Source organism: Pelodiscus sinensis, chromosome 5 (genome assembly GCF_049634645.1).
Source record: "Pelodiscus sinensis isolate JC-2024 chromosome 5, ASM4963464v1, whole genome shotgun sequence".
NCBI classification, from domain to species: Eukaryota; Metazoa; Chordata; order Testudines; family Trionychidae; genus Pelodiscus; species Pelodiscus sinensis.
Genome location: NC_134715.1, coordinates 92,321,969 through 92,394,057, shown reverse-complemented (window position 1 = coordinate 92,394,057; position 72,089 = coordinate 92,321,969). Strand labels below are relative to the sequence as shown.

The window sequence follows — 72,089 nt, the reverse complement described above, 5'->3', positions numbered from 1 at the left end:
GAGAAATTGGAAAGGGTACAGAGAAGAGCGACAAGAATGATTAAAGGTCTAGAGAACATGACCTATGAAGCCAGGCTTCATAAACTGGGCTCGTTTAGTTGGAAAAAAGAAGATTAAGGGGGGACATGATAGCGGTTTTCAAATATCTAAAAGGGTGTCACAAGGAGGAAGGAGAAAATTGTTCCTCTTGGTTTCTGAGGACAGGACAAGGAGTAATGGACTTAAAGTGCAGCAAGGGAGGTTTAGATTGGACATTAGGAAAAAATTCCTAACTGTCAGGGTGGTCAAATATTGGAATAAATTGCCAAGGGAGGTGGTGGAATATCTTCTCTGGAGATATTTAAGAACAGGTTAGATAGACATCTGTCAGGGATGGTGTAGACGGAGCTTGGTCCTGCCTTGAGGGCGGGGAACTGGACTCAATGACCTCTCGAGGTCCCTTCCAGTTCTATGATTCTATGATTCCTGGCTCTGTCACTGTCTGCTTAGTAACATTTAGCAAATCACTTATTCTCAGTGTGAGTCCATCCTCAGCTGTAGAATAGAGATAGCAGTACTTCCCTATTTACCAGGAGTGATATGAAGCTAAGTCAATGTTTTTAGTATGCATCACTCACTTAAATGGAAGTTATTAAAGAAATGCAAAGTATTATTTATAATTGATATGGTATTTGTTTGAAAGACTCACTGCAGCAGTGTCAACACAGTATCTAGTTTACAGTGTGTGGATATTACAACTGAAAAGCTGACAGTGATTTTAATTTAGTTTTCTTTTGGTTACTCTGCAGTTTCAACATTTGTGTAAAATACTTATGTTTCAGTATTACTGTGTCCCACAAACTCAGGAGTTTTTCACAACAGGCCCCAAATAAAGTGGTTGAGCCTTTTGTGCTCTGAGCTGATTGGAGAGTGTGATGGAGTACAGTAAACTAAACAACCTAACCACAGAGAGATGTTTTCTTTCTGCACCGGAAACACCTGCCAAAAAAGCTGGGCTCACACAAACTGCACACAGAAAAGCCCAGAAAAAAACTTCCATCTGTACAAAAGTGAGAATGATGTATTACATTTGGTAAATCTATTTATATTAAGCATATATTGCATTATATTGTCAGATGCATGGCAAACTTAAATTGCAGCAAGCTTTGTAATCTGCATTTTTCACAAGTGATCATGCACTGCCAGTTTTAGAGTGCAGGTAGAACCCCTCTAGTCCAGGACCCTCAGGGTCTGACTGGTGCCAAACCAGAGAATTTGCTCAACTATGAGAAGTCAATATTGTCTAGCAGCATTACCAACTCTTCCACAGCTTACTAGGCTCTTAGAAGATATTTAGGGGTAAATTTGAGCTAAATATTAGCACAGAACACTGAAAGGCAGGACTGGTGGCTGTAAACAAACTCTATTGGAATGCGGGAAACTTGGCCATATCCATGATAAGTGAATATCCAGTTAACTAAAATCATGCTGGACCATGCATATTGCCAGACCAGAGAGAGGTTCAACCTGTAGTAAGATGTGTGATCTGGGACATATTTTTCTCCCAAATGAAAAGATGTTGGAAAGCACAATATAGTAACGTGAGTAAACATGATATGTGTCCACATTGATTGCATTCCCATTTTTGTTAGCTTAAGTCCTATTTACAACTAAAGCTGATGCATAATTGTTGCTATGTCCAGTTACAGAAACATGATCCGTCTTTTCAAATTGGATCCATAACCATGACTGCAGCCTGGCTAGCAGGTCTTTCCAAAACATTGCATCACACAATAAATAGGTTTGCCGTCCATATACCCACTGGCACAGTTATTCCACAAGCAAGTAAATGCTTGAATAAACAAGCTCAGTGCTTTTTGCCCACCCTTTGCTGTAAATAGCCACAATGCATAACTCCTTATCAACATTCTTTCTTTAAAAAAAACCTATGATTTTTTCTAGCAATTTCCATTTAATCTCATAAAATTGAGGCCTCCAAATCTGTTTGTATATGGTCAAATATCAAGTTTAAGACCTTCCAGCTTGAGGTGAGACTATCCAACCTGATCTAGTTTTTTGCTGGTGGAGCTAGCAGGGAGTATAAACATATTTTAGGCAGATGTGCCAAATCTGGTATCATTCTGTTGGACAAACAGTGATGGGAGACAATAAAAATACCAAAGGTCTGGTATCACTATTTAATGAGATGATCCAGTCTGACATACTACCCCTTCTTATGTGATGATGTACCTGCCATCTATTGAGACATAATTCACCATGCTACAATATTGTCTCCACAGATGGCAGGTGCAGTGGCAGGGAACAACAGTAACTCTGGAGTGACTCATTCCTAAGACTAACAAGATGGTTTAATACCATGGTCCCCAACACAGTGTCCGCGGGCCCCATTGTGCCCGCTGGGTCATTTATGTGCGCCCGCCTAGTGACCAGGGCCGGCTCAAGCCATTCTTGCATCCTAGGCGCATGGTGCATGCGCTGCCCCCAACCTCAGGTGCCTGGCAGCCCCAAAAGGTTGGGGACCACTGGTTTAATAGGTGATGAGTTTTCGTGGGCCAGACCCACTTCCTCAGATCCTGTTGATCTGAGGAAGTGGGTCTGGCCCACAAAAGCTCGTCACCTATTAAACCACCTTGTTAGACTTTAAAGTGCTACATAGTTTTTCTTTTTGTTTTAGCAAGATCAGAATAACACAGCTACCTCTCTACTACTATTCATTCCTAAGAGTCACTCCAGACTCCAAAAGTTCAGGATACCATCTACATGTTTTGTTAGTCTTTAAAGTGCTACCAGACTATTTGTTGTTTTTTAAATTCATTCCTAAAAGGTAGGAGATTTAACGTTTTTAATCTGACTGCATTAGCACTTGTGGTGAGACGGAAACTCAGGAAGGTTTGGCGCCCTGCCCTATGGTCAGATGAGTAACCATGGGCAGATGAAGACCCCACGCTCCTGTTAAGGAGTCCTCCAAAAAGCGCGGTGCAACTATGGCTGGTCAAGTGCCAATTTCACCTATCGGGAGGGCAGAAAAGACTGCGAGGCACCCTGATAGGCTCGGAGCAGGTTGGCTTAGGCAGAAAAGAGTGGGAGAGTGTGACATTCATTGCGAAACTCGTTTGCCGCCTCAGCCTAGGAGACTGTGGCCCCCGTGTCACCCATGCCTGGCCCGAGGAGCTGCTGTACCCAGAGCCCGCTCTGGGCGTTGCTGGGGCTCCTGGCCCTGGAGCCCGGCATGGGGTGACTGGCGGAGCGTCTTTCTGAGCGGGTAGCCCTGGCCACCGTAGCCCCCCAGCCGCCCTTCTCGAGGGGCTGGAGCAGCAGCAACCGCCACGGCTGTTGGGCAGGTGAAAGTGTCATCCCCAGCGCAGGTCCTTGTGCAGTTTGGGGCCAGGTGGGGATGCGGAGCTCAGGAGAGTGGCTGGCCCAGCAGGTGGGGGAGAAGGCGGGATGGCGGGTCCACACACGGAACAGGGGTTAGGAGATGCACCAAACGGTGAGTGCTGGGCTGTGGTGGGTGGGGACTCCAGCCTCCAGTGTGCACTGTGGCATGGGCTGTAACTCCCGGGCAGTTCCCAGCCCTGGTACATGCGGGGGCTGGAGTCCCGGAGGGAAGGCAAGGGGTTGGTAAAGGAGTGCGTGGGGGTGGGGCACAACAGCCAGTCACCTTGCCCCGTGGGGTTCTGTTTGGCCTCTCAGGGGGGCGGGGCTGGGTCATGCTGCCCGGTGCCATGCACAATGAGTGTGGGTGCCTCGTGCCATGTGCAGCCCACAGGCTTGGGCAGGAGGGCGGCTTCCGCACACAGTCGTAGTGCTGGGAAACGCATGAGCGAGGTGTGGGGTCCTGCGCGCGCCTCGGGTGTAGGGTGCGTCTCCCCTGGCTCCGCTTTCTCCCGCTGCTTTGTAGTGTACAGGCTTAGGTCGGCCGGAAGGTTAGTAAACAGCCTCTGAAGAGACACCTGGGTTTACTTCTGGGGTTGACATCTCCGTGAGCCCTGGCCTCGTGGTTGATACAGCCTGAGTGTGAGGGGCTGTTCAGGAAGGTAAATATCTTAACATTTAAGAGTAAGCTCTACAAAGGATAGAAAAGCCTCAGAACAATCCTTTGATCTCTGACAAAGGTCTAAGTTTGGTGTCTTCTAATAAAGTTTATGGCTTACTTATTTAGCTTAGACTCTGTAGAAACACACATCCTGGTCCTCTTCATTCTGAGTTCAAGACTCTTATTGAAGAGATGGGTGAATCTCTCTATTAAAGGCTTTTCTATGAGGAGCAAGAGGGTAAAAGAGTCAAAGGCTTGAAATGGTGAAATTAATAACCAGGGCTTGACAAACAGCGGCGAAACCTACTCGCCAGCCCCGCACTGCACATGTGCAAGATCCGCATTGCGCATGTGTGCCGCCGGTGAATGGGGCCACCAGCTGAAATCTACTCGCCACGGGTGAGTAGATTCAGTGATTTGTCGAGCCCTGCTAATAACTCTCCTTACTCACTTGACTTGTTACTGGGTTAATATTTCTATGTAATCTCAATTTTAGTATGGTGTAAATGTAAAATTGCCCTTCCCCATTTGGTGGTGGTGGGGGACTTGCATGAATTGGTAAACTTTGGGGAATAGAGAGCTTTGCTGTGGCACCTACAATCCTGTGGTTTTCTTGTCTCTTTAAGATGGTTGTCCCAGTGTAGCACTTGCTGTGCTTCACAATTTGTATAGGGATGTTAGATAGCAATTAATTGAATAATCATAATAGACAGGGCTTGCTTAACCGCAGTGAGCCCCACTTGCCAGCCGTGCTGTCTGGTGATCTGCGCATACACAGATCGGTGTGCGCATGCGCAGATCGCCCGAACCTGGCTCTTCCGAGTTGCAATCTACTCGCCATGGGCAAGTAGATTGCATTATTTGTCAAGCTCTGATAATAGATATGTAGCCGTGTTAGTCTGGTCTTGCTGAAACAAAAAACAGAATTATGTAGCTCTTTAAAGACTAACAAGATGGTTTATTAGGTGATGAGCTTTCGTGGGCCAGACCCACTTCCTCAGATCAAACAGTGGAAGAAAATTGGCACGACCATATATACCAAAGGATACAACCAAAAAAAGAACACATATGAAAAGGACAAATCAAATTTCAGAACAGAAGGGGGATGAGGGGGGAGGTAAATGTCTGTGAGCTAATGATATTAGAGGTGATAATTGGGGAAGCTATCTTTGTAATGGGTAATGTAATTAGGGTCCTTGTTAAGACCTAGTTATAAAGTGTCAAATTTTAGACAGGATCACAAAGAAAAAACAGTTTCTTGCCATTTCAACCAGAAAGGGCATTGTCTCAACGACCTGATTACCTGTGTCCTGCTTCAAAGACCTTTTAACAAGAGACTTGAAAGAGAATCCTCTGAACTGTCATTCATGCTTAAATTTGACACTTTAAATTTGACATTTCACCTCTAATATCATTAGCTCACAGACATTTACCTCCCCCCTCATTCCCCTTCTGTTCTGAAATTTGATTTGTCCTTTTCTTATGTGTTCATTTTTTTGGTTGTATCCTTTGGTATATATGGTTGTGCCAATTTTCTTCCACTGTTTGATCTGAGGAAGTGGGTCTGGCCCACAAAAGCTCATCACCTAATAAACCATCTTGTTAGTCTTTAAAGTGCTACATAGTCCTTGTTTTTGTTTGAATAATCATGTGACCACACAAAATATTACTTACATGACTGGTCTCTGGGGGCGGCAGCCAGTGCACTCCTGGGTAGCCCTGTGCCACCCTGTGAGGTGGTGGGTGGGAGCTAGTCTGTGAGGAGAGCAAATTTTAAAAACCAGCTCCCTGCACAGACCGGCTCCCTCCTGTTGCTGCCCTCCTGTCACTCTGTGCTTCCTCTGATAGAGGCAGCGGCGTGAATCTCCCATTATAGTGACAGGCCTAACGCAGTGGGGGACTCCCTAGACTGGATGCTATCCAATGAATAAGTGCTCGAGACTAAGATGGGGATGGTGATCTGACCAACTTTAACCTTCATTTCATAGGGTTATTTTATTTTTATTTTGGGGGGGGGGGCACATGTTAACTGACTCTGATTTTTGTTTATTGCAGCTGGATGTATTTCTGGACCTCCTACAGAAGATGGACCTTGCCTGGTCTCTGAGCAGCGTATGTTGGGCCCTTGGCCCTGGAAGGCCTTGGATTTGTTGAAGCATGCAGGAGATGCCAGAATTTGGCAAGCCTACCACGCAGATCCGGTGCACTTTCTTTTCTTTAGAGAAGAGATGGGAATGCCTGCTGTTTGGCCAATTCCAGGTGAACAAAGAGGATTTGTGGTGACTATGGAATCACGAGGCTTTTCTTCCCCAAAAATACTGATGTACTTAGCAGCACTCTCCTATCTCTCCAGAATCACTGGTCACCCTGATCCTCTTCAAGATTTTGTAACCTGTCAGATGGCTGCAGTGGAGAGAAGGTAATCAAAGATACTGCAGATCTCATGTAACTATTGAAGTGTTGTGATCTCTCTTGGGCACAGTACAGTCTGTATGTAGCTCTCTTTATGAATGTTTGTTCTGTGCCTTGTTTACTTTACCTTTTATGGGGCGGCACTTGGTGTAGAAGAGATGGTAACAAAGACTCACAACTGGACACAACCAGATATCTTGTATATGAATGATGTCCAGCTGACCTGAGGAAACAGTGAACATTTACCTGGATACATCTTATTTGAGCCAAGAAAAATGTTTGTTATCTTAGATTATCTAGAGAGACAAGGATATGCCCTGTTGTGGCACTGTGCAATTATGTGGCAGCTAGGCCACAAAGGGTTGAGCTTCTCTTTGTACATTGGGATGGTACACCATTGACAAGGAGACAGTTCTTGGCTATATTCAGTTCAGCTTTAAGGTTACTTGGCCTTTGTCCAGAGCAATATGGTGTACATTCTTTCTGGTTGGGACAGTTGTACACTACAGATGTTCAGAAGAAGTCATTCTGCACCTGGGAAGGTGGCAAGGTATCAACCTAAAGAGGAGATAAGTAGTCAGCCACAGAAGCCAGTAGAACAGCTAACATTCTCTGGTCCAGTGCTTACCAAATAGTGTTCCGCGGAACCCCAGGATTCTGCAAAGTGAAAATAAGGGTTCTGCAAGAGAATTCCATTACAATAACATTTTATGACTTAAGAAAATTAATATGTGACTTTTATTTTTAAATATGTGCAATTAAACTACATGATGATCTCATGACCTTGTTTAGCATTTGTTTATTATTATCCTTACTTTGTAGTCTACTTTTTCAGCTCCATTTATTAGACTGTTAGGGGTTCCTCAGAATTCTTTCGAATTTAAAAGGGTTCCATGGCCAAATAAAATTGGGAAACACTGTTCTGAACTAATCTCTTTGCTGATGCCATTGTTTCCTACAACATGATCTAGAACTTGATGTGCAAACTTCAAAGTACTGGAGCAACTAGAGAACATTCTAGTTGATCTTCCTAGAGTTTGCTGTGTGGTGCTCTCTGTATTTGTAAGCTGTTTGCAAAATTTTAATATTAAAAATTGCATAACTAGTATAACCTTCTGTTACCCCTCAGACGCGGCCGACGTGGCCCCGGGTTCCTCCGCTGCCGACCAGCTGCTGCCTGGCGCCCCCCCATCTGCTTTGCTCCCCGCCCGCCATCTGTCTTAGTGCGGGGCAGCACGACTGGGCCGTCTGCCCCGTCACACCTTCATGATCAATAAACGTGCAGTGCTATTGCCTTTAAAACTTGTCTGGCCTATGCCACATCTTAGCAAGACTTTTGCTGCCACTTTATTGCTGTTAGACTCTATAGTGGGTTTTTTTCCTTGTGGCATGAGGACAACTTGTAGGTGGGGATGGCAAGCAGTATAGAAATATTCAGTTATACATTTTGCCTTAATGTTATTGCTAAAGTCAGTTATGCAGATCATAGACCATGCAAGGAAAGATAATGTTCAATTAAACTAAAAGGTGGGAAATTCAAAACAGTAAAAGGATGGCAGAAGAATAGACCTTTTCACCACATAGCATGATTCCAAAAAGGTATTAGATACTTACATGGATATATAAAACCAGCAAAATTTGATTAGTTATTGTAGAGGTAGCTAAGACTGTATGTAATGTAGGATCCGACCTACATGAAGTAAATAAGAACTGCCATGCAGACAGACCAAAGGTCCATCTAGTCCATTATCTTATCTTCTGAGAGTGGCCAATACCAGGTACCCCAGAAGGAATGAACAGGTAATCATCAAGTGATCCCTATCCTGTCATCCATTTCCAGTCTCTGTCAAGAGGCTAGGAATATCATTCCTACCCATCCTAATTAATAGGTCCATCAATGGCTAACATCCATGAATTTATCTAGTTCTTTTTTTGAAGCCTGTTGAAGTCCTGGTCTTTACAACATCCTCTTGCAAGGAGTTCCACAGGTTGACTGTGCGCTGCTCGGATTCCTTTTGTTTGTTTTAAACCTGCTACTTATTAATTTCATTTGATGATACCTAGTTCTTATTTACTTCCCATAACATAACTTTTCCTTATTCACTTTCTCTACTTTTATAACGATTTTCTAGAATTCTGTCATCTCCTCTTTCGTCTCCTCTTTTCTAAGCTGAAAAGTCTGTCTAATCTTTTTTCATACAGCACTCATTCCAAACTCCTAATAATTTTTGTTTTCCTTTTCTGAATCTTTTGAGATGAGGCAACCACATCTGTATGTAGTATTCGAGATGTGGGCGTACCATGGATTTATACAGAGGCAATAAGATATTCTCTATCGCTTTCTTAATTTCTAACATCGTTTGCTTTTCTGACTGCTGCTGCCCATTGAGTTGATATTTTCAGAGAACTATCCACAATGATGCCAAGATCTCTTTCAAGTGGTAATTCCTCAGATTTGTCACCTAAAAAGAATGGCTCAGGTTTGGCAATCTCCTTAACATCCTCACTGAAGCAAAAATGTATTTAATTTCTCCACAATGACCTTATTGTCTAAGTGCTCCTTTAGCATTTCAACCATCCAGTGGTTCCATTGTTTTTTTTTAGCAGGTTTCCTGCTTCTGAGACTTCAAAAAGTAATAGCAAAATGTTTAAGTTTTTAGCCAGCTGCCTTCAAACTCCTTTTTGGCTTTCCTTATTTTTACACTTAAAGGAACATAAACTGTCAAATTATATTTTTCTCACTGGGGTTTAACTTAGTTTAATTGCCAATCTCATTTCAGGCTGAGAATCCAGAAGATTTTAAACTCACTTGTACTACTTGCATCAGCTTCAAGTATCTCCACCTATCATTTGCCTGTTGGCTAGAGAAGTTGAAATGAGAAAATACTGAAATGTTTCTGAAGTAAAGATTAGCTGTCATGTACTGAACAGCAACTAGGAGCATTAATTAATTCTTCAGTAACAAAGAATGTTTATTGGGGCACACAGTAAACTTGATAGAGCTGGAATTAGAAGTGAGGTGAAAGATCGGTAAACCAGCTCTGACCCTAGTTAGAGGCAGAAGTAGCATAAAGCCCTGGATATGGCACTGAGGGACCTCCCTTTAAGGCTGCCTACTGGAGACAGCCCTTGTGTAGACAGGCTGTGGGCCTGCAGAGATTCCAAGCACTACTATGGCACACCAGTAGTTGGGGATAGACTGCTATGGCATGAACAGCTTTCCAGACTGTTTTAAGCTCACACTAGAGTAGCCCAGGAATAGGACAGAATAAGTACTCCCATCCCCATTGTTACACTTCCTGTATTTCTCCTAATGATGTAGCACTGAATCTTTTTCCAAAGAAGGTATGGCGGAGGCTTTTGGGAAGACTCTTCTCCCTCCCCCATCCATTTTTCGAAAATAGAGATATTAGATCCCAAGAGGCTTTCTACAGTTGCCATCTTTAATGTAAGCTATTTAACAAGTTTGTTTTTGCTATTTGTATCTGTTACTCTTAAGCTCTTTCAGAATATGATCTGAGGAAGTGGGTCTGGCCGACGAAAGCTCATCACCTATTAAACCATTTCTTAGTCTTTAAAGTACTACATAGTTTTTCCTTTTGTTTCTTAAGTTTATAAATATTTTCAATAATGGAGTCTAGTTTAATACTAAATAGAAACAATTTATTAGCAAATGTTTGAAACAATTTGTTAAATTTGTCTTTGCTTTTAATTTTGGATGCAATAAAGCCAAGGGCAGGTTGCAGAGAAAACAAGTAACAAACAAGGTTAACAAGCTATGGGCATAACCCGCTTTGTCCTGGATACAGGAGATGGAAATTTAAGAAAGACAATATGAGTTATTGGGGTCACCTCCTATAAGGTAAGAAAGAATCTCTCTCTCTCTCTCTCTCTCTCTCTCACTCTAACATGAATCATAAATCCATGGGTGTGGGGGGGCCCACAGTGTGGTCCTGTCCTATGTCATCTTTTTTCTGGTCCAATACCTAAATCAACAATAACACATGAAAAAAAATTAGCAAATCCACCAATTAAGCATAGTCCGTAGTCATCACAGGAAAGGTGGATGCGCTTCCAGTAGACACATGATCAATGGTGGGTTTTCATCTTCTGTTGATGGTCTCCTTTGGCACCTATGGGGGGAAGCAAAGCTGGGGTGGGGGTAGGAGAGAAATGGTGAGTTTTTCGCTGCTGCATCCCCCTTCGGTGGGTGACCTGATGATGCCCTTAAGAAGTAAAGTCTATGATCTGTCAAGGAAGGCAATGAGAGCATTCCCTGATTGTGTCCCTTGTCTGAAGTCACTGTAGCTTGTTGGTGTCCCTCGTCATCCAGCACCAGTGGGGTGAGACAGACTGTAGGGGAGAAAATGGCCTATGCTCCTGGCCGTGTCTCTTTGGGGGGCAGTCCTGTTAATCCATTTATCGTTCATGTGGTGTGGCCTATGTCCAATTCCGATGGGTTGATGAATCGGAGAGCATTACTTCTCCCGGTATTGGCGGTGGTCTGTGATGCACTCCATGTAGATGTTACAGAACCACCTTATAGCATCAGACTCCATCAGCTAGCTCATTAGGTGGGTGTAGTGATGACTGATGCCACAGGGGTCCTAACCACCCAGGGCCCCCACCCGCAGGGCACAGATCTCTACTGAGAATCCATTAACTCGCAGGGTGTCAGCCAGTGGGGTGTACTTCTCGATCTTCTTTGCCCAGGCTTCTTAGAAGGCTGCTGTTTTGTTCTCAGAGGGGATTGTTGCATCCACCATTGTGATCTTCTACCGATTGTTTGTAACAATGATGTCTCAGCATGCTGTTGGTTCCCAGGATGGGCAAGTCCATGGCTACGTTCCCTAGGGTTAGCAGCAGGGCTTTCATAACCCAGTCCTGAATGGTGTGGTGGTGATCCACCCCAGGTCCTGGCAGCATACAGCTGCACAGGACATGGGGCAGGATCCCCATGGGGTACCTGCATCTCTTGTCCCGGTCCCCGTGGCGAATGGCTCTGTTGAGAGGGACACAGTTGAGCAGGGCCCAGTGGATGAATCACCAGTCCATGAAGCAGGTGAAGTTGCCAGCATGGAGGAAGTGATTGCTGGCATTCCACTTTCTGATGACTTTGAATAATTTCTCCTGGTTCGGCTTCTTCTTCAAGTGATTGCTCATGTCCATTCCACGTAGGTGTGTGTGTGTGTTACCCACCAGCTCTGTGATTATTGGGGAACCAGAACATGGTCACCTGTCAGCCTTGTGCTCTTGGGGAGTCAGGGAGTGACATTCATGGAAAACCATTCCCTTCCCTCAGGCCTCTGCTAGAATCAAAGACAAAGCAATGAAAAGGCCGGGGAAGACACACCTAAACTGCTTCAGACAAGGGTGATACAATTAAGGAAACACCCCAGCCTCATTTGCATTAAAGATGGAACAGAGGGACATCTCATTAGCATACAGAATGGAGAGCAGCTCTTCCAAGGCAGGAACCGCACTGAACTATGGGACACCGAAAGCAGAGAAGCAGTGCCTGATGGGAAATCCCTGCTCCAGATGCTAATGAACCTAAGCCTGCTCACACCCAAATTAGTCATTATCAGACCAATTCTAGTAACGATCCTATTGACATCTAAAATACTGAAACTGCCAAGTTGCATTGTGAGCTCGTTCAAGGAACATCACCCATAACCAGGGGTGATCAGTCTCTATTGTCTCTCCTCTTTCTCTTTGAACTATCCCTATAAAAACTCCTATCCTTGCCCCAAGAAATCTGTTCTGATACCTGGACTTAAACTGCATCAGTTCCATTGAGACTTCTTCATCTCCTGTCTGATCGTGCTGGGGGCTCTGTCCTGCTTTTCTCCTGCCCTCTGGACCCCCGGCTACCATCATCATCTGGGAACCCCGATCAGTGCAAGCTCCGTGGAGTGGTGAGGTCTCTCTCTCTCTCTCTTTCTCTCTCTCTCTCTCAACTATCTCTCTGAGCATAGCCTCCTGACCCTGCCCTGTGTAAACTGTTATATGGTTACCTAACATTTGTAAGCAGCTTCAATTTAGATTTAATATTGTAATTGTTAGATTTAATATTGTAACTGTTTGATATCTATTCACTACTCAGAAATAAATCACTTTCATTGTTAAGCTGGTTGCTTCTCTCTCTTTCTTTCTCTTTTGCTCACTCTTCCTTAAGGGGTGTGGTTTTGGCTTCCCCATTCGCTCTGCAACAACGCTTCTTGTACCCAAGCAAAAGATCCCTGTAGTGCCCAAAATCCTGTGGGGTTTGCTCATCGTGTGGTTTACCAGTGAATGACTGTGGTGTGAAAGTGGGGATAGGGGGTGCTGAACCTGGGGGCTTATGAGGATGGCAGCTTAAAGTGCTGTTTAATCCAGCCCACGGAGTCCAAAGGCACATGAGGGTGCAGTGTGGCATTGCTGTGAAACCCAGCCAGCTGAGTCCAGGGACATATGAGGGGGTCAGCTTGTGAGTGCTGAGTACCCAGTCCTCTCAGACGTGCTCTGACTAGTGTGTGTGAGTGTCTGTGTGTGTTGCTAAGGTGGGAAGAACCCCATCCTGAGGAACCTAGTTCCTGCAGGAGAGCTCCAGTGGGAGGGGGAATTGGCAGCAGGGAGAATTCAGCTCCATATGAGAGCCCCAGTAAGCACCAACAGCACACTGATAGAACTGTTAACCTTCCCCCAGTCCCATAAGGGTAACCCTGATAAATGAGCATACCCCAGAGTATTGGGCAAATCTGGTAACAGTGTGCAGCATGCACGCGTCGTCGGAGATTTTTCCCTCAGCAGTACCCGTCGGACCAGCAGGGAGCCCCCTCGAGTGGTGCCGGTATACCGGCCGCTATATACCCCTGCAGGCCCCCCGCCCTCTCAGTTCCTTCTTACCGCCTTGACCGTTGTTGGAACATCCCTCAGCTCTTGCTAAGCAAATGCTGCTAGTACTTAAGTAGTTCTTTGTTACCTGTTATCTGTTATCTGTTAATTATCTGTTAAGAGTTGTAAATTGAGTTAGAGTAGTATCTGTGTGTGTTTGCTGCTGCGATGTGCCTTGTGCCCGGGGTGGGGCGTGCCTAGGCTGCAAAGGGGATACGCTGTCCTATTCTATTCAGCCTCTTCTATCAAACTCCATCCCTTTTCAAGGACCCCTCTCATGAGCCTCTCCTACAGGAGGAGGTTCTCTACCTTCTCACTCTGGGAGCCATAGAGCTGGTTTCCTCTGAGTTTTTGGGCAGGGGTTTCTACTCCCAGGCTCCATGTGAGCACTTCGGCATTTCCCTTTTGAAATGAGCAAGAGCTCTTGCACATTTCAAAGTGGAAGTGCTTATCGAGTAGTTGATGGAAATTCCATTGACTAGTTGACTAGTAAATTAATCACTAGTTAGCCGTAGTTACTAGGGATGTTATGTGGCATGTTGGCAGCTCCCTGCTTTTTGGAGATATAGATGATGACCATGCTGGCCATCTGGGGGAGGTAGAGCCACTTCCTGACAAGGTGACATGGTACTGTCTGGCCAAGGTTCCCCTGAACAAAGCACAGCCAAGCCCCTGAGCAGAAAGATGTGGGGGAGTGTGGACGAGATCAGGAAAGTGTTCATAGCATCGATCTTCTGCTAGGGCATGAGTAGTGATTCGTCAGTCAGGTCCGTGTGATGCATGATCTTCTTGATGGTCTTGTCTGTCATCTGCTGAATCTTCACTCCAGTGGGGGTGCCCAGGTGTTGATAGTTCTGTTTTTCCTTGAGGGAGACCATGGGTTCTCCCTGAATTGTGAATACTGTGGGCCTCACAAGGGTCTTGCTGCCACCATCCATGTGGTGGGAGGTGCACTTCCTGCCATTGAAGCACATGCCTGTCTGCTCAGCCGGTGACTTGAAGCATCTGTTGGAGGCCCTCTGTGTAGTTAGTGATCAGGACCAGGTCATTCACATAGGCCAGGACGTTGATCCACTCTCCGTTCAGATCAAACCCAGGTGGGCCATGGGAGATGGCTCGTAGGAGTGGCTCCATGGCCAGGTTGAAAATGATGGGGCTGAGCAGGTAGCCCTGCTTCACACTGTGGTGGATTCGGATGATAGCTGTCTCTCTGTCAGAGTGGATGGTGATAGTGAAATTCCTGAAGAGGTAGAGAGTTGCTGTAGGAAGGTGTATCCCAAACTCTACCAAGGCGGTGAAGATGTGGTTTTGCAGGATGGAGCTGAAGGTGTTGGCTAGGTCCAGCCAGTCCACCACACACTGATTCCATGATCTTCTGGCCTCTTGGATGGCCATCCGTAGTACAAAGATATGTTCATAGCACCCTTTGCATGACATGAAGCCCTTCTGGGCGGTGCTGACGGTGCCTCTACACATGGCTCAGTCCGTTATCCTGGCCGCAAGGCAGCTGGTGTAAGTTAATTGACTGACTGGTTTATCAAGATGGCTTGAGTTCTATGGGAGAAAATTCAGGAAATGTCATCCTAGGAAATATTTCTGAAATCACTGGACTACATTATATTCCCCAAGAAGTCTGGAATTCAGCAGACTTGCAGACACTCCATATGCAAAATATAATTAGATAGTTACCAGTTAGCCATTCTAAGAAGAGACAACAGAAAGTACATATAAAGTTTAACCTTCCTTAGTATTTAAACTCACTTTATATCTTGTCACTGCTTTATCTGTCTGACAGATGTTTGTGTCTTGCTGTTTCAGCCTCTCTCCTTAGGTGACAACTAAGGTTCTTGACTTTTACCAACTTCTGTAGTCTAGCCACTAGGGATGTAAAATCCTGTTTAATTGGCTGACTAAACATTTAACTCATTAAGTACCATGGCAGAGTACTGCTCAGTTGCAGGATTTTTGGCCCCACCAGTTCTACTGCAGCAGCACCAACCTTACTGTCAGGCCTCCTGGACTCCCCCCACTTCCCACCACAATAGACCATGGCCCTGCCACAGCAGCCCCCGCCACTGGCATTCCAATAGCCCTGCTGCTGGCTCAGCAGGACTCCATCAGCATTCCTGGCTGCGGGGCCCCCTACAGCCAGCCTGGCTGGCTTCCTTGTCCCTGCTTCTAGTCCTCCACTGGGATTCTGATCCAGAAAGTCCTGGTGGAGAGAGTTCAACCTGTACCCAGTATAACTTCATGTTGGTGTTAACTATTTCAATTGATTGCTTAATTTCACATGATGTAAACAGGGGCTGAACTGCTGCTTGCTATTAGCCAGCTAAAAGGAGGGGTGGGTGTGCCTGCTACAATTGTTTAGATCTGTAAGATTAACTGTTAACTGTTGATATGTAAATACAGCTCATGCCAGGATGGGGAGAGTATCCGAGGTGTGGCTATGTAAATCCCATTCAGCCAGGGCTGATGGAGGGTCAGTGTTGGAATGGAATGTGGAGAATTGTAAATAATTTGGGGCTGTTGTGGGGGGTCACTAATCATGCTACCCCTAAATGTGGGAACTGTAAAACATGCCACAAGTGCTTGCAGGGGAGACACCACCATCATTTTGTAAGAGGTCTCTGAGGAACAAGCCTTCCCCCTTCCAGAGTTGAGTGAACTGAGCAGGGGGAAGGGTTAAATGGCTTGAGTCAGCCTGCTTCACACCTGCCAGGTGTGAGCTGTAAGACTGGCCCAACCTGCACCTTTCCCCCTTTGTTTTAAGGACAGGCCTAAAGCAGACTCTCTGAGGCAGTGGTCCCCAACCATTTGAGGTTGCCGGGCGCCAGGGGGCGTGGCTGTTTGCCTGCTGGGTGCCAGAGGGCGGGGACACTTGGGTGCCCGGTGGTGGCCCCCCCTATAGCCGCATGCCCGGGGCCGGGGCCCCCCATAGCCACATGCCCAGGGCTGGCACCCCCCCCAAGCACCGCGCGCCTGGGGCTGGCGCCCCCCTCAAGCACTGCGCGCCCGAGGCCGGCGCTTCCCCCCCCCCGCAAGCGCTGAGCGCCCGGGGCTGGCGCCCCCTCCAAGTGCCATGCGCCCGGGGCCAGCGCGCCCCAAGTGCTGCGCGCCCGGGGTGGGCGCCACCTGCAAGCGCCGTGAGCCCAGAGCGCGGGCGGCCAATCCGCGGCCCTCCCGGGGCCGGCGCTCACCGTGCGCCATGCGCCCGGGGCCATCTCCGGCACCATGCATGCGCCACATGCCCAGAGCCAGGCCAGCCCTGAGCACTTGGCGGGAGCACACAAATGCCCCCGTGGGCGCCATGGTGCCCGCGGGCACCGTGTTGGGGACCACTGCTCTGAGGAGTCTTTTCTTTTGCTAGTCTGGTGGAAGCTGGATTCCTTTACCAGTCCAACTGGTGGCTAAAGAGTTGAAGTCACTGAGAGCTGAAATCACTGGTTTGGCTGATAGTCAGACCCATTGCAGCCAGCGAAGCAGCAGTGGTGGCCAGCAGAGTGGCTAGTGGGAATCACTGGCCCGTGATGTGGCCAATAGGAGTGGCAGCAGGTGAGGAGCGGCGACCAGTGGCATGGCATGGAGTGGCAACCAGCGGCGTGGCGCGGAGCGGCAGCAGGCCAGGAGCAGCGACCAGCGGCGGTGGCCGACGAAAGCAGTGGCGGGCAACCAGTGGAGCGTCCAGTGGCGTGGGACAAGACAGCTGGTGGAGCATGGTGGAGTGTCATAAGGTGATCCCTATCTATTCCCCCACCCCCATTTCTACCCAGGTTGGGAGGTGAAACCCTGCAGGTGAACTTTGGGATTCTGTGTGGCACTGACCAGGGACAAAGACTTTTGGGGTGTCGGACTCTTTGGACTTCAGGTGATTCTTGGCTTGGGAGGGGAGGGGGCTTAGCTCATGTTTGGGGTATGAACTCTGTTTGTGGTGTTTCCCCCAAGTTAATGCCGTATGACTTCTCTCTCTGTTTCTTTAAATGTTTCTTTCCTACACTCAGACGCAGTGCTTGCGAGTGGGGAAGTATTGCCTCTCAGAAGCACCCAGGGTGTGTGAATTTCCCAGATTACTGGGCGTGGGCTTGAGCCGGTTCTATGTGAAATGGACCCTAAGATATTGAACCCAACCCTGGTTACTGCCAGGCCTACCTGGCAGAAGGGTTACACTAATAAATTCCTTTCTTATTTTAACCCCTGCTTTCCTCTGGTCTGAAGGAACTATAAGTGATGCTGAAGACAAAACAACTTGTTTTCTCTCAGCCAAGTTAAATGCAATGTATACTACTTTTCCTACTGATTAGTTAGCTGTTCCATGTCTCTTGTTTGGCTAGAGAGAATTATTCACAAGTTTTATTTTTTGCATCTTGCCTGCTAGTTCTCTGAAACCTCCTTTTCTTTCTTTTTTTTAAATTGGGGGCGGGCAGGAGGGAAGACTTTAATGTTGCCTAAAGTTAAGGCTGTATCTGTATGCAGTGGGTTATAGGTAATGTTCCCTCTAATCCAGTGGTTATCAAACTTTCTGACCCTCAGCCAACCCTGCCCAACACAACTTTCTGCAGTCCACACATGATGACAAAATGCCTTTGCTTATTGTTAAATACTAAAATATTCATATTGGGTTACAGCAGCATATAAACTTAAATATGCAGCTACAGCATAAGGGAATGTATCTAACCAGAAAGCGAGGAACTATTATTAATAAAAATAAAGCACTTAATAGCTATGTCTACGCTTGCGACTTCTTGCGTGAGAAATATGCAAATAAGGCTAAGCGTGGAATATTGCCGAGCCTCATTTGCATCCCTAATGAGCCACCATTTTTGCAGAAGAGGCTCTTGTGCCAGAAGGAGCTGTCTACACTGCCCCATCTTGCACAAGAAAACCCCTCTTGCGCAATGCCATTATTCCTGAAAATAATCAGTGTAGCGGCATTGCGCAAGAGGATTTTTCTTGTGCAAGAAGGGGCAGTATAGACAGCTCCTTCTGGCACAAGAGCCTCTTCTACAAAAATGGTGGCTCATTAGGTATGCAAATGAGGCTCAGCGATATTCCACACTTATGCAAATGTGGCTCTTTCTTGCACAAGAAGCCGCAAGAGTAGACATAGCCAATCTGTTTAACTTGTTGACTGACCTTCATTTTAATTTATTTTCATTTAATTTATATCCAAAACTGAAGATCTGTTCATTTATGGCAGAGGTGCGGGGAGAGGTAGTGTGCAGAGCCACTTGCTATCTCACGCGAGTCACATCCCATGGCAAGACTCAGGGCTTTTTCCCTCTGCCCTCCTGTGGGAAGCTGACTCTGGTGCATCAACCTTTGGGGGAGTGGGCCTGGAGCACCAGTGCAGGCTGCCTCCTGCAGGGTGGTGGGCTGAGCTATAAGCCACAGCCTACTTGCAGTGCAGCCATGGTCCATAGTTTGAGAACCACTGCTCTAATTTTTTTCATCCATGTGTAGAATAAAATGTGCACTGAGACATGTGTGTAGCTATTGGTTGTACAAAAACTAGTTGTGGGCACTCTGCTAATCAGGTGGGTGACATTTGAATTTCTCCTTATAACTGATTAGGCATGACCCCTCCCCCCCTTCTCTTCAGTGGTGTCTAGCTGAGCAGACCTATTCCTCTGCTTTTCCCTTCCCTGACCTTTACTTTCTTAGTTCTGATTTGTTAAGCTTTTAATCGTGCCTTTGGTATGTTATCTGTAGTTTCTTGTACTCCAGGCCACGAGGCCCCATTTTGCTTAGAAACCATACTGCTTATGAATATGTATGTGACCTGTGGAATGTGTGTGAGGTGTGAATGAGAACTACCCAACCAAAAAGGCAGTTTAGGATCTGTGACTTTTTAAGGCAGACAAAGACCCTGTAAGCAGATAAATTAACTGAGAAGCATCCCGAATACTTCTCTTGGACAAAATGTAACATCACAGCAGAAACTTGAGACCGGCCCAGAGGGATCTCTCTAGGACAGTGTTTCCCAATTGGTGCTCCGGGGAACCCTGGGGTTCCACGAAGCAAAACTAGGGATTCCACGAGGAGCCGGCACTCCCCCGCCCCCTCTGAAAGAGAGAGAGAGTTGGCTAGCCAGGAGAGGCATGGGCAGCGAGTTGTATGGGCTCGTGGTGCCCATGCTCCACCAATATTTGGAACTGAAGCAGGCCCTGACCTCCCCCGCATGTCCTCCCACCCTGGCCCCAGAGCATCTCTCCCCTGACCCCATCCCTGTCTCATCCCTGCCGTGCGCAGCCTTCACTGAGCTCCCCCTTGCTGGCTGCTGCTGCCCTGTGCAGCGTGCTCAAACCGGTAGGCAGGGAAACGCATAGGGGTGACATAATGTCACGATCCGGGATTTTAAAACAGGTGGGTGCTCCATTGCTCTGTGTGGCTGAGTTGCGGGTTCAGAGTCCATGGACGGAGTGCAGACTCCAGCCCCGCAAAGTGGAAGGTAGAGGAAGGAGAAGGGCTGGGAGAGGAAGGGGCTTGTGCAGAGGGGGAGGAAAGGGGAAGGCACCAAAAGGACAGGGTAGAGGAGAGACAAATGCCAGGGAGCCAAGTACAGACAATGAGGAAAAAGGCAGGAGGGGAGGTATCAGTGGGAGGGGGGACAGAGTGATGCTGGGAAAGGCGAGAGTAAGGACATTGGGGGGAGGAGGAGGTCCTGGGAGAAGGCTTAAAAGAAGGGGTGAGCATGAGGAAGATGGGGATGGAGCAGGTCATGTATGAGGGGAACGGGGGCAGAGGGTAGTGAGAGGGTGGACATCAGGGAAAAAGAGGGCAAAGGAGGTAGGGGCAGTGAGGGAAGGGGGAGGCACCAGGAGGGTGCAGGAGTAAGAGAAGGTGTAGGTGCCAGGGGATTCTGGGGGGTGAAGCAGAAGGGCAGACACCTGCAGGGGAGGGACCAGCCTCAGAGAAGAGAGGCAGGTCAGGTTTGTAGAGGGAGGTGTTAGAAGAGGGGATGAGGAGGGTTAGCTCACCTGAGCAGAGTGGGGCTACAGGAGGAGCAGGCAAAGGGGGGAGAAAAGGGCTGGTGGAGGGGGGCAGGTCTCAAGAAGTCTGAGGGTAGTGAGAAGGGCAGGAGTCAGGACAGCAGAGGAGAGTGAAGAGTTGGGAGGAAGCCGGCACCAGGGGAGGAGACATGTCAGCAGAGAGAAAAGGTCGAGGTTTATAAGATATTTATTAATAACTTGGATGCCACAGTGGCACATCCAAATGAGCCACATGAACTCAGTACTGGAGCACAGCACAAAATTCATTTTGCTCATGCGAGGAAAGTCTTACATCCACAAGCCATGGCTTGCTCGGCACCCCAACCTTCCACCTGAGCCCAACACTCCCGAGCCTGGAGCCCCCTCTTCGAGTCAACATCACCTTCTCCTGCATCCAAATTCCCTCCCCGAGCTTCTACTTACTCATCCCTTCCCACACCCAAATCCCTCATTCCCACCCCACACCTCCTGTCTCAACCTAGTGAGAGTGTATAAGGCTGGAGATAGCAAGTGATGGAGAGGAGGGGAACAGAGCGGATGAGGCCTCAAGGAAGGGGGTGGGGGTGGGGTGTCTTGGGGAAGGAATGTGATTTTCATGCATTGGTGGGGATTTTCATGCATTGGTGGGTCCCCCCCCCTTTTTTTTTTTGCTTGACAAACCTAGGGGTTCCTTGAAATTCTGAAAAGCTGAAGAGGGTTTCTTGGCCAAATAAAATTGGGAAACACCGTATTATACTATAGTTGCAAAATATCAGCATTGACAATAGGACAACTTGAGACACCACTTAAACTACAATCAGTTTTTGCTGCTATAGTATAGACAATAGTTAACGTTGTATCGCCCAATGTTCAATTACTAGATCTGCTCACTCAAACACAAATATTTAAATAATGTGCAGATGATTCTGTTTGTTGACAAAATACTATGCTTCTTGTGTCCTTTGAGAATGATTTATGTAACATTAATTCACCAATGTACTAAGCCTATTCATATTTTCCATGTCACTTACAAGACATTTCTGTAACTTCTTTGTAGATCCAGACAAACAGTTTTGCATGCTGTTCATCAGCAAGACATGCAAAAAGCCCTCTGGATTGGCACATAATTGCCATGTAAATGACATTTGGATGATCATGCACTTTCAAAGGGATTTGAATATCCACAGAAACATTATTTTTATATAAATATATAATTAAAGAGCTTATAGTTGTAGGTGTTTGGTCCTAGGCAAATTATTGCTTTTTATATTTAAAAACTGTAATAAAATGTGTGTTCTGTTAAGTCATCCTTTTTCTTGTCCCCAAAAAGTCTTGGGTTTTTAGTATTAAGGTCTCAGCAAATGTTTTGTCAGCCTCCTCCACACAGGATTTTAAATATTTTGTAAAAACCCATTCTTACCTTTTTCTTTAAAATCCTCATTAAAGCAGAATTTAAAATCCTAGCTGGAAACCCTCCAGCTACATCTACACTGCAGGCTTTTTGCGCACATTTCTGCACAAGTTAATTTACAGTAAAGCATCGGAAAATGGGGCTTCTTGCACAAGAGTTATTCCTCTCCCCATGAGGAATAAGCCCTCTTGCATAAGAGCTCTTCCACAAGAAGGCAGTGTGGACAGGCAACAGGGGTTTCTTGAACAAGAAAGCCCTATGGCTAAAATGGCCATCAGAGCTTTCTTGAGCAAGAGAGCATCCACACTGCCATGGGTGCTCTTGTGCAAAAGCACATGGCAGTGTGGACGTGCTTTTGCACAAGAGCTTTTGCACAAGAACTCTTGCGCAAAACAGTTCTTGTACAAGAAGCCTACAGTGTAGATGTAGCCTCCAGGTTTTATGCTGTCACAGGCCTTAATGTCTGTACAATCAAATACCTTCCACCAGAGAACAGCTGAGAACAACAGATTGGTTTCTAAGCTCAGTTTGAGAGAACTGTCTCACAGTCTGGTCTTGTTTAAGTTTATGCCTGTTTTTCTCCCTAAAAGCATTCACATGTGCAATTTTTTGCTACAGAATATTCTCCTTTGATCAATCAAGCAACACACTAGTTCTTCGCAGTCACAATCTTTTCTTTTTTTCAGTCAGATCAATTACAATCTTAGTGAGATTGGGAAGCTAGCTAGCAGTACCAGCAATACGGCACTACTGTGCTTACTTCCCATAAGTGGAACATAGCACTAAATTTAGAGAAGGTGACCTATGTGTGTGTCATTTGTTCTCACCCACCTCCTTCCCCCTACTTCCTTCTCTCTCAAAAATCACCCTCCCCTGAAACCAGCACTCTCATTCACATTCTCTTTTGCTTTCTCTCTCACACACAATGGCTACATCTACACTGGCCCCTTTTCCGGAAGGGGCATGTTAATTTCAGCTATCGTAGTAGGGAAATCCGCGGGGGATTTAAATATCCCCCCCGGCATTTAAATAAAAATGTCCGCCGCTTTTTTCCGGCTTTTAGAAAAGCCGGAAAAGAGCGTCTACACTGGCCCCGATCCTCCGGAAAAAGCGCCCTTTTCCGGAGGCTCTTATTCCTACTTCAAAGGGCGCTTTTTCCGGAGGATCGGGGCCAGTGTAGACGCTCTTTTCCGGCTTTTCTAAAAGCCGGAAAAAAGCGGCGGACATTTTTATTTAAATGCCGGGGGGGATATTTAAATCCCCCGCGGATTTCCCTACTACGATAGCTGAAATTAACATGCCCCTTCCGGAAAAGGGGCCAGTGTAGACGAGCCCAATAGGAAAAATATCAGCCTATTGAATAGTAGGGAATCTTGGTCACATTTTCCAAAAAAGGAGACTATAAGAAGAGCCACTAGAGTTTATTTGAAATATTGGCCCTATCTGGTGAACTTTTTTTAGACACACACACACACACACACACACACACACACACACACTCTCTCTCTCTCTCTCTCTCTCTTTCTCTCTCTCTCTCTGGCTACGTCTACACTGTAGAGTTTTTGCACAAAAGCTCGCAGAGCGTCCACAGTACAAGCTAATTTTTGTGCAAGAAAATTTACAGTACATCATAAGAGGGCTTTTTGCGCAATAGTTATTCTTCTTTCTACGAGAAATAAGCCTTTTTGCACAAGAGCTCTTGCAGAAAAAGCTGTGTGGACGGCAACCAGGGGTTTCTTGCACAAAAACAGCCTATAGGAAAAAGCACAGGTGCTCTGATGGCCATTCTGTTAATGGCAATCAGAGCTTTCTTGTGCAAAAGCGTCCATACAATGTGGACACTCTCTTGTGCAAGAACTTTTTGGGGAAGATCTCTTCTGCAAAATGGTTCTTGCGCAAGAAGCCTGCAATATAGACATAGCTTCTTTTGGTATCCGCCTTTCATTCAACACCTGAAGGAGAAGGGCTTTTTGCCCAGAAAGATTAGGTATTATTTATGTTTCAGACCTTACCAAATTCATGGCCATGAAACACTCTGTCACGGACTGTGAAATCTGATCTCGTCGGATGGCTCGCACATTATCAACCAACCAAACAATGAAAGAGCTAATGGTTCTTGATGTCTGTGTAGAATCTGATGTTAGTACTCTTCTTTTCCTAGTACAAACTAATGGTTCTTATCAGCCTCTTTTAACTATTTAGTCTTTAAGATGTTAATAGACTATTTGTTGTTTTTTAAGTTTTTCCTATTACAGACTGGGTGGGCTATCCCTTTGAAACTTATCTACCCAACGTCCTCTCTCCCCCCCTCCACTCCAATTTCCCCTCCCCTTCCTTTATTTATTCTTGGTTCTGGACTTCCAACACTGCGGTCATCTGAAGAAGTGGGCTGTGCCCATAAAAGCTCATGATACCATCGACATCAGGGGTCTCCAACCTTTCTAAGCACAAGATCACTTTTTGAATTTAAATGTAATCCAGGATCTACTTCAGACCCAAATACCCTGCCCTGCCTCCTTTGTGCCCCTTTGAGGACCTACTCCTGCTCACTCTATCCGCCCTCTTTCCTCCACTCTCCCTCCCTTTCATCAGACAGGGGCAGAGGGTTGGGGTGCAGGCCCTGATCTTGAGCTAAAGGATTTGGAGTGTGACAGAGGCTCTGAGCTGAGCCTGGAGCAGGGATTAGGATGCAGGAGGAGGTTCAGGATACAGGCTCTGTAATGGAGTTTGGGTCGAGGGGGCTCAGGGCTGGGGCTGCAGCTTGGGGTGCAGGTGGGGGGTTCATGACTGGGGCAGGCATTCGCAGCTGGCTCCAGCTGGACACCACTGACCTCAAGTGGCCCTTTAGCTCAAGATTGGAGCCTGCACCCCAACCCTCTGCCCCTGTCTGAGGCAAAGGGCAGGAGATGCGCAGTGCTGGGGGGAGGGGCAGGTGAAATGGAGGCACTTGACAGCCTCCCGGTCAAATCAGTCAGGATCACCTGTCAGAGGCTCCAAGATCTACCGGTAGATCCTGATCTACTGGTTGGTGACCACTGATCTACATGTTTTGTTAGTCTTTAAAGTGCTACCAGACTAGTTGTTGTTGACTAACTTGGCTACCACTCTGAAACCTATACAATCTGGTCTTGTTTTGCTTTTCCCTATACTATACAGATTTTACAGGGAAAACCAGAATTTCTCAAATTGGGGTTCCTGACCCAAATGGGACTTGCAGAGGAGTCACAAGTTATTTGGGGGTGGGGTGTCACAGTACTGTCACACTTATTTCTGCACTATCTTCTGAACAGGGTGGCTGGAGAGCAGCAGCTCTGAAGGAAGAGCCCCACCAGCAGCAGCACAGAAGTCAGGGTGGCAATACTGTCCCATGCCACTCTGACTTCTGCACTGCTTGTGCCAATGACTCTACCTTCTGACCTGGAGTCCCAGCCTGCAGAGACCTCTCTTCAGCTGCCCAGATCTGCCACCAGAAGTGCAGAAATAAGGATAGGAGTACCATGAACCCTGCCCCCACCTCCTTTTTGGTTTAGGACCCCAATTACAATATTAAACATTTCAGATTTAAATGGCTGAAATAATGAAATTTATAATTTGTTAATCGTATGATTGTGAAATTAACCAAAATTGACTGTGAATTTGGTAGGGCCCTTCTAATGTGATCTAACACATTCAACTAGGGCATATATTAAATAAAGAGTCAAGCACAGTCATTTATTTCTTTTATTTCATTTCTTGTTTGAAATAATTTCTTGTTTCTGCATTGGCTTACATCAATGTGAGGCAAATAATCATTTGGTGGGATTAATCAAAATAGATTAAAAATATGTGATCTTGATAAGATAAACAAAAAGTCATCTTGAATACCCGGAGAAATAAAATACAGGACTATGTAGCACTTTAATAGAGAGGTAGCCTTGTTAGTCTGATCTTGATAAAACAAAAGGAAAAACTATGTAGCACTTTAAAGACTAACAAGATGGTTTAATAGGTGATGAGCTTTTGTGGGCCAGACCCACTTCCTCAGATCATATTCTGGAAGAGAATTGGCATGACCATATATGCCAAAGGAATACAATGAAAAAAGTGAATACATTATTAAACTGACAAATCGGATTTAGTACAGAAAATCCGGGTGAGGGGGAAGGAGGAAGGTTAACACCAGACTACAGAGGGAAACTTTAGAACGTTCTTTCATATTTAAATTTGACACTTTAGCAATGGATCTTAACAAAGATGCTAATTACCTTAACCATTACAAAGACAGCTTCCTACTTATCACCCTGATTAGCCATTCATTGACTCAAATAGCTATTCCCTCCCTCAAAACCTCCTCCTCACCTCACCTTCTGTACTAAATCCGATTTGTCAGTTTAATAATGTGTTCACTTATTTCACTGTATTCCTTTGGTATATATGGCCATGGCAATTCTCTTCCAGAATATGATCTGAGGAAGTGGGTCTGGCCCATGAAAGCTCATCACCTATTAAACCATCTTGTTAGTCTTTAAAGTGCTACATAGTTTTTCCATTTGGAGAAATAAAGGAGATGGTTAACAAGGACATCTAGTGGTTGATGCACTGAAATGAAATAACTGTAAATGTACCCGAAAAGCTTTTTAAAAACCTAATTCTTTGATTCAGTTTCTAAAAGCCCATTGCTTTTTAGATTCTTTGCAAGCATCTTTATATTAATTCCTGTCTTTATAGCACCATTTTCTGTTGTAAAAATGCATATTGCATATTTTAACCTTTTATTCAAACTCATTTTTGGTCTACAATAGATATTTTCATAGATCTTTCATAGATCAAACTATGATTTAAACAATTCATCCCTCAAAAACCCTGTTTTATTGCTTGATCACTATTATTATTATATATCAATAAGAAAAATGTTATAATATTTGAAAGACCACAAATTTGAGAGTTTAAAAACCAACCAACCAACCAACCAACCAACCAACCAACCAAAAAAAGCTATCTGGCTGCTCTGTGGTGCTTAAATTCTTCAGTGAATAAAAATTAACGTAATGGTGTTAGTATTTCCCCATCGGTTCTCCCAACTCATCTAAAGAAGTAGGTTATGCCCACGAAAGCTCAAGATACCATCCACATGTTTTGTTAGTCTTTAAAGTGCTACGAGACTATTTGTTGTTTTTTAAGTTTTTCAGTAGTAAGGGTCACGCTCTTTGTGGCAAATCTTTGTAGATTTTGTAAGAAAATACAAAAATGATTATATTTGCTCTCTAGGTAGGTGAGATTTTCTATTTCTCTATTCCACAGTCTGGGTATGTCTACACTACAAAGTTAATTCGAACTAACAGACATTAGTTCGAATTAACTTTGATAGGCGCTACACAGGCAACCACTAGTTTGAACTTAATTCGAACTAGCAGAGCGCTTAATTCGAACTAGGTAAACCTCATTCTACAAGGACTAAGCCTAGTTCGAATTAAGTAGTTCGAATTAAGGGCTGTGTAGCCACTTAATTCGAACTAGTGGGAGGCTAGCCCTCCCCAGCTTTCCCTGGTGGCCACTCTGGGCACCACCAGGGAAACTCGTCTGCCCCCCTCCTGGCCCCGGAGCCCTTAAAGGGGCATGGTCTGGCTACGGTGCCTGTGCCAGGTGCAAGCCTGCCAGCACCCAGCCAGCAGACCCTGCACCTGGCACGGCACGAACCGGCCACCCGCTCCCACCCAGCCCTCCGCGTCTTCCCGGGACCAGGCTGGCAGCTCCCGGGAGCCTGCCCCGGTCCGCAAGAGGCGGGTGCACACCAGGTCTAGTGTGGAGATCGTGGACCTCATCCACGACCTCCGCACTAGGCACAGGAAAGTGGCCGTCTAGGGCAGAATAGCTGCCAGCCTGGCCACCCAGGAGTAGGTTTGCGTGAAAATCAGGGTGGTCCAGTGAGACCCCTGACCCTGAGCTTAGAATGGCCGTACTGGGTCAGACCAAAGGTCCATCTAGCCCAGTAGCCTGTCTGCCGACAGCGGCCAACACTAGGGACCCTGGAGGGGATGGACCGAAAAAATGACAAAGCCATTTGTCTCGTGCCATCCATTTCCAGCCTTCCACAAACAGAGGCCAGGGACACCATTTCTACCCCCTGGCTAATAGCACTCCATGGACCCAACCTCTATGACTTTATCTAACTTCTCTTTAAACTCTGTTCTAGTTCTAGCCTTCACAGCCTCCTGCAGCAAGGAGTTCCATAGGTTGACTATTTGCTTTGTGAAGAAGAACTTTCTGTTATTAGTTTGAAGCCTGCTACCCATTCATTTCATTTGGTGTCCTCTAGTCCTTCTATTATGGGAACTAATGAAGAACTTTTCTTTATGCACCCTCTCCACACCATTCATGTTTTTATAGACCTCTATCATATCCCCCCTCAGTCTCCTCTTTTCTAAGCTGAGAAGTCCCAGTCTCTTTAGCCTCTCTTCATATGGGACCTGTTCCAAACCCCTGATCATTTTAGTTGCCCTCCCCTCTCCCACCCTCTCTCTTCCCCTCTCCCACCTTCCCCGAGTTTTGTTCAATACAGAGAGTTTCTATTTTTGAACACACGTGTCCTTTATTTTGTACATCAGGAAGGGGGGCTAGGGAGCGGTAAGTGGAAGGAGGTGAGGGAGGAATGGGGTACGAGCCCCCGATGGGGTGGCTCTGCGGACTCCTCGGGGTGGAAGCTCTCTTGCAGCCCCCCGATTGCCCCCCCCAGATGGCAGCCTGCAGCAAGTGCAGCCGGGCTGATGGCCGAGTCCTGTGATATGCCAAGTGTGGGCATTCAGGGCACTCCAATTCAGGACTGCTTTTCTGTCCCTCATCAAGTTAGACAAGCGAGCGGGGAACCCCTGAGAACTGTCTGTCCGGGGTGGGGGTCGGGTCCCTTTAAGCACAGCCCTCGGCTAGCCTGAGGCAGCAGCTCCACGCTCTAAGTCCTAATCTGATGCTTTGCCGGCACTGCTTCCAGCCATCCTTAGCCTCGGTTCAGGGTCCACTCAGTGTGGACATGCTAGTTCGAATTAGCAAAATGCTAATTCGAACTAGTTTTTAGGTCTAGATGCACTAGTTCGAATTAGCTTAGTTTGAATTAACTAATTCGAATTAAGTTAGTTCGAATTTGTGCTGTAGTGTAGACATACCCTCTGTGTCTTTAGAGAAACAAATGGCAATTTTCTGTTCTACGGGGAGATAGTGTCAGTGTAACAACAGGTTGAACCTCTGTGGTCTGGCTACATCTGGAACATCATCATGTGGTCAGGAATGATTTTGGTTAGCTCGATGTCCACTTATCATGGGTATGGCCATGTTTCCCGTGGGCCCAGAAAGTTTGATTACTGCCACCAGTCCTGGGTCTGTGTTCTGTGCTGTTATTTAGGTCTAATTTACCACTTAATGTCTGAGCCCATTACGCAATGGAAGCACTGGTAATGCTGCTAGACAATATTAACCTCCTGTGGTTCTGCAAATCTCTATTTCTTCTTCGAGCGATGTCCCCTTAAGTGCTCTCCACTGTTGGTGTCAGTTCATCCTGGCGCTGTAGATCATGAGCTATTCGCGCCTCTTTGATCTCTCATGTGGTCCAGCTCCTGCCAGTTCCTTCTTTGCAGCCCACAGTCGCAGACTGCTACCCATTCATTTCATTTGCTCCTGAGGAGCGGGGGCATGGGGCAGTGGTGGGGAAGGAGCACACTCACAGCCACCCTGGAACCCCAGTGACTCTCAGTGGTTTTCTGTGTCCCTCTGCAGGTGATCAAGGCCATCAATAGGGTGCTGCTCCGCAGAGTCATCCGCCTCACCGATGTGGACGCAGTCATCAAGGGGTTTGGCGCCTTGGGCTTCCCCAACTATAGGGGGGCAATCGATGGGATGCACATCTCCATCCGTGCCCTGGAACACCAGGCCTCAATCTACATTAACCAGAAGGGGTACTTCTCGGTCATCCTGCAAGCCATGTCTGACCACCGAGGCTGCTTCCTGGAAATCAGTGTGGGCTGGTCCGGCAAAGCACACCACGCGCGGGTGTACTGCAATTCTTCCGTGTGCCAGAGGCTGCACGCCTGGGACCTTCTTGCCCGACCACCACATCAGGGTCGGGGACATGGACATGCCTGTCTGCCTGGTGGGGGATGTGGCCTACCCGCTACAACCCTGGCTCATGAAGCCCTACATGGGACACCTCAATCCCTCCTGGCAGGTCTTTAATTCCACGTTCAGCAGGGCCCACATTGTGATGGAGGGGTCCTTCGGCCAGCTGAAGACCAGATTTTGATGCCTCCTCACCCACCTCGAACTCTGAGAGGAATATTCTGCATGTGGTGGAAGCATGCTATGTGCTGCACAATTTGTGTGAGTGGAAGGGGGAGGCTTTTCTTCCAGCCTGGATGGCAAAGTCCAACCATTTGGCAGACCTGTATGCGCAACCCCGCACGGCTGCCAGCCAGGGAGGACCATCGGGGGCCTGCCCATATCCGGGAGGCCCTGCGGGAGAGCTTCCACACGGAACAGGACTGAAGTCTCCCTGGCGTGCCCCATTGGGGGCCTTGTGCCCTATTCCACCCTCACATCCTTCCACTTATCCCTCCCTAACCCCTCCTCCTGGTGTCAAATAAAGGACACGTGTTTTCAAAAATATAAACTCTGTTTATTTAACAAAACTGGGGGGTATGAAACTCTGGAGAGACTGGGGAAAGGAAGGGGAGAGGGGTGAAGAGAAGGTGGGAGAGGGGAGGGGGAAAACTGGGAGGAGGGAGCTGGAAGGGGGAAGCAAAGGGAAGAAGGGGGAGGGGAAGCTCAGGGCTCAGGTGTGAGGGTCTCACCGGGCCAGCTGTCTCCCAGCATGGTGGGTGTGGGGGCCTCGGTGTCCCCGGGGAGATGGGGAGGAGGGTGTGGAGGTTGAGGAGGGAGAAGTGGGAGGGGGAGAAGGAGTGGGAGGAGGAGCAGGAGCTGGGGAGCATACCACGCACGGAGCAGGTGCTGGAGCAGCACAAGGCATCACACTCTGCTCCAGGGTCTGCAGATAGGCACAGATGGCACGACCCTGGGCAAGCTGCTCCTGCCGGAGCTCCAAATCTAGTTCCACTCAGTGGTCGAGGGTGCAGGGCTTGCAGGGCCCCCAGGTGCTACTCTTGGTACTCCTGCAGTGTTCGGTTGGTCCTCCTGTGGAGCCCTTGTGTGTGGGAGTATGTCCCAGGCAAGGTGGTCTGCCCTGCACATGCAGCTGGTGCGGCTGTGGAGAAAGAAGAGCAGTGGTCAGTTCTCCCTGGGGACGCAGTGGGTGAAGCCCAGCCCCCTCTGCGAGGTGAGGATGACCGTGCTCTGCACTGTCAGAGCCGTTGTGCTTTCACAGAAGCTATGGTCGGATTGTCCAGCTATCCCCGGGAGTGGGAGCTGCCCTGAGACTGCACCCGTGCCCCTTTGATGTGTATAGTATGACCGAGGTGGGGGGGAGATGTCCCCTGCTTCTGCGTAGAGGGGGCTTGTGAAGGGAGGGCGTCCTGCTGTGTCCCACCCCGGGGTCAGGAGCATGTCAGGTCTCTTCACACACACGTGTGGCTAACAGGCCATGGCCCCTGTGTGGCACGCAGCTGGAGCAAGTGCTGGCATGTGCACAGGTTGCTGCATGATCCATGGTTAGCAAGGCCCACGCTTGCGGTCCCTGGTCTCCTCCCCACCACTGAGGAAGGGGACAGTGATGGCACTTACATGGTGTGACCTCCCCGGATGACCCTGGTGACTCTACTGCTGGGACAGCTCGGGGGTCCGGCTGGTGTGGCACCCTCCGTGGCAGCTCCTCCTCCACGCCCTGGTCAGGGCCCTCTGCTCCCAGCTGGCACGGACCGTTCTGTCCCCCAGGATGCGGTCCAGGGCCTAGACATAGGGGCAGGTGGGTGCCCCTGTTGGGGAGCTGCCCCATGTGGCCCTGGCATATCTCTGCTTCAATTATTTAATTTTCATGTGCACCTATTCTTGAGTGCGCATGTGGCCTTTTGTGGCCATGGTGGCAGCTATGCGGCTGTAGATGGCCGCGTTCCTCCATCTAGTGTGGAGATCATGGACATTGGAGGCCTCCCCCCAAACCTCAATGAGGTCCATGATCTCTGCACTAGTATAGGACGGCTCCTGGGAGCTGGGGGACTGGGCGGTGGAGGACTGGCTGGATCTGGCTGCCCGGCTCATATTGGGACCACTGGGTCAGGGTCAGTGACTGTCCTTGCAGGCCTGTAGCTGACACATGCAGTGTGGCCAGAGTCTACCCCTTTAAGGGGGCTGGGGCTGGGGGAGAGAAGAGGAGTTTTCCTGGTTTGGCCCAGAGTGGCCACCAGGGCTCCCTGGAAAGGGCTGGAGGCCCCCTATTTCGAAATAAGTGTCTACACGGTGCTTATTTCGAATTAGCTATTTCGAATTTGGCGTTATTCCTCATAGAATGAGGTTTAACTAATTCGAATTAAGCCCCCCACTATTTCGAATTTATTTCGAAATAGCAGTTTGCCTATATAGACGCTATTAAAATTAATTCGAAATAACGGCTGTTATTTCAAATTAACTTCAATGTGTAGACATACCCCCAGAGTGTTTTCAAAGACACTGGCTGTTGTTGCAGCCTATCTTTGCACACGGGCCGTGATTATCTTTCCGTACCTAGATGATTTCTTGGTAAAAGGACCTGTCAGAAGTAGAGATACACCAAATGATAGCAACAACCAGGCAAACATTCGAGCTGTTGGGCCTTATACTAAATACACAAAAATCAACTCTATAACTGACACAAATGCTAGAGTTCATAGGTGCTCAACTAGATTCTATATCAGCAAGGGCATACCTACCTCGGCAAACGTTTCAAGTGATCCAAGATCTTCTTACTGCTCGCAGGGTGGAAGGAGGCTTCCTGCACGCTCCTGCCCCCAGGCCCTGATTGACTTAGGGGTGGGGGAGCATGCCAAGCCTCTTCCAGGGCACGAGTGCCTAGTGGGAAGAAGGGCAAAGGGGCTTCCCTACCCCCAGACCAATCATGGTCTGGGGGTGGGTAGCCCCACCCCTTCCTGTTTAGGCCCCATCCCTTCCAGGGGCCCCTGGGGCTACTTCAAACATTTTTTAAGTGACCCCCGGGCAAAAATTATTGCCCACCCCTGGTTTATACCCATCTCCAGCATAGACTTGTATCTCATCCCTATGTCTTAAGATCTCTCACATGGTGGACTGATCTGTACAACCTTCTAGCAGGCATACCGTTTCACCAAGACCAACCCTTGGTACACATAATTACCGACACATCCCTCATTGGATGTGGAGCCCACATGGATACCATGTCGATACAAGGATAATGGACTACTCGAAAGGCCACTTTATATATCAATTTATTAGAACTCAGAGCTGTTTTCAATGCATGCAAGGATTTTGCTACACACATTCCTGGCAAAAATATCCTAATACTGACTGATAACATAACAACAATGTACTATATAAATCATCAAGGAGGTGCCCATTCCCGTTCTCTATGCACCGAAGCAGTTCAGTTATGGAACTGGTGCATATGAAACAAAATCATCCTGCTAGCTTCATGCTTACTGGGCATCAAGAACATAAGAGCAGACACCCTCAGCAGATATTTTGCCCCGGACCACGAATGGGAGCTACATCCTCCGGTTCTTCAATCCATCTTTTGGTGATGGGGTCTTCTGAAAATAGACCTGTTTGCATCCTACAAAAACAAGAAATGTTGACATTACTGTTCCAGAGCCAGCATTGAACCGAGATCTCCAGGGGACACTTTTCTTCTCAATTGGAAAGGCCCCCTCTTATATGCATTCCCTCCTACTCTGCTCATTCCCAAAGTGCTAGAGAAGATTACCAGAAACGAGGCAACAATTATTCTCATAGCACTGTTTTGGGCATGACAGATATGGTTCCCGTATCTGTATCTGATGTCTCCTTATCATCTTGTGATTCATCATGACCTCTTAACTCAGAACAGCGGAACCTTACTCTACCCACAACCACATGTTCTGTGCCTGACAGCATGACTCATTGTTGGTTCTATCAGGTGGAACTACAATATTCACACTAAGTAAAAGAGGTTCTTTTACACAGCAGAAAGCGATCTGCCCATTCCACTTACTTCCAGATTCCTTTTCTGGTGTTCCAACAAAAATTTGGACTCAAGCACAGTACCCTTACACAAAATGTTAGACTGCATCTTGTTCCTCAAGGATGCTGGATTGGCCCTTACATCCTTAAATGTACATTTGTCAGTGTAGGGTAAACTGAGGCAGTCCATGGTATCTTGCTGAGAACTAACAACTCAAATCCTAAATCATTAGGCCAGGCCTGGGGAAGCACACAGACAGCAGTTAACTTGACCCTGGTCGTCCTGGCAACTGCATTCCAAAGGGGCCTCTCTCTGATAAGGCCTGGCCGGTACCAGCCAGGATGCACGGTTTTCTCACTGTCTCCTGTAATTTCAGATGAATCAGCTTGGATCCCAAGGACTGTGCCAACACAAGGAAGGAGTCATCTCACAGTAGACATCACAATTTCAGCAAAACAAATTAACATCACCATGTCCATTTTGGGGCTTCCATCCTGTTTATGACGGCTCATTTAGCTTGTTAGGAATAACTACCTGTATTAGTGATAACGTGTTTAATTGGCAAGGGGTGGAGATACTGTGTAACTTTTGTAGTTCATTGGCTTATGTGCATATCTCATTTCCGCCACTAGACCTATCAAATCACTTCCCCTCCGTCCATCTGCTACCTATATAATCTAATGTATGTTTTGGTTAAGTTAGTGGTCTCCGGGCTAATACCTAGTTGGCACTCCACCAGCACTGTGTGTTCAATAAATCCTCTGCTTGTTTTCACCTGCACCCAGTGTTTCTGGAATTATTCCCTACTGACAGACATTACGGCTTTCCATCAACCAATAGAAAGGTTCTCAGTCCTTGTTACGGGGTGTGCAAAAAGATTTATAAAAGGTCTTTCCAACTTATACCCACCATGCAGATTACCACCACCATCGTGGAACTTGGAAATGGTGCTGGACACTCTAAACCATGCCCTCTTTGAGCCCCATTGATGATGACACTGAAGGTAGTCTTTCTGTTAGCAATCACTTCTGCTTGCAGAGTGAGCGACCTAGCAGCCTTACTGGCAGTTCCACCATATACCATTTTTAATAGAGACAACGTAATGTTGTGTCCGCATCCTTCTTTCATTCCTAAAGTGTGTTCGGACTTCTATATAAAAGAAATTGTACTCCCTTCCTTCTACCCTAAACCACACTTAATTACTAGAGATGTGATGTTTCATTTACTGGAAGTGCATAAAACCCTTGCATGTTATATAGGCAGAACTCAATCTTTCCACAAGTCTGACAGTTTACTCATTTCCACAATGTACTAAGGGGCACCCTCTGTCATAACAAGGAAAGTATTTTTGTTTTGACATATTAGTTTGCTTTCACCAGAAAGAACTGGTGAGTGTAAATTAGTGAGAGTAGTGAATATCTAGTGCCCATCACTGAATCTTAGTGCTTGAACTATAGTTTGATCACAAAGAAAACAGTGAATTTCTTTAACTAACATATGCGAAATATAAACAAATGAGTAACAATGGGCATCTGTTGCAGGTCACTCTTACTGAAAGAGTAAGAATAAACAATCTTGCTCAAACTGTTGTACTATTTTAAATCTCAGGTTCCCATGCCTGTGTGAGACTTACCTCGCAGTCATCTAAGCAACAAACACCAAAGGCTATCTTCTTTTTGTAAAGTTTCATGTCACTAAGGCCTCTGTTAAACTCGGACTGTGCTGTTCTGGAAGAATTCTATACTTATGGGGCCAGATTCTGCCACCATTACTCGTGTTGCAGAGTAAGTCACTACTCAGAATTTTCAGTGCTTTTAATGGGACTACATAGACTGAGCTACTGCTCACATAAAGATGACAACATTTGGCTCTCAATGAGGAAGTGTAAATGGAATAGTCTTCATATACTGAATCTCGATTGATGCATTAATAGTAAGAAAAAAAAACAGTAACACTATGGAAAGAATGAGCCTTTTGTGAAGTGTTTCATCTTGATATATCCATCATTCTGGTTTCTCACTGAGAAGCAGAGTGGGCAGCTCTCAGGTTACCAGGGCAGAGTGTAGTGTGCGCTAGAGCCCAGCTGAGGACACAGGAGACGTGCTGCTGCTGAGAAGAGCTCTTACCAGCAGCACCGCATTGCTTTTGTGCAGCTGTTGCACAACTAATTTGTCCCAGCTTTGGAAGGTGAAAACAATTTTTGTGTTCCTGGAGAAGTGGTTACTTCAGGGTTCACAATGAAGAGAAATAGTATACCACTTTACTGCTTGTCCCTTTGGTTGGTTTTCACAGCAACAATGCTTCAAGGTGAGAGCACTTCCCTATACCAGTGTGCATCCAGAGGCACACTTTATACACTTGATTGATTATTCCTTGTGCATGCACTGACTTCACGGTTCTCAGGGTACAAAAATGCAGTTTTGGCAGCAATTGATCCTCTTAACTGTTTCAAGTTATTTTATTATTTGCAGAATAATCACTGTAGAAATGTTTTCTGACAACATACTTTTGCATGTGATGCTATTTAAATAGTTTCATTAGCTTTGATTTCTCTTCTTTCCAGTGAAACTGGTATTTGAAATGTAGTTAGTCCGGTATTGCAGTACTAATAATTGAACAGCTAAATGGCAGAAGGGTCAAGTAGTCTGAGATACTTGGTGCATTCTTGCCTAGATAGGAATTTACTTAGGTCAGACAAATGTTAACATCCTTGTACTTTCCTTTTTGAAATCTATAACTCCATCTATAAAGATAATGCAGTACAACATAGAGAAACTTCAGAACATAAAGAAATCTGTAAACCTATGATTTTAAAGAAAATATTTCTGTGGATTATCTGTAGAGCATGATGAATAACAATTTTTTTTCACATATGCTGTAATCTTTGGAATAGATTGCAAAAATCATTGATGAAATGATCTAATTAATATATTCACTGATTACTCAATGAGCACTATACATTGGCCATATAATGGACAAAATTCATCAAATTATTTATTCAAACACGAATGCAATAAGAGAGGAGTAAATTACATAGGTAGTATTCAGTTATCTCTCAGAGCAATATTTATATGTAGGAAGACAGTACAAGCCACTAGCTAGAGAAAAGGGCTGGAAGTCAGACCTGGTTTCTAGTCTTAGCTCAGCATTTGAATGACTGTTTAAGCAAATCACTATGGTCTGGAATTTAAAACTTATTTAGGCATTGCTGCACTGAGCATTGCAATGCCTAACTCATTTTTAAAAAGGCACTTGGGAATCTAACCCTCCCCCTTTGATCCTGGGACAACCGGGGGTGTGCCAGCAGGAGGCCTGCACAATCCTTTCTCCTCCCCATGGGCCAGAAATATGATATAGTAGTATGTGTATATGACCATCTGGATGGCAGTATGTATTATAACAAATTTTGGTTGGAGCTTTCCAAATAGCTTTCTGATATTGCACAATAATTAATGTGATATATTTAATATACAATTTGATGCAGGTGTGGAATCAGCACAAGGAAAATATGCTCAAATGCTGTTCAGTGAACTGTTTGGAGGCTATTCAAATGCTCTGAGACCAGTGGAAGATACAGATAAAGCACTGAATGTTACCCTTCAGATCACACTGTCCCAAATTAAAGATATGGTGAGTAACAAGACAGTTCCATATTTTAGAGATGTGCAAACTCTTAAACCAATAATTTGCAAACTTTTAGACCTGTATGGGTTTCAGAATTTAAAACTTAGTTCACTTGGAGACATAAAAACAGTTTGCATTTTCATCCATAAAGTGATAAATATAATACAAATTTCTCAAAAGTATTCATAATGTGTACTCATTAGTTTAAAACACTATGACCTGTTTTTCATAGTGAACTAACTAAAAATGGTTAACCTGTTAGACTTCTTTTGTAATAGCAATTAGATACTAATTTTTTTTTTCAGGTTTGAATAATTGGTTTTGTCCCATTGCACTGATGCAAAAAACAAAAACAAAAAAAACAACAACCAACCTGGGTGTTTTTTCCTCAATAGTTTACATACTGTTTTGCAGAAGTAGTAGCTCTTCACAGTTTATGTTGTATCCGTCTTCCATTAAAAAGTTTTATTTTTAGCCTCCATATAATTCTTGTTTGGAAAACTGATTTGGTTTGAAAATTTTGAAGGCAATTGAGAAGGTATCTGCAGAGAGAGAAGAAAAATCCTCAATAGTTTGTAAAATACAGTTGATTTAAAATAAGTGTAAACATTAACATGTGTATGTACCAAACTAAGGTCTGACCATGCATGGTTTTCAGATAAATCAATTGGAATTGTCATATGAACAGGCCTCTGAACAGGTATTATAGAATTCTTACAGTATAGTAAATCTTAGAAGAAACACATTATGTTTATAAAATGAACGCTCCCTGAAATTAAGTGGGGTTTCTTTGAGACATGGATTAGAAATGTTTATATAGTAATTCCTTACAGGATGAAAAAAACCAAATTTTGACTGTGTATTTATGGATTCGACAAAGTTGGTATGATACATATCTCAAGTGGGACAAGAATAAATATGATGGGTTGGATTCTATCCGGATTCCTAGCAACCTGGTATGGAGACCAGACATTGTGCTGTATAATAAGTAAGTGCAATTAGAGGGGCAGTTCTTAGCACCATCACATAATTAGCTTTAATTTTCCTTTATATATAAAGAAATTTCCCTATGGGTAAGTTAACCCATAACCATCCATTTCCAGTTCATTGCACCTTTCTTTGGAGTGTTTGGATCTGGCCCATAAAGATACTGGACTAGACAGACTATTGCTGTGATCTGGTATGGCAATTTCTGTGTTAATATGATGCTATAGTAGTAGGTCTCCATGCCCCAATTCATAATTGGTCTATGCACAAAGTTAAGAGGCTGTATAGAGAAAGTGATTTATCTTGAAATTTTGGCATGGCAGTTTGGAGGTCATATCAAAAACTTTCTTTGTCCATAACAGAGCTACATATGCACAAAATCTATGCTTCAGTCACAGCTGAATTAGAAACCCAAATTAAATAGTTGATGCCTTTTTGCCCATTCTGTTGTGCTGTGCCCAGGGAGTGCTTAATTTGCTTCTAGGCTTGGCAGTTCGTAGTCCTGGCACCTGTGGGTTTGCTGCTTCAGTTATGAGAGTTAAAAAAAATTGCTTGAGTCCCAGCATTTCTTTAATTGTAAATTAAGCACTGGGGAGTTTCCAGATGATTGACTCATTATGTGGAAAAAGGATACTTTGTTGCTTCTTTAGAAAAAAAAAAGTTGAAGTGTTTTATAAGGAGGAAACAATCTTTCAAAATCTGTTTAAAACAGTTTTGATCTAGTTTACATTAAAGGGACATTACTGATCAGCTTTGGTTTGCAATATCACCTACTAGAAAGGGACACCACAAAGTGAAAATTAGATTAATTCACATTAAGGACCTTTTTTCTCAATTTTTTTCCAACATCGAATTACTTACTATTATTTGAGCTAGTTTATTTGTTAGGATCGATAATAAAGCTAAAACTATCAGTTTTACTAGCACAGTGATACAGTATTTAGGCTTTCAGCATGGCAATGATCATATAATCAGACACTCCACTTATAGAATGTAGCCCCAAATGTTTACACTCCATGGTTATGTCTACACTCCAGGCTTTTTGCGCAAGAATAACTGTTCTTGCGCAAAAACTTGGGGAGCAACTATACGGCACGCGTGTTCTTGCCCATGTAAATTTACAGTAAAGCATCAGAAAAGAGGGCTTCTTGCATAAGTGGTATTCCTCTCCCCACGAGGAATAAACCCTCTTGCGCAAGAAGGCAGTGTGGATGGGCAACAGGGGTTTCTTGCGCAAGAAACCCCTATGGGCTAAAATTGCCATCAGAGCTTTCTTGCGCAAGAGAGCATCCACATCGCCATGGACGCTCTTGCGCAAAAGCACATCGCTTGAGCAAAAGCACATGGCAGTGTGGACGTGCTCTTGCACAAGACCTTTTGCGCAGCACAAAACAGTTCTTGCGCAAGAAGCCTGCAGTGTAGATGTAGCCCAAAAGACACAATCTGTGGTGCACATGTTGTAAAGGGCTCAGGGGCTCCTTATGGAGTAGTAGCAGGACCAGACCTAGGTCTGAGACACCTATGAACTCTGATGTGACTCTCATTAGCAGTAAAATCATCTTCTTAACATTTTTGTGGCAGCCTAAATATTGTAATAAATTCATAATCATCTAAGATTTGAAGTTTGTCATCAGTGCTGCACACTGAAATTTATAATTGCATTAGGAATAGCACTCATATTCACTGCTTCAAAAAAGAAGAGGCTCTTACTGCTTGAGCTAAGGAGAATTTCAGTTATATGTTAGCAATATTGGGACATTACACACAACTGAGTCTGTCCTAAAAAAGTCATTATGATGTCCATACACAACAGCCACCAGTTCATTACAATATTAAGTGATGTGAATTCAGACGTGTTAATCTGATTTTTCTGACATATTTTGTGTTTCAATTTATCATTTAGGGCGGATGATGACTTTTCAGAACCAGTGAACACAAATGTAGTACTGAGACATGATGGAAAAATTACTTGGGATGCACCAGCAATAACAAAGAGTTCATGTGTGGTTGATGTTTCTTATTTTCCCTTTGATCATCAGCAGTGTAACCTTACCTTTGGTTCCTGGACCTACAATGGTAATCAGGTAGACCTATTCAATGCTTTGGACAGTGGAGATCTATCTGACTTTATAGAAGATGTAGAGTGGGAAATTCATGGTATGCCAGCTGTTAAGAATGTAATCACATATGGTTGCTGCTCTGAGCCATATCCAGATATTACGTTCACACTGATCTTGAAAAGGAGGTCTTCTTTCTATATATTTAACCTGCTGCTCCCTTGTGTTTTGATCTCTTTTCTGGCGCCACTTGGATTCTACCTTCCTGCAGACTCTGGAGAGAAAGTGTCACTTGGTGTTACAATTCTGCTTGCTCTAACTGTATTTCAGCTAATGGTTGCAGAGAGCATGCCTCCTTCTGAAAATGTGCCCTTAATAGGTGGGTATTTCACATTTTTATCAAGGCTAATAAGTAGTAGTTTTTTAATGTCAAGGAGACTCCAGATTCTGTTAGTGGTATGTAAAGATAAATTTTGTGATGCAAAGTTTCTAAAACCTAGTGTAATTCATCAAATGTATATGGAAGCTGTACAACTATAATGAGGTTCTATGACAAGATTTTGTGTTGCATGGGGATCAGCTGATAATAAAAGAGGGTATGTCTACACTACCCCGCTAGTTCGAACTAGCGGGGTAATGTAGGCATACCGCAATTGCAAATGAAGCCCGGGATTTGAATTTCCCGGGCTTCATTTGCATAAGCAGGGCGCCGCCATTTTTAAATTCCCGCTCGTTCGAACCCCGTGCAGCGCGGCTACACGGGGCACGAACTAAGTAGTTCGAACTAGGTTTCCTAGTTCGAACTACTGTTACTCCTCATTCCATGAGGAGTAATGGTAGTTCAAACTAGGAAGCCTAGTTCAAACTACCTAGTTCGTGCCCCGTGTAGCCGTGCTGCACAGGGTTCGAACGAGCGGGGATTTAAAAATGGCGGCGCCCCGTTTATGCAAATGAAGCCCAGGAAATTCAAATCCCGGGCTTCATTTGCAATTGCGGTATGCTTACATTACCCTCCTAATTCGAATTAGGAGGGTAGTGTAGACATACCCAGAGAGAGGTCCCTGGGTTGCAGTGTTAATGAAAGAAAACTGCAGGTCAAACTTCAAGATGTAATCTTCGCAGACTCTCAAACTATAATGGTTCAGTAATTGTCTGAGATGTCACACAGGGTGTTCCAGGTTTTGGTGTAGTGATTCATTTGGTGGAAATGTGATATCTTGAGAAGCTGGATGAGAACATTGTGGGTTATGTGTTAGAAGCAAAAGGGAGTTTGTGGAAGTGAGGCTCTGACACTGTGATAGGGAAGGGGTGAGCGCTAAGTCCTCCGTACCTTCTTCATCTCTTAGCTCTACTATGGTTTGATGATGACTCCTGGTATCACAAGACATGGTGCTGCAGACCACAGCAGTTCCATCAGGGAGAGAAGCCAGACAAACATTGGGGCTCCCTATGTCTGTTCATGCACAGCTGAGCTGTTGAACTTTTGCTATGGCCGGGAGACTGGAGAAGCATATTGAGGGTGCGATGACACTTTCTCTTGTCCCCAGGGGCATAAAAAGAACTGGTTTAGTTCCCTTCCAGATTCCGATCCTCACTTAAGTCCCACAAACTGCCCCAACTCCAAGGTAGGGTCAGGCTCGGGGGGATTTATTCTACAGGCAGACTTTATGTGAGGATTTGGGAACAATTTACAGAAGAGATCAGCTGGGGAAGCTGAAGAGCAGACCTGTTATACAGAAGGAGAAGGCTGGGTGAAGCACTGTCTTCTCTGGCTCACATGATGGATAGCCCTTTTAATGCAAACCAGAGCAGGTTAGCTGTAGAAGACTTTCCTTATGGTGCAAGTTCATTGCTTCCCATGTGCAACATAACCTGTTATCCCAGGGTGAAGCACTCATCTATCAACAAGTTCCTAGGTGGCCTGTTAGGCTCTGCAAGGAGCTGAGTACACTTATAGTACAACTTGTTCTGCAGCGTAGGACCAGGACTCCTGTTCCCTTCCTTCAGTGAGTCATAGCTGATCTGTGGGGGGAAAAGTAGAGAAGTGTGTATATGCCTCTTCTCCTGCACAGCTCAGCTTTCAGGCTCCCATTTTCTCCCCAATAGTTCTGCCAACCTGTAGACATTTCCAGCCTCTCATACATCTGGAAACTCCAAGATGAAAAATGTGATCTTCATTGTTTCTATGGTAAAAATCAACACTTATGACAATGTAAAGTAATCACTTGCAGAATAGGTCATGTGGTTTTTTTCAAAATTAATTTAGGTACTGGGAAGTGGTGTAACAAATGTGAAGTGTGTAAATGTTGATGCAGATTTTTTAGGGAGCCTAAAAATATGTGAAATTCCCTGTGAACATTTTTTTAAAAAGACTTTAACATCTTTTTGATAGCTTTTTGAAACTGGGACACTTGAGAGTATGAATTTTACCTTGATAATTGGAGATGGTTATTTTGAAAATGATTTGGGTCATGATCAGTGGGAGATTTTGTTTGTTTGAATGGACTTAAACTATTTTAAGTGGCACACCACAATGCAAGCAGAACTATAGAGGATTAGGGTGAACTCCAGAATTCTGACAACTACTCAGGAACATTTAGCTTGATGTTGTGGGATTTTTTTCCTTTCTGCAGTGGATGATTATAACTCAAATAGTACTTTTAATAGAAATATAAATTTCCCTATTTTACATTACAGGCAAATATTACATAGCAACTATGACAATGATCACAGCATCCACTGCACTAACCATCATTATAATGAATATCCATCACTGCGGAGCAGAAGCCCAACCTGTTCCACAATGGGCAAGGGTGGTTATTTTGGACTACATGTCAAAGATCTTTTTTGTTTATGATGTGGGTGAAAATTGTATAAGTCCACAAAGAGTAAAAGCACAAAACCATAAATTAAGAAAGGACTGTAAGTATCAAAAAAAGCAGGATGGACCTGAGTCGGTGAGCAGTCAACTTTCCAAAAACAGTGACAGTGATCTTAAGAAGAAGCTGGATAGGCATTTAAATAACAGTAATGGAATTCAATGTGAAAACACCAAGGATGCTGTTAACTGCTGCTCCTGTTATAAAGTACTGATAAAGAATATTGAGTATATTTCTAATTGCATTAGAGACCACAAAGCAAATCGTGCTAAAGGAAATGAGTGGAAAAAGGTAGCAAAAGTGATGGACAGATTCTTCATGTGGATTTTTTTTCTTATGGTGTTTTTCATGAGCTTACTGATTATTGGCAAAGCAATTTAATTGAAGATATTAGAGTGTATTTTGATGTATGAAGGAATGTTTTAGCTAGTTTGCCTTAATGGTACTTTATTACTGAGAGATTTATTTTATGTTTTTGTATATTTAATTCTGTCAAAACAAACAATAATTTGAGAGATTGCAGTGATACAAGTTGTCTTCTCAGAATGGATACCCCTGATCTGATGGAATCAAATTTTGCTCAGGTAAGGGTCATATTAGCAACTTGCCAGAAGGTAAGGGCTGAGTCTAACATGTATTGAACTGAACAGTTGCAACTGCCCATATCTGTAAAATGAAGTGCGCCCTGTGAAAGAGTGCTGGACAAGTATGCTGTGCTCTTTCTTGATTAAAACAGTTTATAGTCTTGGGTTGGCTCAATAAGCATTGTATCCTAGAATCAGTGATCCTTGTGGGATACATCTCTGTAGTAAAGATAATAAAATTCCAATGGCTACATTTTATGTATGACCTGTAATATGACCAACTTGCTATGTGATATTTATTTCTCTAAATGTGAATATTTGACAATTCCCCTGAGACCATCTCTGCTAAGCTGCTGCTATCTGTCTCCCTCTTTCACTCTGTCATTTTGCCTCATCCTTTTCTTCTGGCATCTTTTCATGTTTATGTCCTAACACCCACCTGCCTCTAACTGCTGTTGCATCTCCTTTTTCCCTTCTAAATTCTATGCATTTGTTAAAAACAGAGCTATCTTGATTTCCTTACAGCTAATTCCTGCCTGGATCCCTGCTGGTATTATTTTCATGACATCAAAACTGTGCTCACCATTATTTCTATGACTTTTTCCTGGCTAAGTATTGGGCCCCTCTTCCCTTTCATTCTCCTTGAACTTTCTGCTGCCTTTGACACTGTTTTCTTCTTTCTTCTTAATTGCACATCTTCCCCTGTATTTGCACAGTGTAAAGATCTACTACATGTAAGCGGGAGGAGGGCTGATCCTCTTTTGGAGCCCTACCCTAATACAGCTAAACAATGGAAATGTGATTTCTCTTTATTCAACACTGCTCATTCTGTTATTTCATTCTCCCGCTCATCCATATCTCTTTTATCTGTCTTGTCCACTTGTTGCATCCTGTTTTGACATCTAGATTTTAAGATTTTAGGGACAGGGTCTGTTTTCTTTGTCACTTGTCTATGCAATACCTAGCACAACAGGTGTGATTATTGCATAACTGCCTTTACAAATCATAAATTTTAAACAGACTTATTGAAGTGTTGTGAAAGTCAGCCAGTTGACTTTGTAAAACTGCTCAGCACATCTACTGCTTATGTGGTTTTTATTACTACTGTATGTGCTTGATTTATAGACAAAATTCTTTTACTGATTTTTTACTCTTTTAGCTCTGCAGACTTTATATCCATCATGAAGATGTCCTTTGCAGAATAGTTAAAAGTTTACAAGGCATACCTAGGGCAAGCGAAAGACCTTTACCAAGCACCTTGAGCTTTCAAACAATGATATTCTAGATGCAGTGAGAGAAACAGGATAACACTGAAATGGATCCCAGTCAAAAGTTCATGTGATAAAACTCATTTTCATAATTGTTGCAACTTATAGCACACTGGTGAATGTGTTATTTAAGATGCCAAGTAGTCAGAACAGCAGAGCATTGTCATTGTTCTCCAAAAACTCATTGGAAGAAAGGGATTTGTATTATGTAAATGATACATTGAATTCTTAATGACTGATTTTGTCTCTTGTGTGGAATAATTAAAGCTGTAAGCCTATCTGGATTCTCATACATAATGTAAGACATAAAAGCCTAGGTGCTAGTGTAAAAGTAATTTGAGTAGTAATTAGAATAAACTAAGTAGTTGACAAAATATTGCAAGTTGTATGTAGCACTCTATGATTTCCCTGGTGCATATTCTATTCAGAAGTCAAACCATGCATTTTCCCAGAGCAGACAAATGGCACCATCTATTTGCTCTCAGTGTTAATTCTTAGACATGTACCATGAAGCTAACTAAAGAAGTCTGTTCTATGCCATGGAAAAAATAATGTCTAAATGTGTGAGAGGAGGAGAAATACTAAAGATGATTCTAAATTGTTGAGACTTCGAACTACATTAAAATATGCACACAGACTTTCATACACAATATTTGCACTCATAACTGCATTTGATTTAAAATGTATAAGTGCAAATAGAAGCATAAAGATGTGTGTGGATCTTGTGTTTTCTTTAAATAAAAATTTTGTCTCTAACTATTTTTCCCCTGAAAGAATGTAAGGGTTAGAATATTTTGCACCTCCCTTTAACTTCTGTTTGAAGACCTCAAAGCATGAGAGAATTCCCTCACAGGAATGGTGTGAGGCTTCAGAATTATGCCCAAATTTTTATCAGACTGTTTAGACTGTAATCAAGTTACTCTTATATATCTGGTGGACAAATTAGATAACAGACTCTTCCTGCTACCAGACAAACAGATACAAGATTCAATGGTTTGTGGGTAGCTAAATTAAAAATAAGGTGCATATTTTAAACAACGAGAGTAATTAATTACCCATGGTTGGGGTGGATTCTCTATCACTGGCAATCTTTGAATAAGACTGGATTTTTTTCTCACAGACCCTTCAGTTCAACTACAGCTATTATTTGAAGCAGGAATGAATTAAGATCAGTCCTAAGGCCTTTGTTATCTAGGAAGTTAGACTAGATCATCGTAGTGGTCCTTACTAGACTTAAAAGAGAATTTGTGGCTATATAGATAGTGAAACTGAGTCACAGAGAAATTGAGTGATCTGCCTAAGGTGTCACACATCATTGCAAAAAATGAAACCAACAGCATATGTCCTGATATTACTAACCTCCACTTCTGTGTTTTAATGTCTCTCCCCACCAAAAAAAGCCAGAGCCTTCTTGACTTTCTAGACTCCTGAGCACTGCATACAGACTGTGAAACCTGAGAGGTCATTTCTCTTTTGAGTGTTCTATTACTCTGATATCTTATGTTTTTTATGAATGCTGCCTTATCAAAATTAACACTCAATGGCTACGTCTAGACTGGCATGATTTTCAGCAAATGCTTTTAACGGAAAAGTTTTTCCATTAAAAGCATTTGCGGAAAAGAGCATCTAGTACTTTTTGCGGAAAAAAAGTACTTTTTGCGGAAAAGCGGCCGTGCCAATCTAGACACGGTTTTGCGCAAGAAAGCCCCGATTACCATTTTTGCCATTGGGGATTTTTTGCGCAAAATGGTTTTTAGCTGTCTACACTGGTCCTCCCAAATGGGAGCAGCATAGTATTTGCGGAAGAACACTGACACTCTTACATTAGATCGTCAGTGTTCTTGCACAAATTCAAGCGGCCAGTGTAGACAGCTGGCAAGTTTTTCCACAAAAGCAGCCATTTTTGCGGAAAAACTTGCCAGTCTAGACGCAGCCATTGTGGGCAGTGTTCCCTCTAAGGTTTCCCATCCATGAGTGGAGTGAGTTTTGTCTTGAGCATCCACATTGACATCATGTGCGCTTATTCGGATGTGTGCCACTGTGGTACCCACCAGTTATTAACACACACACACATACATATATATACTCATTTAAATTGTTATACAAGAAAAAATACTAAACCAAGAGATAATTAATAAAGTGCATGACCCTGTGGTACAGTAATCAGGGGAGGGGGTGATAGGTAAGGGGGGAGTGCTCAGGCCAGGGGGAGCATAGGATGTGCAGGAGCACAGGGGGTGCAGGATTCAGGGCAAGGGGGAGCATAGGATGGGGGGCTTAGAGGTTGGGGAGGTGGCACCTCCTTGCTGGGGGAGTCTGGAGCTGGGCTGCCCATTCTTCTAGCAGTTCCTTGTATGGGGAACGTCTAGGACTGGGCTGCTCAGCCCCCAAGGAAGGGGGCGGGGAGAGCGGGGGGCCTGCCCATGGGACACACAGCACATGCATGGGCCCGCCCCGGTGTGCACGGCACATGTGCTGCCTGGCCCGGCCGCTGGCACGCAGCCCGGGGCCCGCCTCCCCATGGGAGCACGGGCCCGCCCCCAGAGCGCTTGGCGAATGTGCGGACCCGCCCCCGGTGCGCACAGTGCATGTGCTGCCCAGCCCAGCCGCTGGCACACAGCCCGAGGCCCACCCCCAGGATGCATTGCGCATAGAATCATAGAATAATAGGACTGGAAGGGACCTCAAGAGGTCATCGAGTCCAGCCCCCCGCCCTCAAGGCAGGATCAAGCTCCGTCTACACCATCCCTGACAGATGTCTATCTAACCTGTTCTTAAATATCTCCAGAGAGGGAGATTCCACCACCTCCCTTGGCAATTTATTCCAATATTTGACCACCCTGACAGTTAGGAATTTTTTCCTAATGTCCAATCTAAACCTCCCCTGCTGCACTTTAAGCCCATTACTCCTTGTCCTGTCCTCAGAAACCAAGAGGAACAAATTTTCGCCTTCCTCCTTGTGACACCCTTTTAGATATTTGAAAACCGCTATCATGTCCCCCCTTAATCTTCTTTTTTCCAAACTAAACAAGCCCAGTTCATGAAGCCTGGCTTCATAGGTCATGTTCTCTAAACCTTTAATCATTCTTGTCGCTCTTCTCTGTACCCTTTCCAATTTCTCCACATCTTTCTTGAAATGTGGCGCCCAGAACTGGACACAGTACTCCAGCTGAGGCCTAACTAGTGCAGAGTAGAGCGGCAGAATGACTTCACGAGTTTTGCTTACAACACACCTGTTGATACAACCTAGAATCATATTTGCTTTTTTTGCAACAGCATCACACTGTTGACTCATATTCAACTTGTGGTCCACTATGACCCCTAGATCCCTTTCCGCCATGCTCCTTCCTAGACAGTCGCTTCCCATCTTGTATGTATGGAACTGATTGTTCCTTCCTAAGTGGAGCACTTTGCATTTCTCTTTATTAAACCTCATCCTGTTTACCTCTGACCATTTCTCTAACTTTCTAAGGTCATTTTGAATTATGTCCCTATCCTCCAAAGAAGTTGCAACCCCACCCAGTTTGGTATCATCTGCAAACTTAATAAGCGTACTCTCTATCCCAATATCTACATCATTGATGAAGATATTGAACAGTACGGGTCCCAAAACAGACCCTTGAGGAACTCCACTTGTTATCCCTTTCCAGCAGGATTTAGAACCGTTAACAACAACTCTCTGACTACGGTTATCCAGCCAATTATGCACCCACCTTATCGTGGCCCTATCTAAGTTATATTTGCCTAGTTTTATCAATAAGAATATCATGCGAGACCGTATCAAATGCCTTACTAAAGTCTAGGTATATGACATCCACCGCTTCTCCCTTATCCACAAGGCTCGTTATCTTATCAAAGAAAGCTATCAGATTAGTTTGGCATGACTTGTTCTTCATAAACCCATGCTGGCTATTCCCTATCACTTTATTACCTTCCAAGTGTTTGCATATGATTTCCTTAATTACCTGCTCCATTATCTTCCCTGGGACAGACGTTAAACTGACCGATCTGTAGTTTCCTGGGTTGTTCTTATTCCCCTTTTTATAGATGGGTACAATATTTGCCCTTTTCCAGTCTTCTGGAATCTCCCCTGTCTGCCATGATTTTTCAAAGATCATAGCTAAAGGCTCAGATACCTCCTCTATCAGCTCCTTGAGTATCCTGGGATGCATTTCATCAGGACCTGGTGACTTGCTGACATCTAACTTTCCTAAGTGATTTTTAACTTGTTCTTTGTGTATCCTATCTTCTAAACTTACCCTCTCTCTGCTTGTATTCACTACGTTAGGCACTCTTCCAGACTTCTCGGTGAAGACCGAAACAAAGAAGTCATTGAGCATCTCCGCCATTTCCAAGTTTCCTGTTACTGCTTCTCCCTCCTCACTAAGCAGTGGGCCTACCCTGTCCTTGGTCTTCCTCTTGCTTTTAATGTATTTATAAAAGGTCTTCTTGTTTCCCTTTATGCCTGTAGCTAGTTTGATCTCATTTTGTGCCTTTGCCTTTCTAATCTTGCCCCTGCATTCCCGTGTTGCTTGCTTATATTCATCCTTTGTTAGTTGTCCTAGTTTCCATTTTTTATATGACTCCTTTTTTATTTTGAGATCATGCAAGATCTCCTTGTTAAGCCAAGCTGGTCTTTTGCCATATTTTCTGTCTTTCCTACACAGCGGAATTGTTTGCTTTTGGGCCCTTAACAACGTCCCTTTGAAATACTTCCAATTCTCCTCAGTTGTTTTTCCCTTCAGTCTTGCTTCCCATGGGACCTTACCTACAAGTTCTCTGAGCTTATCAAAATCTGCCTTCCTGAAATCCATTACCTCAATTGTGCTGGTCTCCCTTCTACCTTTCCTTAAGATCATGAACTCTATTATTTCATGATCACTGTCCCCTATACTGTCTTCCACTTTCAAGTTCTCAACTAGTTCCTCCCTATTTGTTAATGTACTGCTCAGCCTGGCGTGGCCACAGCTGCTGGTGCACAGCGCCTGGCCGTGCAGGGCACTGCGGCCGTAGGGGGAAGGGCGCTGCTGGCTGGCGCCGTGGGATTGGGGGGGGGGCCGGGCACGCAGTACGTGATGGCAGCTATAAGGGACGCCATGCGCTCCTTACAGATGTCATCAGACGCCCCCCCCCATTGGTTGGCACCCTGGGCAGCTGCCTGGCTCGCCCACCCCTCAGTCCGGCCCTGCAACAGGTTTGATGCCTCGGTCGAGGGACTACAGACCATTCCACTGACCACTCATCATCATGCCACAAACGCACTTTTTCACCATCGCCTGAGACCATTCCACCAATGAGTGGCCTTGATTACCACTGACCGATGTGTCCTACAACTAATTGCGATGGTGCTACACCATCCCCTTTATGTTACTTCCTCTTCCTGCCCCTCCCTTCCTTTTCCTCTTCAGGGACCCATCTCATACGTCTCTCTTGAAACAGGAGGTGACTCTTCATGCGCTATCAGAGCGGTGGAAAAGGTACCGGATGAGCTCAAGGGCAAGGATTTTTATTCCCACTATTTTTTGACCCAGAAAAAATCAGGAGGTTGGAGGCCAATCCTAGACCTTTGACACTTAAAATGGTACATTCGCAAACAACATTTCAAGATGGTGACCCTGGTGACTATCATTCCAGCATTTCACAGCGGAGATTGGTTTATGTCCCTCGACCTCCAGGACGCCTATTTTCATGTAACCATTCATCCAGCTCACAGACGCTTTCTATGTTTTCAAGTCATTTCAGAGCATTTCCAGTACAAAATCCTGCCTTTTGGTCTACCATCAGCCCCCAGGGTTTTCTTGAAAACAATGGCGGTAGTAACAGCTTACTTACAGCATGCAGGAATTATTATATTCCCCTACCTCGACGATTGCCTGATCAGAGCACCTTCTTTCGATGAAGCACTTCAGGCTACCAGCATAACAAGAACCATATTCGAAGCGCTTGGTCTTATAATCAACCTCACAAAGTCATCAATGACACCTCAGCAATCCATAGAGTTCATAGGTACATGCCTCGACTACACCATGGCTCGCGCATACTTACCAACAAACAGATTCCAAACTATCCAGGACCTGATACAGGTTCTCTCCATCAGCCTCAGAACCCCCATACTTACCTGTCTACAACTCATGGGGCACATGGTGTCTACAACATATATTGTAGCACATGCAAGGTTGCACTTCAGATGCCTTCAACATTGTATTGCCTCGATATATGTACCAAACAGTCACGACATCCACAGGAGGGTCATGGTACCTTGTCATGTAAGAAAATCATTGGCATGGTGGTCCATCCCCAACAACTTGATGGATGTCATACCCTTTCACTGACCTCAACCAACCATGCAGATTATCACCAACATGTCACTGCTAGGATGGGGCACACATCTACAAGACCAACAAATCCAAGATTGCTGGTCCATTCAGGAGTCCTTGCAACATATCAACCGGCTTGAGTGGAGAGCAGTCTTCAACGCCTGAAAATGCTTCCTTCCCCTAATATGTGGTCTTGTCATTTGTGTATTTACCGACAACATGACAACGGTATACTACATAAACAATCAGGGTGGGGCTTGATCCCAATCCCTTTGCATGGAGGCAATGCGATTATGGAACTGCTGCAACCAACACAGAGTTACGGTTATCACAGCGTATCTCCCTGGTGATCAGAATGTCACAGCCGATGCCCTCAGCAGGCACTTCTCAACAAATCACAAATGGGCATTGCACCCAGATGTGCCTCACCCCCTTTTCCACCGCTGGGGATATCTATCCATAGATCTCTTTGCTACACACCGCAACTCGAAGTGCCCTCAATACTGCTCACGAACGGATATTGGACCAAAGTCAATGGGAGATGCACTCCTATGCAACTGGAGCCAACACCTTCTATATACCTTTCCACCTACTCCTCTCATTCCCAAAGTTCTGGAAAAGATAGCAATGGAAGGAGCCAGAGTGATACTAGTAGCCCCCTACTGGCCACGACAGATGTGGTTCCCTTACCTGTTTCGCATATCAGTCCATCCTCCGTGCCATCTTCCCAGACACCGCAACTTGCTTACGCAGAACCACGGACGCCTGATACACCCTCAGCTCAACCACTTCGCTCTGATGGCATGGTACCTAATTGGTTCCAAAAAACAGAGATGAGTTGTTCCCTAACAGTCAAACAGGTCCTATTACATAGTAGAAGATCCAATACACGCAATACTTACCTGCAGAAATGGCGGCAATTCTGTTCATGGTGTTATACTGCACAATTGGACTCCTACTTGGTCCTTATTCATTGCATTTTGGACTATCTTCTAGATCTCAAATGCTCTGGCCTTGCATGTTCCTCCCTTAAGGTTCACATTGCGGCAATCACTGCCTTTCGCCACTCTGTGGACGGCTATTCTGTGTTTTCCCACCCAATGACGAAGAGATTTGTGAAAGGATTGGCTAATCTCTTCCCGTGCCACAGGCACTCTGTGGAACCTGGAGCTAGATTTGGACGCATTAATAGGGCCCCCTTTCGAGCTCTTGGCAACTTGTGACTTATCCACTCTAACCATGAAGGTGGTTTTCTATTGGCAATAACCTTAGCGTGGAGGGTTGGGGAACTATCCGCCCTCTTGGCAACACCACCTTAAGCAGTGTTTACCTCCCAGGCAGTAATACTTCGCCCTCAACAAGCATTTCTACTAAAAATTAATTTGGAGTTCCACATAAATGAATCTATAGTTCTCCCCACATTCTACCCTAAGCCACATTCCTCAACACAACATACATGACTCCACACTTTAGATGTCCATTGAGCATTGGCTTTCTACATTGACAGGACACGGTGCTTTTGAAAATCTCAGAGCCTTTTCATGTCTATCGTAGAATGTTCCAAAGGCCATCTTTTGTCGGCACAGCATATATCCAGACTCATTGTTATGTGTATCATATGATGTTACTCACTGCAGAACAAACCTCTCCCACATACTTTGAGAGCCCATTCAACGAGAGCAATGGCAACGTCAACTGCCTTCCTCAAGGGAGTTCCCCTACAAGATATTTGCCGTGCAGCTATTTGGTCTTCCAGCTTTACATTTGCTAAACACTACGCTATCCCTAACATCCTTATGACTGACGCAGCAATTGCTTCTGCCGTCCTCTCCACGGCAGTAGGGCATTAACTCCGAATCCCACCTCCTTGAAGTAGGCTACTGCTGTGAACTCACCTACAGAGGAGCACCCACGGGACACTGCTTGAAGAAGAAGAAGGAGTTACTCACCTTGTGCAGTAACGATGGTTCTTCGGGATGCGTGTCCCGTGGGAGCTCCACAACCCATCCTCCTCCTCTATTCAGAGTACCTTGTTTATTATGTCTTTCAGACTCTAGAGGATCATGAGAAACTGGTAAGAGCTGGACCACCCACTCAGAAATGGAGCGAAAGGCATGAGACACGCATCGCGCATGTGTGGTCCGGCGAACTATGGCTGAAAAAGATCTCTGATCTGCGGCACCGGGACAAGCCCAACACCTACAGTGGAGCACCCATGGGACACGCATCTTGAAGAATCATCGTTATTGTACAAGGTGAGTAACTTATTCTCGTCTCAAGCGTGACTGATATTTTTTCTAAACCTCCAGTCAGTAAAAAGATTTTAACAACTTTTGATAATTTCTGTTGTTTTCTTGTCATACTTCCTTTTGGGTTGGAGATGCTCATTGCTCAGTAGACCCTCCAAACACTCACTTTATTAAATGACTGTATTTGTTCTAATGCTCAATGGCTAATTTGCATTTGACCTTGTGTTTTAGTTTCTTGTTCTTACTTTTAAGACACTGGGTTGCTGATGCTACCTCATCTCAGTTGTTAAAGTAGTAACAAGCAGCCCCAGGATCAGGGCCACATTCTCTTATGCACACAGACTAAGAGGCAGTAACTTCCCAAAGATCTTACAGTCTAAAAAGGAAAAAAAAAACCAGATTAACCATAGGAGAAAAGGAATATTTTCTTCCCTATTTTACAGATAGAAAACTGGATTGCAGAGAAACCATGATGTGCCTAGGGATATGCAGGAAATCTGTGGCAGTACTGACAACTGGACTCAGAACCTGTGTCCCAGCCCACTAGTCACTTCCTTCCAGCCTGATAATTCATCTTGCAGTATGACCCATTGTAATCTTACCTACCTTTTGATTAGCCCCTGTCTTCTCCAATGTAACTAATAATGTTCCCATATGGAACTGTATCAAATGTATTACTGAAATCCATGCAGCTTAGATCTGATCTCTTATGTCTAGAATATTGTTTATCTTCTCAGAGATCAGGCTGGTATGGAATGATTTAGCTCTTGAAAGCATGCTGTGTTTTATCTCAGTTACTGTTTTCCTCTTCTGTCAGTCGACGGTCAGGGCAGTGTGTGTGTATGTGTGTGTGTTTCCGAAAAAAGGTTTAACGTCTGTGTCTTTACTGCTAGGACCGGGGTCCCGTCGCAGAGGGTGGCCAGCAGGCCAACAGACGCCCCTTTATATAGGAAGAGCTTATTACACCTTAGATTTTAGCTGCTAGAATGCAAGATTCCTTTGCAGCGGGCAGCCTGGGAAAGACTGAGAGGTGCGCCAACGGATCTGCCACCTGGGAGTGACACAGATCCAAACGCCCAAGCTCTTCCTATGCCTGTCCTTTTTGACCGGCTGGTTTCTCTTTCAAAATTCATTCTAGAACTTTGCAAACAGTCAAGGTCAAAATAATAGGCCTGTAGTGCCCTAGATCATTTTTTCCCTTTCTTAAATATAGGTACTATATTTGCAGTTCACCAGTCATAGGATTATGATCCTCAAATTCATATATTAATTGAAATCCTTGAAATTGGGCTTGCAATTTTGTCAGTTCCTTTTAATATTCTTGGATGGAGAAGACTGGAAAAAGGCAAATATAGTGCCCATTTATAAAAAGGGAAATAAGAACAACCCAGGAAACTACAGACCAGTTAGTTTAACTTCTGTGCCAGGGAAGATAATGGAGCAAGTAAGTAAGGAAATCATCTGTAAACACTTGGAAGGTGGCAAGGTGATAGGGAACAGCCAGCATGGATTTGTAAAGAATAAATCATGTCAAACCAATCTGATAGCTTTCTTTGATAGGATAACGAGTCTTGTGGATAAGGGAAAAGTGGTGGATGTGGTATACCTAGACTTTAGTAAGGCGTTTGATGATATTCTTATCAATAAACTAGGCAAATACAACTTAAATGGGGCTACTATAAGGTGGGTGCATAACTGGCTGGATAACTGTACTCAGAGAGTAGTTATTAATGGTTCACAATCCTGCTGGAAAGGTATAACAAGTGGGGTTCTGCAGCGGTCTGTTTTGGGACCGGCTCTCTTCAATATCTTAATCAATGATTTAGATATTGGCATAGAAAGTACACTTATTAAATTTGCAGATGATACCAAGCTGGGAGGGGTTGCGACTGCTGTGGAGGATAGGGTCAAAATTCAAAATGATTTGGACAAATTGGAGAAATGGTCTGAGGAAAACAGGATGAAGTTTAATAAAGACAAATGTAAAGTGCTCCACTTAGGAAGGAACAATCAGTTTCACACATACAGAATGGGAAGCGACTGTCTAGGAAGGAGTATGGCAGAAAAGGATCTAGGGGTTATAGTGGACCATAAGCTGAATATGAGTCAGCAGTGTGATGCTGTTGCAAAAAAAGCAAACATGATTCTGGGATGCATTAACAGGTGTGTTGTGAGCAAGACACGAGAAGTCATTCTTCCGCTCTACTCTGCACTGATTAGGCCTCAGTTGGAGTATTGTGTCCAGTTCTGGGCACCGCGTTTCAAGAAAGATGTGGAGAAATTGGAGAGGGTCCAGAGAAGAGCAACAAGAATGATTAAAGGTCTAGAGAACATGACCTATGAAGGAAAGCTGAAAGAATTGGGTTTGTTTAGTTTAGAAAAGAGAAGACTGAGGGGGGACATGATAGCCGTTTTCAGGTATCTAAAAGGGTGTCATAAGGAGGAAGGAGAAAACTTGTTCGTCTTGGCCTCTGGGGATAGAACAAGAAGCAATGGGCTTAAACTGCAGCAAGGGAGGTTTAGGTTGGACACTAGGAAAAAGTTCCTGTCAGAGTAGTTAAACACTGGAATAAACTGCTCAGGGAGGTTGTGGAATCCCCATCTCTGGAGATATTTAAGAGTAGGTTAGATAAATGTCTATCAGGGATGGTCTAGACAGTATTTGGTCCTGCAATGGGGGGTAGGGAACTAGACTCGATGACCTCTCGAGATCCCTTCCAGTCCTAGGATTCTATGATTCTATGATTATCTGGTCCTCTAGTGAAGCTGTTGTATTCTTCTGTCTTGAATGTGGTAATTCCTGTTTCCATATCCTTGTTCCCACTCACCCCAAGATCTTCATTACTCTTATTAAAAACCGAGGCAAAGTATCCCTATGTTATCTTTAACTCTACCCTTTTTTCAGTCTCACTTCTTGTTTTTATTTTATTTATATGGTAAAATAATTACTTACTACTGTTTTTAATCTCCTTTGCTAAGTACAACTGTGCTTAGCTTTTGACTGTTCTTACTTTTTCCTTTCACTTTCTGACCACCTACAGATAACTTTCCTTGCTGATCCATCCCTTTCTCCATTTCTCATAGCTTTCTTTTAGTAACCTGTTGGAGATGTTTGGTCTACAACCTTCCCTTATGACTTTTCCTCCCGCTTTCTTGGGATATAGACTTAGCTCCCAGCAGACAATACACTCATCTGTTCTCTGGATCTGCTCTGATGACAGGCCTGTCTGTTCGTCTTAGTAGGGAGTCCCCAGTCATGTAGACCCGCCTCTTCCTCATATTTGTGTGATTCACCAACCTTCCCTTTTGGCTTTTTTTCTGTCTGCAAGTTCTCTTGTTTTCTGTTCTTCTGAAAGTCATCCTCTGGGGTCTTCACACTCTGTTGTCTCTTCCCCTCCTCTTACAGTACTAGCTGCTCTTCCTTTCTTCCTTGCTCTCTCATCTTCTGATACTGCTCCCCACCTTCATTTTCTCTCTCCATAAACCTGCTCTTCAGCTGTTTCTGATAGCTTACTGCCTCAAAACAGAAGTTATACAGAATGGAAAACAAACCAAGAAACAGGCTGAAAAATAATTTTAAAAAGTAAAAGAATAAAATCTTAACTTACATCAACCAAATCCTCTTTAAATCTTCATTCATGTTTGTATCCTGCAGAAAGCTGCATGGAATTGCAAACTTATCCTTAGTTCTATTAACCTCGCTATTTGCTTCCCGTAGAATGTCGTGCATATATACTTTGAATACCAAGTTCCTCAGCTTGTGACATTCTTTCAGCTACTGCAACAAATTCTTGCCACTGCTGTAAAATCAAACTTTAATCAGACTTTGTACCAATATATTTACATCTTATTGATTGATCTGTTGAGTTGATTTACTATAATTGGTTATAAATGATTCAAAAGCAGTGGCATATCTGGCACATAGGCATCATTGTGACAGGTGCTTTGTAATTATATAGTCATTAGAGAGAACAAGCATAATTTTGTAAACACCTTGAAGATAATAAGATTATAAAGAATAGTCAGAATGGATTAGCAAGAACATCCATGCTAGACTGTTTCTCTCACGAGGCTACTGTCCTAGTGGATAGGGTGGAAGCAGTAGATGCAATATATCTTGATTTTTACTAAAAATGTTAACACTGTTCTGCATGACACATTCACAAGCAAACTAGGGAAATGAGGTCTAGATGAAATTGCACAACTGATTGAAACACCATACACAGAGTAGCTATGAATGGTTTGCTGTCAAATTGAGACAGCATCTGTAGCTAGTTGGATCCTGCAAGAGTCAGTTCTGAGTCTGGTACTATTCAATATTTTTATTAGTGGCTTGGATAATGGCATAGAGCAGTGTTTCTGAAAGTGTTCCATGGAATCACTTTGAGAAACACATTAACAGTCTGCCCCGGTTTGTTTATTTACTGGTGCTGCAGCCACGGAGCCTTGTGGCTGCCATTGGCTCCGTTTCGCTCTTTGCAGCCAAGTGGTGAAGCGGTGGCCCGGCCCACGCCACTTCCTGTGGTTCCCCTTGGCTGCAAAGGACAAAACGGAGCCAATGGCAGCCACTGGGGTGGCTCGTTAATGTGTTTCTCAAAGTGATTCCACAGAACACTTTCAGAAACACTGGTGTAGAGAGTAGCCTTATAAAATTTACAGCTGGGAAGTCAAGCTAGGAAGGATTGCTAGCAGTTTGGCAGATAGATTTAAAACTCAAAATCAAATGCACAACTACAAAATGGGAGATAACGATCTGAGTGGTAGTAATGGATCTTGGGATTAGAGTGGACAAACTGAATCCAAGTTGTCAATATGATGCAGCTGCAAAAAAAGGTTAGAAGAAAAGTTGGAAAAAATTGGACATGTTTAATTTTAAGAAAATAACACTCAGAGGTGACCTGATATGGTCTTCTAATATGTTAAGTCTAAACGGTCGCGAGAATCACAGGTCCGATGATGAATACCCAAGGGGGGAAGGACAGAACCAGGTGGACAGTTTTATCAAATAAAAAATATTTATTTGTGACAATAGTGAACTTATAGTATTTATTCTAAGATTTTTAATAGACCGTGTTAATAATGAATTTACAGTATTTATTATATTTATTCTATGATTTCTAGTTAAACGTGTCAGAGATATAAGGATGGAAATGGTAAGGAGAATAGTCTCTAACCTTAAAATATCCAGCTACACTAATTAAATAACAGTAATAACTACAAACTCTATGTACTACCCAAAACAACTACAACACTAAGCTTATACAACAAGAAAAAATCAAATCATACATACCAACACAGCACATGGAACATTTCACAGATATTGGTTCGGTTGCGAAGGCCTTGGTTACGCCCGAGAGTCGGGGGAGGTGGCTGGTCGGTTGATCAGGCCGGCAGCGCTTTGAAGTATACGAGAAGGCAAACGCACAGTGGTACGTGTGTTGCGAAGACCTCCTAGAGCGAACTGTGCGATGGGTATTTATCCCCAAATCTGCACATCGCTTTCCCGTGCTTGCATATTACCATACATGGCCCAATGGTCACCAAGTGGGGGGGAGGGGGTCTGTGTCCCAGGGGTAGGGCCGAAACTGTGCAGGTTTCATGCGACCAGGTAAGCCCCGCAGTTCTCATGCCAAGGTGACGGGTGAGAGAGTCTGAGGCTATTTTCCCCTTTTCACACCTTCCCTTTTTCTAAAGGCAATGGTATGCAGGAAGGGTGCGGCCGGTTTCTCTCAAGGAGTACTGCAGCCCACTATAGCAAGAGCTGCCTGGCCAAACTTTTTTACTTGGGGAGCAGTTTCTTTTCTCTAACATAAACCAGACAGATCAATTGTTTTTCATGTCCACTGAAGGTAGGACAAGAAGGAATGGGCTTAATATGAGGTAAGTAATAAGTTAGATATTAGGAGAATCTTTCTAATTACAGGTTGGAGCTCTGTGATCTGGGACTCTCTGGCTACATCTAGACTGCATTGCTTTCCCGGGACGTGCTCTTTCACCATCCCTGTAAACCTCATTCTACAAGGAATAAGGGATGTGTCAAAAGAGCACTTTTTTCCGAAATTTGGTGCCATACAGACGCGTCAAATTTCAGAAAAGCCTCTTTTTCCGACTTAACATTGCAGTGTAGACTTAGCCTCTGGTCCAGCAGCATTTGTGGACCGGAGAACCCCTGGACCAGAGAGCCCACAGAGCCCAGTGAAAGGTAAGGAGACAGAAGCCCTGAGTTGCAGGGCTGGTGCAGAGTAGTGGCCCAGGGCAACAGAGCCTCTGCAACCCTGGGTTTGCAGAACCCTGGCAACCTTGGAGCTGCAAAAATCAAGAAACCTGGGGAAATGGAGCCCCAGTGGCTCAGAAGCTCCAGCGGCTCCAGCAGCCCCGGGACAGTGGAGCCCCTAGCAGCCCCAGAGCAGTGAAACGCCAAAGGACCTGGCAGCCCTAGGACAGTGGATCTCTGGCCCCCTCCAAAGTATATCTTAAGTACATATTAACAACAATATTTTTACACTATTCCTGCCAGATTTAAGACTCTATAATATATAAAACAGATGCTTCTCAACCCACTAACAATCCATGATCTGTCTCATTTCATCAGAATTAAAAATAGACTCAAATTATGAAATTAGATAAGTGTAAATGTTTTCTGGGTCCCTCCTTGCGAGTGTCCCTTCAAGGACGGGTTAAACAGTTTATTTGTCTGCAGTCCAAATTCAGTAGCGATAAAAAGGGTGGAGTGAGTTCCTTCCCATTCTGCTGACCAGTTTCTACTTGATGTAAGTGGAGCTATGTGGCAAGTAACTTGCACTAACTTGACATGAGTGTACAAAAGGAGAGTAACTTGCATGCAGAGAAAGAGAAAGAAAAAAGCAATAAGTTGCGAAATATAAAGTTGCCCACTCATTTATTTTTTCATCTTCCTATTAATTGCTTTACTGGTACACCATTTGCAATTGCACTGATATGAAATGCAAGCTCATTTTCACATAATATATCAGATTGGTTCAAATTACTTCTATCCCTTATATCTATTTAAATTTTCTGCCAGCTTTTCATTTAGCTGCAACATTTCCATGGGAATTGCACCAAGTCTACACCAGTTCTGATTTTGGCTCAATAATATTTAGAGATATTGTCAAGTCATTAACCTTTAGGCTGTACCATTCTGCTAATCATAGGAATGGTGCAGGTGGATGACAATAAAATACCTATGACAACCTAGAGATTAGTTACAGGTTATAAAGGTAATAAACTTTATCTACCATTTATGGTTCGATTGTTGACAATAAAAGTGTAAGAGACTATATTGTTGGTACTGTATAGAAATTATCTTTGTGCTCATAAAATTTTCTCATGGCTAAATGGTGGGAACTTTTCTTAAAGGTTTGGCACTTATGTCACAAAATTGAGGAAGAAGTTACCGGCACAATTCTTAAAGGAGATTTTTAACTATGCTTTTAAAATCAGTATTGACTATCATTAAAAAAAAATCCTGTCTGCACTACAAAAATAATCATGTTTAAGCACAATTATTAGGAACAGAATTTAATTTTCTGTGTTTCCTTGATACAGCACAATTTGGATATAATCACATCTTACAACCATGCTTCAACTTGATTAGTTTTGTAGTGTAGACCAGGCTTTCAAATACACCAGGTATGTACAATGTCTGAGGAGTAGCCGCCTTAATCTGTATCTGCAAAAATGAGGAGTTCTGTGGCATTTTAGAGGCTAATGGTTAGTCTTTAAGGGTAAGTCTACACAGCAGTGTTATTTTGGAATAACTGATGTTATTCTGAAATAACATAGTCTGTGTCTACACTACAAACAGTTATTTCAACATAGTCAAAATAATGTTGAAATATAGGACTTCTTACTCCAACTCCTATAACCCTCATTTTATGAGGAGTAAGAGAAGTCAGAGGAAGAGTGCTGCCATCGACATAGCTCAAGTTACGTAACTTATTTCGGCTTTAGCACTGCTATGTGAACGTGCCCTAAGGTGCCACAGGACTCCTCACTTTTGTAGGTATGTGTGAATACAGTCCATGTTCTAAACAATAAGACCTCTAGGGGTCATATGTGAGCCATTTTATTTTTTTGAGAATCCAGAAGTGAAGGACTACAACAGATTTTATGCATTTTTTATTGCTTATTTTGTACAAAATCCACTCAAGATAGAAAATTGTCTATATAGTAATGGTCAAATCACTCATATTTCAAACCTGGTTGTAAAATGAAAAGTCTCCTTTATCTTTTCTGTAAGAGACACAAAATAATTTAGACATTTCACCTCTGAAGCTTTCTAAGCTGTGGAGGCTCTGGAAGGTTGTAGCTACTTGACCCACAGCAGGCCAAACCAGTCAGAACAGAGTTTGGCCTGCTGCTGAAGGCCAAAAGCAGATAAGTAGTGAGAACAATAAAGTTATACTGAATTTGGATCACTTGGCCATATCCCCAGGAGTTGTACATTTTTGTAGGCCCTAGTGTTGCCAGGTATCTGGTTTTGAACCAGACAGTCCAGTATTTAAGTTTTCTGTTTGGTAAACAAATTGAGAAAATATAAATGTCCGGTATTTTCTAAATAAGATGTAATGTAGATTGTGATGTAATGTCAAGTGTGTCCTGTATTTTTGTTGAAAACATCTGGCAACCCTATTAGGCCCATTCAAGTCAATGGTGATATGTTGATTTATATAAATTGAAGCTCTAACGTACTCTGTCTGAATGTTACAGAATTGCAAGGAAAACAAAATTTGTGTAAATAGAGTACTTATCTACCCTTCTCACTGGAATCAGGAGTGGTCCGAGGCTGGCTGTGGCAGCTGGCGCCCCAGGCGAGTGGTGCAATTGGGGCCCCCTCCCCACGACCGGCAATGGCCGTGATGTCATCACGGGGCGCCGGGGCCAGCGGCGCTCTAGGCAACTGCCTAGTTCGCCTAGGCTCACGGACCGCCCCTGACTGGAATACATCTAAATGTATCTAGATTTTTCCTTCTGTTTCCTGGGTTCTGACAGTTCTCTTCATTAAACCACTTCTTCCTTCTTCTTCAGTAGGAAGACAGCTTTTAAACCAAAGAGATGTCACCCTCTTTAGTCTTTTAAAAAAACCTATTCCACCACCACAGTGTTGGGCAGCATGCTCTGTGTAATGCCATTCTCATAAGGTCAGTTATAGACAGAGACAGGACAGGGGCAGCCATGAGACTCCACCCATGACAGGGTGTGAAGGGGCGTGATAGTCCCCCTCCTTCTGGAGCCCTGCTCGGACCCTCAACTTTCCTCTGTTTAGAGTTTCAACATCTAGTCTGTCCCTCTGGCAGTCTGTGTGAGTCTGGGTTTACAATAAGTGGTATGCTCATACCCGCCTTGGGCAGATGGGGTAGGGGAACCCGGACCTGCCCCCTCTCATGGGTCCTAGCCCAGGGCCCTAAGGACAGGCTTAGACACATTCCTGTCCAGCTGACGGGGACTCCTGCCGCAACTCGCCAGCCCGCGGGCTCAGACAGGGTAGCCCTGCTCTGGGCTACGTCCTACCCCGGCTTCAGCTGGAGGGCTTCTCAGCTGTCGCCGACCGCACGCCATGGCCACCAATCCTCTCCTGCTCGTAGGGAGAATCTGGCCCTGTTTGGCGGCTCCCTCACCCCCCTTCTCTCCCTCTCTCTCCCTCTTGCTCGCTCGCTGCTCCACCTCCCTTGTTCACTATCTCGCCTTCCCCCTTTCTCCCGTCCCAATGCCCCTTTATATCTACCACTCCGCTTCCCCTCCCTTACATCACTTCCGGTGCAATCGTGACATGGCCACGGCGTCCCGCCCCAGGCTGTGGCACTGCTCAGCTGTGCCACAATGCGTGAACATGCAGCGCAACCAGCGGGCCGTGTTCCGCGTTCCCCGTACAGCACGGGGTTGGAGCACTTGGAGTGTGGGGCGATGGTGTCCCATCACACAGAGGAAGTAATGTAGTGCTTCAGCATGATGTATTATTATACTATATCAACTTTAAGTTGGATGCACAGCTGGTTGGAAAACAATTCCCAGAGACTAACAGTGATTCACAGTCATGCAGGAAGGGCATAGTAAGCGGAGTCTAACAGAGATCTGTTTCTGTTCAAAATCTTCATCAATGATTTAGATAATGGGAGAGATAGTACATTTATAAAGTTTGCAGATGATACCAAGATCAAAGGGGCTCCAAGTGCTTTGGAGGACAGGATTACAATTAAAAATGATATGGACAAACTGAAGACATGGCATGAGATAAATAGAATGAAATTCAATGAGCAGTGTACTTTGCATTTGTCCTAAGGCAGGAACAACTAGCTGCACACATACAAAATGGGAAATGACTGCCTAGGAAGGAATTCCACAGAAAGATATCTGAGGGGCAGAGTGGCTCAAAAGCTAAATATGAGTTAATAGGAAACACTATTTAAAAAAAAGCAAACATATTTCTGAGATGTATTAGCATGAGTATTGTAAGCAAGACACAAGAAGTAATTCTTCTGTTCTATTCTATGCTGATTATGTCTCAAATGAAGTAATGTGTTCAGGTCTGGGTCCCACATTTCAGGAAGGATGTGGACAAATTGGAGAAGGTCCAGAGAAGAGCAACAAAAAAGATTAATGACCTAGAAAACATGAACTATGAGGGAAGATTTTTAAAAGTGGGTTTGTTTAGTCAGGAGAAGAGAAGTCTAAGAGGGAACATAACACTTTTCATGTTACAAAATGGAAGGAGGAAAAATTGTTTTCCTTAACCTCTGATGATAGGACAAAAAGCAATAGGCTTAAATATCAGATAGGGAGGTTTAGGTTGGATATTAGGAAAAGCTTCCTGTCAGGGTGGCTAGGAAAAATTGCCTAACAAGACTGTGTAGTCTCCATCATTGGAGATTTTATTAAGAGCATGTTAGACAAACACCTGTCCTGGATGGTTGATCAGTGGAGGGCAACCTATGCAGCCTGCCAGCTGTTTGAATTTAGCCCTTGAGCTTCTGCAAGGGAGTGGGGTCTGTGACTTGTCCTGTTCCACATGGCTCCCAGCACCATGCCCCCCTTTCCTCCAGCTTCTTCACACATAGGCAGCAAAAGTTATATGGGCCCCTGAGGCGCTTAGGCACCATGAATATTCACAGCCAGGGGCCTGGCTCCAGCAATATTAACTGCAACACAGCCTGAGTGTGAATCTGATAAGTTCAGAAGCAGGGAGCAGCCCAGCCTTTTAGCAGGGAGTTTGTTTATAAACTCCCTGCTGGTGATTAAAGTAACAAAAGGCTTGCCATTAAAGTGAACTAAAGAGTATAACTCTGGTCATCTGAAGAAGTGGGCTGTGCCCACGAAAGCTCATGATACCATCTACATGTTTTGTTAGTCTATAAAATGCTACCAGACCATTTGCTTGCTGTTTTTTTAAGGAGCATTAGATGATCCCAAAAGCATTATCAGGTCAAAAGATAAGAAACAAAAGGTGAATCTAACAGGGGAGTTTTGCTAGAGAGTTTAGAGATAAGAGTTTGAGAGGGGCTAATACACTTAACATTCCTTAACCCAAAACCATCTGATTTAAAAATATATATATATAAGCACTTTTTAAAAAGACAGTCTTTCTAAAAGCGCACCGAAAGACTAAAAATAAGAACAAAGTGTACCAAAAACTCAAATATAAAGTTTTAAGCTAGCAACATAGAAGAAAGATTGGATGGTTAAGTACGATTTAAGGTAGTTGCTAACTGTTAGTCATCCAATCTTTTTCCCACATTGCTTGCATAAACTTTATTTTTGAGTTTTTGGTGCACTTTGTTCTTATTTTTAGTCTTTTGGTGCGCTTTTAGAAAGACTGTCTTTTTAAAAAGTATTTCTTATCTCTCTATATCTATATCTATATCTATATCTATATCTATATCTATATCTATATCTATATCTATATCTATATCTATATCTATATCTATATATTGTCTTTTTTGGTCATAAATCTAGTATGTTTCAACTAATTAAAAGTCCACGATTCGTTTTGATACTCATATATTTTGGGAGAAACTTGTTTCCAAAATGTTTTTGGAAGGGCTTCTGGAAAGTTTGATGTGACTGGAATTCGTGTAAGAGTGTTCAAGGTGCTAGATGTTGTAGAAACACAGAACAAACCTACCATTCCAAATATAAGTGAGACAGCAGATGAGCACAGCTGAGAAAAAGGGTGGGGAGAGAAGGCAATGAACACAAAGAACTGTCACGGAACACCAACTGCCCAGCTATGGGTGCTGTACACATTATAGCACAAGTAAGCTTTCAGGGGGGAATTGAAGGAGCTGTGGATGGTGATGGGGAGTGCATTTGATAGATAAGGGTAATGGGGAGCTCTTCATTGGAACTCTTTTCTGTTAGTTCTTCGTAACCTTAAATTAGTATTTTTAAATTTATGTGGGGTGGGGAACTAAGCACTAGCTGTGCCCGGGAAGGAGGCTTTTACAAATTGGGGGTTGCGGGCTGTGCTCAGGGGTTACACATCGGAGGTTTGCACATGGGTGGGCAATCAGAGAGGGCAGCAGGGGGTTACACATGGGGGAAAGGAGAGCACTGGGCTGGCGGGGCAGCCGGTGGCGGCCATGCAGGTCTCCCCTGGGGGGTGGAAGTATTATGGGCTGGGGCACGCCTATGGCAGGACAGAAGTCTGCTTGTGGTGCGCTCTTACTTGCAGCTAGTTCCTCTCCTCCACGAGCCAAGGCTCACCCACGATGGCTCTTGTAGTCAGGCCGGCAGAGTGAGTGTGTGTGTGTGTGTGTGTGTGTGTGTGTGTGTGCGCGCGCGCGCAACGGCAGTAGAGCTGCATGGCGAGGCACTGAGCCAAGCGGCAGAGCATGCCTGAAGGAGCTAGCTGGGGTGGCCACATTGGCGCGTGCGCAGGAGCGGCAAGTTGAAAATCCCATGACAGAGAGACAGACAGACAAGAACAGTGGCCACTTAATAGAAAGATTGTCTAAAAATAAACATTAAGAAAGGATGAGCTCTAGGAGTAAAAAGAGAATACAGGCAGAAACCTGTCAATAGAGTCAAGTATCAAAGGGGTAGCTGTGTTAGTCTGAATCTGCAAAAGCGGCGAGGAGTCCTGTGGCACCTTATAGACTAACCGAAATGTTGGAGCATAACCTTTCGTGGGCAAAGACCCACTTCGTCAGATGACATGCATCTGACGAAGTGGGACTTTGCCCAAGAGAGCTTATGCTCCAACACTTCGGTTAGTCTATAAGGTGCCACAGGACTTCTTGCTGCTTCTGTCAATAGAGTGTGGGCTATTCTGTTTATTGCATCCAATGTAACATGTATGATTACCTGCCCTATGGGTAGATGACATACATGTGCATTTGGTGCAAGGAGCTCTTGGCCCTCAGGGACTGTGTACTGGCTTTGGAGACCAAGGTGGCTGAATTGGGGGAACTAGGGAGGGGGCAGAGGTACGTTGATGAAACTTTCTAGATACGGTAAATGGTCCCATCACTGGCCAGGTAGCCTCTGTGCTGTTGAGAGGGAAAATATCAGGAGAGAGATGTTGGAGTCACTATGGATACCACTCAAGAGAGAGATCTTGGAGTCACTATGGATAGTTCTATGAAAACAACCACTTAATCTGTAGCAGCAGTCAAAAAAGCAAATAGAATGTTAAGAATAAATTTAAAAAAGGGATAGAGAATAAAACAGAGAATATCTTATTGTTTCTAAATAACTCCATGGTACACCCACATTTTGAATACAGTGTGCAGATGTGGTCTTCTCATCTAAAAGATATCTTGACATTGGGAAAATTTCAGAAAAGGACAACAAAATTATTAAAGATATGGAACAGCTTCCATATGAGGAGAGATTAATAAGACTGAGACTTTTCAATTTGGAAAGGAGATGATTGGGGGATGGGATATGATAGAGATTTATAAAATTGTGAATGGTGTGGAGAAGATGAAAAAAAGGAAACGTTATTTATCCTTCCCAATGAAATTCATAGGATATAAAACAAATATAAGAACATAAGAACGGCTGTACTGGGTCAGATCAAAGGTCCATCTAGCCCAGTAGCCTGTCTGCCGACAGTGGCCAGCACCAAGTGCCCCGGAGGGGGTGGACCGAAGACAATGATCAAGTGATTTGTCTCATGCCATCCATCTACAGCCTCTGACAAACAGAGGCCAGGGACACCATTCCTACCCCCTGGCTAATAGCCTTTTATGGACCTAACCTCCATGAATATATCTAGCTTCTCTTTAAACTCTGTTATAGTTCTAGCCTTCACAGCATCCTCTGGCGAGGAGTTCCACAAGTTGACTATGTGCTGTGTGAAGAAGAACTATCGCTTATTAGTTTTGTTGAAGCTTTTAAACCTGCTACCCATTAATTTCATTTGGTGTTCTCTAGTCCTTATATTATGGGAACTATTGAATAACTTTTCTTTATTCACCCTCTCCACACCATTCATGATTTTATATACCTCTATCATATCCCCCCCCTCCAATTCCTCTTTTCCATACTGAAAAGTCCCAGTAACTTTAGCCTCTCTTCATATGGGACCTGTTCCAAATCCCTAATTTTTTTCACAGTCAACCTGTGGAACTCTTTGCCAGAGGATGTTGTGAAGGCCAAAAATTATAATTGGTTTAAAAAAGAACTAGATAAATTAATGAAGAATAGATACCTCAATAGCTATTAGCCAGTGCGAGCATAGATCCAACACCATGTTGCAGGGGTGCCATCTGAAATGGTATTCCTGCAAGGGGCAACCCCATCCTCCACCTTCCAATGTGAGGTTATGGTGAGGGGCAGCTTGATACCATCACCACCCTCCTTGCAGCCACCACTCCACACCATACTGGGCAAGGAGTAGCCCCATCCCCCACCTCCCAGTGTGAGGCTATGGTGAGGGGCAGAAGCAGGGGAGGAGACACACATGTGATGGCAGCTCCTGTTAGACCAGGACTGAATCCTGCTTTTTGGAACACAGGTTCTACACCTGTATTGTATCTGTACCATCATGCATTAATCAAGTCAAACTGAAATGGCTGAAACAACAACTGTTTTATTTAACAAAATACTAAATTTTAGAAAGCAAACATAAAATCCGGTTGTCACAAATGAAGCCTGGCGTGAGATAGGAATGGTTTAAGATAGGAGTGGTTTAAACAGTTCTAACACTGTTTCGATGTCTGGAGAAAAGAGGTAGGTGAACGTCTTCAGGCTGAGGAAAAGGAACAAGCAGAGACAGGATGGAGTTGCAGAGACCCACGTAAGTGAACAGTCTTCTTGCTTCTGGTCTTCTTTCTTCTATGCTTGACATGCTGTTCTGTGTGCGGTGTGCAGACTGGAGGACAAGATGGTGTGTTTGCATGTGTGTATGACTGGCCTTGCTGCAGACTCCTAACTAAAACAAATAAACCCTGAGCTAGCAGCCGTTACAGCTGTGAAACTGGATTGCGGCACCACAAAGGGCTGTCAGCACCCAGGCTGGCTTCTGTCCAGATGGCCTACAAGGCCAAACAGACTGCTAGCTGTCGCCCTAGCACTGGGTTGTGCTGATGACATGCACACAGAGAGCTCTGAGGGGTGGGTGAACTCCCCTTAAGAACCCTCTGGTTACCAGGCAGATTAGGGTCATGTGACCCATTTTTCCCACCTTTCCTCTTTTTCCTGCTCTTTTCTGACAGAAGATGGTAACCAGGAGCCCGTCTGCCATCTTAAAGAGGGGAAAAAATGGAGGACATTAAAAAAAACCTTGGTGCCCCTCCCCCAACACCACCTTCTCGCATCCTGCATAGGGGAGGCAACTGAATGGACCTGAGAGGGGGCCCTAGGTGCAGTGTGAGTGTGCTGCTGTGGGGGCAAGAGGAGAGCACCTGCTCTGGAGCTCATTGCAGCAAGAGGATTGGTGGGAGCACTCTTCTCTGGTGCTAGTCCTGGGGCACCTGTCTGCACCACAAGCTCCTCATCCCTGGCACTGCCCCACTCAGAGCCTGCCCTCAAAGTCCCTCCCAAAGCCTTAGGCAGTGTGGGGGGAGGGGTTGTTTGGATAGTGGAGGATTTTGAGCTATTGGCATTCTCGGTATCACCAAAATTTCTGCAAACCTGCTGCCCCTTTCTATGCGTATGGACAGACAGAAGGCCCCATGCTCTGCCCCTGCCCTGTCCCTGCAGCTCCCATTGCTTGGTAGTGCCTCCGCATAAGTAGGAGCTGGCTGGAAGGGGACCTGCTGTTTCCAGGAGCTGCTTGAGCAGGTAGGTGCAGCCTGGAGCCTCCACCCCTTAAGCCCTTCCCCGATCCCCCCCTACCCCTCGAGCCCTGTCTCATTTCAGAACACCCTCCTAGTCCCCAAAACTCACATCCCCAGCCCAGAGCCTTTACCCCCAGCTGGAGCCTGCACCCCAACCCCCCTGCACTCCAACCACCTGCACCAGATTAGGGCTCTCTCCTGCATCCTGCATGCCTCATTTCTGGCCCTACCCCAGAGCCTGCAGCCCTGGATAGACCTCTCCCTCCCTCCCAGAGTAGTCTCATCCATTGGATGGTTTGGGGCATTTGCCCTGGACCTCTTGATCTGGGGGGGGGGGGGGGGGGCATAGCGGCTGATGGCAGTGCAGTTGGCCCTGTTCTGGTCCAGCTCTTTAGCTCTTGGCATCGCTTGGGGGAGGAGGGGTTCTGGGGACTTTGAAAGGGGTGGGAAAAGTGGGATGGAGTAGAGCAGGGACAGGGCTTGGGGAAAGGGTGGTATGGGGCAGTGAGGGGTGGAGTGGGGCAGAAGGTGGGGGCAAGGTCCTAGGGCTGGGGAGGTTATCCCAGGCCTCACAACCCCAAAACATTTTTTTGCCCCAGAGGATATTCACCATGGGGCGTTGATGGCTTTGGACTTGGAGGTATCCAGTTGTAGTTTGAATAATGGTGTATTGGTATGTTCTGTTTTGTTGGTGCTAGGATGTTTCTGGTGGGTTGGTGCCTTGTAAATAAAGTAATGTTTGTAACAATCCTGAAAAGGTTTTGAGAAATGGGGATAGTCATAGACTATAATAATTTCCTTCTCTTATGAGATGTGTTGACTAGAGTGTGTGGAGCTAGTGCTTTCAGGCAAAGATTGTTAATTTATTTTCAAATGTAGTTTAGATTTTTACTTTGGCATGAATCTCTTCCTGAAGTGAAGTCTCCATATGACTCTTATATGATGGTATCTATAATCACATAGGCAGAAAGCCATAGTTGATCGTAGGCTAATTGTATTTCCTGGAATCCTGGAAACCTTGCCCACAATCAGATCATGCAGAAAATACTGCCAAAACAAACAGGCCATTCTTTGGAATAAAACATACTGCCCCTAGAAATACTCTTATGCTGATTTCTACACAATGCCCTACTTGTGGCATCGAACACTACTGTCATATATCTGCATCTGTAAAAATGATCTGCAGATATCTGCATGCATATCCACAGATGCAGAGATCCACAAATTTGCATGGTTCTAAAACAAAAATTTGTATCTGTATCCGCAAAAATGAGCTATGGATAGCCATATCCACATCCACAGATGTGGAGACTCACAGAAGAAAAGCAGATATCCAGAGATTTGCAGGGCTCTAATGATAGCTCAGCTCAAGGAATAGAATTTGATAGTTGTACAGCAACAAAGCATAAATAGTTGTTTGGCTCAGTTACCCAGCAGATATTATTGTTACATTTCCTGGTTTTGTGGTGGTGTATCTAAAACCCCCAAAATATAGTTAATTATCCTCATATTTGTATGACTAATACAGTACTTTGGATCCATTCTATTAAACTGTAAAATGGTGCAAGCACTATTTCTGAAAGTACATTTGTCTGGGAAACACTTGTTTTGGAGGGCACATGTAACACTGAAGGGATTAAAACAGCTAAAGTAGTATCTAAAAAACAGGGACTCCTCATGAGAGTACAACAATTCTGTGGAAAGTCAGATTCTGCACTGAAACTGGTTACTATTAGTACTTAATGTCTGTATAGCATTAGAGAAGTGTGTGGTGGTGTTTTACAGAGTGTACAGAGAGTCTTTGTCCCAAAGATTTTACAGTCTAAGGCAGGGGTGAGCAATAATTTTTTACCAGGGACCACTTCAGAAATTTTTGAAGTGGCCCCAGGCTGCACCAGAAGGGGCGGTGCCTCAAGCGAAAGGGGTGGGGCCAGGATACTTCCCTGCTTCCCCACCCACAGACCATGATTGGTCTGAGGGTGGGGGAGCACGTGAAGTCTTTGCCCTCCCCCCACCCCCGAGATTTTCCCAAGGCGCCCAGGCCCCTGGCGGTGGGAGGAGACTTTGCATGCTCCCCCTTCTGCCCCCAGGCCAATCA

General features: G+C 44.7%; 1 protein-coding gene and 1 long non-coding RNA gene across 3 annotated transcripts in view; both read left to right on the top strand.

Annotated features, from left to right (window-relative positions):
- The window catches only part of LOC142829465 (uncharacterized), a 10,298-nt gene extending 3,138 nt beyond the window's left edge, over nucleotides 1–7,160 (top strand). The window contains exons 1-3 of one of the 2 annotated variants that reach the window (XR_012903884.1): nucleotides 4,001–4,435; nucleotides 6,092–6,295; nucleotides 6,390–7,160. This is a non-coding gene — a long non-coding RNA (uncharacterized LOC142829465). Of the gene's footprint in view, nucleotides 1–4,000; nucleotides 4,436–6,091; nucleotides 6,296–6,389 lie in introns of those variants that run through there. The other variant, XR_012903883.1, reaches the window with a different exon arrangement.
- A 28,862-nt stretch (nucleotides 7,161–36,022) lies between these two features.
- On the top strand, nucleotides 36,023–45,593 carry CHRNA9 (cholinergic receptor nicotinic alpha 9 subunit). Its single transcript, XM_006129494.4, has 5 exons — nucleotides 36,023–36,092; nucleotides 37,270–37,415; nucleotides 38,243–38,397; nucleotides 40,300–40,832; nucleotides 43,151–45,593. The coding sequence occupies exons 1-5, from the start codon at nucleotides 36,023–36,025 to the stop codon at nucleotides 43,711–43,713; spliced, it is 1,467 nt and encodes a 488-aa protein (XP_006129556.1). The 3' UTR covers nucleotides 43,714–45,593.
- The last annotated feature ends 26,496 nt before the right edge of the window (nucleotides 45,594–72,089 follow it).

Bases quoted from the DNA above. Each gene is read 5' to 3' on its own strand.
- CHRNA9 (XM_006129494.4), top strand. From the start codon at position 36,023: ATGAAGAGAAATAGTATACCACTTTACTGCTTGTCCCTTTGGTTGGTT. The intron at 37,416-38,242 runs GTGAGTAACAAG...AATTCCTTACAG, and splicing joins TGTCCCAAATTAAAGATATG to GATGAAAAAAACCAAATTTT. The intron at 40,833-43,150 runs GTGGGTATTTCA...TTTACATTACAG, and splicing joins TGAAAATGTGCCCTTAATAG to GCAAATATTACATAGCAACT.